The 65,847-nt window shown below is 40.3% G+C and overlaps 2 protein-coding genes across 4 annotated transcripts in view; both read right to left on the reverse strand.

Moving 5' to 3' along the window:
• Positions 1-23,136, reverse strand: part of NBEAL1 (neurobeachin like 1) — a 129,080-nt gene extending 105,944 nt beyond the window's left edge. For all 3 annotated transcript variants that reach the window (XR_013538261.1, XM_020810339.3, XM_020810337.3), the window contains exons 1-2: positions 23,004-23,136; positions 21,455-21,595 (exon numbers count right to left, since the gene is read on the reverse strand). Coding sequence is in view for 2 of the 3 variants with exons in the window: in XM_020810339.3 (XP_020665998.3) it covers positions 21,455-21,505 (51 nt within the window). In the remaining variant the exon portion in view is untranslated. The remainder of the gene's footprint in view (positions 1-21,454; positions 21,596-23,003) is intronic.
• Positions 23,137-24,875: 1,739 nt separating this feature from the next.
• Positions 24,876-54,960, reverse strand: CNBD2 (cyclic nucleotide binding domain containing 2). Its single transcript, XM_078386855.1, has 12 exons — positions 54,929-54,960; positions 52,841-53,009; positions 50,949-51,002; positions 49,226-49,389; positions 46,324-46,480; positions 45,074-45,225; positions 43,330-43,468; positions 38,843-38,969; positions 37,389-37,566; positions 34,821-35,007; positions 29,551-29,690; positions 24,876-28,027 (listed from the first exon to the last, which is right to left on the reverse strand). The coding sequence occupies exons 1-12, from the start codon at positions 54,958-54,960 to the stop codon at positions 27,697-27,699; spliced, it is 1,830 nt and encodes a 609-aa protein (XP_078242981.1). The 3' UTR covers positions 24,876-27,696.
• Positions 54,961-65,847: the final 10,887 nt, after the last annotated feature.

Below are 65,847 nucleotides of genomic sequence, written 5' to 3' on the forward strand. Positions count from 1 at the left end.
GATGGAAGAGATTAAAAGGGAGTGGACAACGGAAGGAGCAGAGTGCCAGATTTAAACCGCTTTCAAGCCAAACTCAACAGCCATTACGCTGGCACAAAGTAACAGCCAGGATCAGTGGAGTCTCCAACAACGTCCAACACCCTTAGGCTGGGAGAGTTTAGGATTCAGCACCATCTCAGCTGGCCTAGCATCAAATCAGCCATCCATCACCCGTCTTTACTAGCCAGGACTGCACCTCTTAAAAGGGGAAGCCTTGCTATTTCACCTATGCAGGAAATGCTGTGAAAATACACACTTCAAACATCATAGATGTCAATATGCAGAGAAGTGCTAGAGCTGGTATCAATCTGGGCAGGAAGTTTGTGACACGTCTGTATGGTTATAGCAAAACAAGGGTGCACTTTTTGCAGGGGGCCATATGATTAAATCAAGAATTTTTTGAGTAATGATTCTTATCATTACTTGAACAAAATGAACTCAAATCAAATCCACCTGCTGGATCTGTCTCCATCTCTTTTGTCTCCAGCTTCTTGATTCTTCTTTCACAACTGATTTTTTTTTCAGCTTTTACAGATGAAGGCATCTATTCAAAATGTAAGAAAAACATGGGGTGATTACAACTGCCAGTCACAACTGCTTATTATGTGTAAACAACACCGTTCCTTGTTGTCATTTGGTCCCTGAAATACAGTCCAAATGTCCTCTAATCTGTAGTAGGGCCAACACCAAACAGCCTCACTGTTTCCCATCTTCCTCTGTTCCTTTTTACAATGGTAGTTGGTTGGTAACTTCCTTCTGCTCCATGGCAGGGCCAGAAGATAGGGGAATCAAGAACCTGGGGTTTTTGACACAGCCTGAGCCTTGAGTTTTCCAGAATCTTGAACAGTTCCAAACAGATGTCCCTGGGTTTCAGCTAAACTTCATGATACACAATGAGAAGAGCAAAGTTCAGCACAGTTTATAGCTACATCAGGAAGTACTGGCTGCTGTAAACAAAAGCTGGATCAGCCAGTGGGCTATTTTCAGTGTTACATTCCACACACTTACAGGAAAAACTTCCCTGTGCAATTCAGAAACTGTGTCAAATGTGCATCATGCAACCACAGTTGTTACGTTAGTCACAAAATACCTATTTCTCCACGAGTTGTGAAATAAAAGCATTGCTTATTTGTTTTGAAATACTACATAATGAAGCCATATCACTCATTACTTTCCCCTAAACATTACCACATAAAAATCAATAATATGTGAGCACTCGGGGTTAATTTCCTTCAAAATGGATAGGTCTGTTCTCCGTGCAGTCCAGGGGCTCTCAAGAGCCTCTTCCAGCACCACAATTCAAAGGCATCAATTCTTCGGCGGTCTGCTTTCTTTATGGTCCAGCTCTCACTTCTATACATCACTACTGGAAAAACCATAGCTTTGACTATGCAGAATCTGTTAAACATACTGTATACTGAAATGTACTGTACTTACATTGTTTTTGTACTCTTTATTAAAAATCAAAGAACTGAACATCCAATCAAAACAACTGATAAGACTGCAACAGCAAAAACGCAATAGAACAGTGGTTCTTAACCTGGGCGATAATGCCCCCCAGGGGGCGATTTCATTTTTCAGGGGGGCGGTAGAACGAAAAGGGGCGGCGTGGGGGCGCTGGAGCAGAAGGGGGGCGGTAGGGGGTGCTGGAGCAAGCCAAACCTGTGAAGATGGGCTGCGGCCTTTTTACAATGTGCATGAATATATATTTTCCTCCTATCTTAATTTAGTTTCAGAGTTTTTGTCTTGAAATTTTTAGTTCCTGCATTTTATGCCCTTTTTATATTTCTTTTTGAGTCTTAAAATTCGCTTGCAACTAAATCATTAAATGTTACTTTTTGGGGGCATTTCATTTTCTTGGAATTGAATTTTGTTTTCAGGGGTCATTGGATTTAAGTGTCTAAATAAATAAATAAATAAATAAATAAATAAATAAATAAATAAATAAATAAATAAATAAATAAATAAATAAATAAATAAATAAATAAGATATAATAAGATATAATAAGAAATAAGAGGGGGGTGATGATAACTTCCTCAATGGCTCAACGGGGCGTTTCTTTCAAAAAGGTTAAGAACCACTGCAATAGAATACAGTATTAGAATATGAAATTGCAGGCCAAAAAAACAAACAGAAAAATGTCTTGTAGAAGGAACTATCAAAGAATTGTAGTTATTAAGACTCTTGCTTAAGATGTCATGTATGAAAACAATGAAGAATCTATCTGAAACAATGCACTTAATCACTATATCAACTGATCACAGAAAATGTATTTTCCCAGCCTTCTATTTCTCCATACATTAAATCTTTTTTAAATTTTAAGAGGTAACTTTTATAGAACATGTTTTAATGAACCATTTGTCTTGAGTACAGTATTCATGATTAATGGCAAAGACCTTTGAAAAATAATAAAATAAATTTTCATCACATGTTTAAAATAAATTAAATATGTTTAAAATAAATTAAAATAAAGTTTTAATATTGTTGTACACTGCTCAGAGACCACTGGTAATGGTGCGGTTAAAAAAAATCTTGTAAATAAATAAATAAAATAAAAAACAATAAAAATCTCCAAATTTAACTTAGCTTCAGCACAACTGAAATCAATGGGACAAACTAATGCCTTAAAGCTCACTGATTCAATAGGAATAGGTCTTACTCATTCAGTCTGGATCTAACCCACTAATTTTGAAAACATATCCTTTTTTCACAAAAGGTTTGTCTTTCAGTTGCAAAATATAGATTATTTGTGTAATATGATACATAATTTGCTTATGTAATTTATACAGGGCAAAAATCCTGCCACGCAATTGTGAACTGTTGTAGTCTGGACTGGAGTGCTAGAAATAATTAATCTGATGTAATTTCCTATCCTCCAAGCCAATTTCAGCTTCTGAGGCTTCCTAATGTTCCCTTTTGTCCTAGAGAAGCGTTTGAGATCTCCAAGACATGGGGGGAGCTTTTAAAAGCACTGTACAAAATTGCCAATGGATGAGTGCCACCAGGATATGGACCACCACCAGAGCTTGAAAAAGTCCCACCCCTTTAAAAAAATGTATGGGGAACACGTGACACTGAAGACACGGCTAGATGTCAGTCAGGTCTCGCCATTGGCTATGCTGGTTTTGAGGCACTGGGAATGCAGTGTTATCACGTCTGGAGGGCCACATCTTCGCTGTAGTAGAGCATGCCAGAGGTTCCTGTTCTCATAACACTGAAGAAGGATTGCATGACCAAGCCAAGGAAGTCTCACCTTTCACTTTAGAGGTGGGAGGTTTAGAAGCAGGTGGTGAACAACAGGATGGTATGTTTCTTGTAGGGCTATTGGGGTCACCCTCCTCTGAGACAACAACTTGCCAAACGAGAAAAAAAGGAAATAGTGACCTCTCCTAACAGCCTATGAATAGGTACTACCTGCTGCCATGCTGAGAAAACAATTATTCCACAGACACAGGCATATGTCAGCCGGCAACAGCATTCCCATCCCTGATCAACCACATCACTACATAGTTCCTGCAAAAAAAAAAAAGGGGGGGGGGTTAACAGGCCACATAACATTCTGCATGAAGTGGGCTCTCTTGCTTTCAAACGATTCCCAGTTGTAATCCTTGCCACGGACATATACAAGGGCTGTCATAACAAATCTGTGAGTCCCATCTTTGATGGTAACTGTGCTTAGCTGGCATTATCCAGCACAGCAAAGGTCAAGTCCCCTATACAGCACATCCCATGGAGTCCTTTAATAGCTGGTGGACAGTTGTGTACAGATGTTCCTGCCTCAAATTGGCCACAGCACACTCCTCTGTATGAATGCACTTCATCAAACTGGTCCTCATCCCTCAGGTTTGTGTGCTAATGGATATTGATTAGGATGAGGGCCGATGAGCCCAACTACTTTTTTTTTCCTGAGTGTCTGCCTGCACAAACTCCTAGGTCTGAACCGCAGTTCAATTTACTGTATGTAACTCATTCTGAACATCAGAACGTGGCAGTTCAATTAACGCTTTGTAGGGCTGGCTCAGCTACTAGGTAGAGTGAGATGACTGCCTTAGAGTGCTGAATCTGGATTTCCTGAAAGGGCAGCAAATTGTCAAAAGTAGGTTTTAAAAAAATGTTTGCTGGTCAAGTACAGTGAAATGTGTTTAAGAGTTAAAGGCAAAGAAAAATAAATGCAAAACCAGCTGAATTTCATTACCTGTTTCTCAAACATACCACTTCAGAGGGTAGGTAGGTAAGTGTTCATGCAGCAGAATGGACCTCCATACAACCAAAGTGACTGCATATAAAAACGACGTGGCCGTGACAAAAATTCTAGCCTTAAATGTGAATGGTTTGGCCTCAGATCTGAAACGTTATAGATTAAATAAGATGATAAAGGATCAAGGGGTTGATATTCTGTGTCTGCAGGAAACGCATAAGAGTAAGAGAGACGTAAGACCTTTGATGAAGTCTACTGACTGGAGTTTGCAGATAGAGTCAAGGGGAACAAACAAAGCAAGGGGTGTGGCCATTCTCTTGCACTCTAGAATGAATATAGATGTTTTGGAACAATGTAAAGATAGAGATGGAAGATTTATTTTTGTGAAATTCAGGATGAATGGAAAGAAGTATACTTTGGCATGTATTTATGCACCTAACAAAGGACAAACCCTATTTTTGAACCGAACCTTTCAAAGATTGCAGTCATTTTATGAAGGAGACTTGTTAATTGCAGGGGATTTGAATAATGATATTAGGGAAAATAAGAAAGTAAACTTAAAAAAATGGAAACTTAAAGAGGTATTTAGTCTCCTGCAGGATGAAAAGCATCCTACCTTTTTCTCAAAAAGGTATAAAAAGTTTTCCTGTATTGATCATATCTTAGTGAAAGAAACTAACGATATGGAAGTTAATAGAGTGGAAACAGGAGCTATATGGATTTCAGATCACGCACCATTACTTGTTGAGATTGGTTTGGAGGAGGAACAGAAAGTTAGAAGGTGGAGGTTTAACTCTAGGATATTTTTGCAACAAAAGGATAGAGAGGATTTAATAAGAGGGATACAAAAATATTTTAAAGAAAATAAAGGATCTGCGGAGGAAGATATAATTTGGGATGCTGCAAAGGCAGTAATCAGGGGAATATGTATTTCTAAAGAAATTCATTTTAGAAGAAAGGTGAATTTTAAAAGGGAACAAAAACTAAAGGAGATAGTTGAATTACAAAGAAGATTACAGGTGAAGTTTGAAAGACAAATACAAGAACAGTTGAATAGGGTGAAAGATGAGTTGCAAGAGTTAGATAATTTGTTTTTGTGGAAAAAAGATTTATTGGTGAGGAATGAGTATCAGAGAATAAATATAAACTCGATGAAAAGATTGGCAAACTATTTGAAGAAAAGAAAGGAAAAACAAAAGATAGGGTGCATGAAAAATGAAACGGGAAGTAAGGTGTTTAAAGACAAACAAATAAGGGAGATCTTTGAAGATTTTTATAGTAAGTTATTTAAAGTAAATGAAGAGAAACAATTTGAAGAAGCTATTGTGAACAAAATTAAGAAACAAGATTTAGCAATTTTAAATGAAGAAATCACACAACAAGAAATCTTGACAGTTATTAAAAATTTAAAAAGTAGGAAATCACCAGGCTTAGATGGTTTTACATCAGAATTTTATAAAATGGTGGGGCCTTTAATAGTTCCAGAAATGCAGAGTTTGTTTAACAAGATAATGAAGGGAGGGAGAGCCCCTGAATCATGGAGGAAAACAGAAATCATGATAATCTTGAAACAATCGAGAGACCCGACGGACCCCAACTCTTATAGGCCTATTAGTTTAACAAACCAGGATTATAAAATTTTTGCAAAAATTTTAGCAAATAGATTAGAGAAAACACTCCCAAGATTAATAGGAGAGGATCAATATGGTTTTGTTAAAGGGAGATATATTGGACACCCTATAAGGAATGTGATTAATACTCTACATCACGGAAACAGTGAAGGAAGATTTGCCCTTTTAAAATTAGATGTATATAAGGCATTTGACACTCTAAGTCATGGGTATTTATTTCAAGTACTAAGTAAATTTGGATTTGACGGTCCCTTTTTGATAGCATTAAAAGAAATTTATAGAGAAGGGAAGGCAATGATTAAAGTTAATGATAATTATACAAAAGAAATTTTGCTCCAGAGAGGAGTGAAGCAGGGATGTCCCTTATCCCCAATGCTGTTTGTGTTATCTATGGAACCCTTAGCCGAAAAAATTAGAAGTAGTAGTAAAATAAGAGGATATACAGTAGGGAAAGAGGTAATTAAATTAAATCTGTGTGCGGATGATATAATATTGGTGTTACAAAATCCTCTTGATGCAATAAGAGAACTACTGATAATTTTAGAAGAGTTTAAAGAATATTCAGGTTTAGGAGTAAATATTTCGAAATCAGAAATAATGTTTAAAAGGATAGATTTAAAGGAACAAAAAGAAATAGCAAAGCTGACAGGTATGAAATTAGGAATTAGGAGATTAAAGTATTTAGGTATAACAATAACAAAAAGTATTAAAAATTTGATGGGAACTAATTATAAAATAACTTGGAGAAGGATACAGGAAAAACTAAACGAATGGGATAATAGATATATAAGTATTTTAGGGAAAATAAGGGCAATAAAAATGTTTATAATACCAAAGATGTTATATCTATTTCAGGTACTCCCGGAGTACATCCCTAAAAAACAATTAGCTGTATGGGACCAAGAATTAAAAAATTGGGTTTTTGGGAAGAAGAAAGCTAGAATAGTAAAGAGGGTAATATATTCACCACAGGAAGATTTAGGGTGGGGTCTCCCACATTTGGAAAGCTATTACGAAGCTTTTCAAATTAAAATGCTATTGGAATTAGATGGGAAAAGTGTGGAGAAATGGGTAAGATGGGAGGATACAATAAATAAAGAAGTAGGTAAATTTGGAATATTTACACAGAAGGTTAAAAAAGACATTAAAAATACAATAGGTCCAAGACAGACAGCATTAATAATATGGGGGGAAAGGCGACTTAATTGGATGCCAAGTCTTTCCAAATGGACCCCACTAGAATCTCTAGGTGAGGATTTGAAAATTGAGAAAACTTTTTGGAAGAAACTAAAAGAAACCGGCTATTATAGAGTGAAGGATTTATACAACCCTCAGGGGATACAGATTCCGGCACAAAATGTAGTAGGACAAGTTGGAAGACAATACTGGTTACAGATTATGGCTTTATACAATATTTTGAAACAGAGAAGGTATTCTGGAATACTAAATAAAGAGGATACCCCGCTAGAAAAACTATATAATAATAAAGAGGATAATAAGAAGGGTATTGCAAGGAAGTTGTATAACTTGATAAATACAGATAAAGATTATATGATTGGGACAATACAAACGAAGTGGGAAAGAGAAATGACATTGTCAGCATACGAAATAGATGGGTTAATGGACGGCATATTGGAAATCAAAATGGATAAATTTAGAGAATTGGAGATGAAATTAATATTGAAATGGTATAGGACACCCCCTCAGTTGTCCTATATGATAAAAGGTTTGAATTCAAGTTGCTGGCATTGTAAGAGGAGTAAGGGATATTATGCACATCTTTGGTGCGAATGCCCTAAGGTTATTGAATTTTGGCAGCTGATTTTAGAAAAGGTGAACGCCGTATGTAATATTAACTTGCAGCTGACTGGGAAAATCTTGTTTATGGGAGTTCTGGGGAATAATAAAGTAAAAAAACCTAAACAGAATTTATTTAAAGCTATGATTATAGCAGCACATGCAGTAATAGCTTATGGGTGGAAGGATGCATCAAAATGGACTTTGGAAAGATGGAATTGGTATTTATATGAATGGATTCAATCAGACATACTGTCGATTTTGACACAGGATAAGGTATGGGAAGAAAAAACATTAGAGATAAGAAAGAAATGGTCGGGATATGTAAGATGGGTAAGAGAAGGGGGGGCCAATAATGTTATATTGGTTAAACTCCAAAAGGTGTGCTCATGGTTGCAGATTTAAAATTAAATGGTCTTTTTCTGTTTTTTTTTTTTTTTCTTTGGGGGGGTGGGATAAGGGGGTAGAAATAAATAGGAGAAATGATGACTATGTAAAGATAAGAGAAATGGTTATGTATGGATATGTAAAAATAATAATAAAAAAAAAAAAAAATCTAGCCTAATATTATCAGGAGCTCAAAACAGTATGCCTGGTCTCATCCTGTTTCGTCTTTGCCAAAAACCTGTGAGATGGGATATCCTGAGAGGGTAACTGGGAAAAGACTGGCTTAAAGTTACGCCATGAGCTTCATAACTGAGTCAGAGGTTGAATACAGGTCCCACCACATTCCGTATTACACGACTATCTGTATTCTGTAATTAAGCCTCTCCTGTACTCTGGCATGACAGAAGCTAATCTTTCCCTTTGCTCTTCTGATAACTTTCCCCAACCTGCAAAAAAAAAAAAAAATCCACCTCCCCTCACTGCCTGGACCAGCTTGATGAAGAGGAATGGCCACTCTCCTCTTTCACCAGTGCGAGAAGTCTAAGGCCAGGGACCACTTGTTTAAACCTCTCAGCTGTTGCCTGCCAAACCTTTACCCATTTTATTGTGGGGACAGTAAGCCATCCTGTCACTATGGGCTCAAAACCTCAATAGGAATTTTGCAGGTTTAGAACAGAGATATGCATCTCCTATCATTGGTCACTTAATAATATAATAGTTGTACCTATGACTTTTTAAATACATTTCCCCATTACTTGGGAGCACAGGGTACTAAAGAATGCCATTCCTCCAGTCTGACCCCTGCAATCACAAACCCCTCATGATATTAAGCACTGGTATTGTCAGCAGGTTCAACTGCCTGATAATTTCAGGCTCTTCTCACTGAAATGCTTTTGTCTACTTTAAAGTACAGTGGTGCCTCGCTTAGCGATTGCTTCATTTAACGAAGAATTCACTTAACGATGTGTTTCTTGGAGGAATTTTCCGCATCGTTTAATGATGTTCTCTATGGGGGATTTTCCCTTAACGATGTCCGTTTTCGCTCATTTTTAAGTGTCTTAAAATGTTTGAAACCTGTTTTAAATGCTTGGAATCGGTAGTGCACCTTGTGAAACCTATGCAAACTTAATTTGGCTTTGTTATGAGTCTTCGTTAATTTTTGGTGATTTTTTGTTTTCCCCATTGAAATCCATTGAAGGGACAGCAAAAAATCACCAAAAATTAACGAAGACTCAGAACAAAGCCAAATTAAGTTTGCATAGGTTTCACAAGGTGCACTACCGATTCCAAGCATCTAAAACAGGTTTCAAACATTTTAAGACACTTAAAAATGAGCGAAAACAGACATCGGAAAATCCATTGAAAAGCATTGAAGACGACTCAATGCTTTTCAATGGCTTTCCGATGGGGGAAACATTGTTTCACTTAGCGATGCTTCCTATGGGGATTTTCGCTTAAGGACAGTAATCCGTTCCCATTGGAACGGATTAACCGGTTTTCAATGCATTCCTATGGGAAATGGTGTTTCGCTTAATGATGTTTTCCCATAGCGATGGTTTTTTTGGAACCAATTAACATTGTTAAACGAGGCACCACTGTATATTCACTTCCCCAACAAACAGGACCATTTGTTTCTGAAAAAGAAAAAGAAAAACAAGAATACAATGAGGGGAAGATTATGCAGTTCTTTTGATAGAATTACTTGAGATGGCTAAGCATCTGAGATCCATGCAACTCTTGAGGTGACTAAATGATAAACAATGCTAACCCAATAACATTTTCTTGCCTCTGAGGATGATTACTTGGTCAAATACTACAAAATTTGCAACACTTATAAAACAGGTGAATTCAAAGTATTTTTTTTACTGCATGTATGATGCACAAGGCTTATTTGACTCAATCCAGCCTTTTTGATGTGAAACCTGCTTTTTCCTCTGCCTCTAGAGGGCTTCAACTTTTTCATGCAGAAGGATTCAATCAGACTTCCTCCCAATAGAATCCTGCTCACTGTATTTTTGCTTTTTTTTGTTCTTGTTGCTGAAAAGACAGTGTGTGTGTGTCTGTAGCACCAGCATTCACCTTCCTCCACAAAGTCTCTCTCTCCATCCACAGCCATTTGTTCTTTTTTTAAAAAAGCTTCCCATCTAGTTGGACATGATCTGTGGGGGGGGGGAGGCACACAAAAGCATGTGAGCATAGTTTGCTGTGAAGTTGCTTTCTCATTTAAAACTTCCTAAAAAACTTTTCTACAGAAAAATAACATGAAAAAAGGTACTTCATAGTCGCAGAATACAGTGTATCAAAAGTCTGTACAGTAATTTTACAAAATACATCATGAGTCACAACTCAGAATGATTCTCTCTGGAATCATCTCCTTCTCACCACTCATCCGCTATTTCCTTCCTTTACTTTCAAGTAATGCATGCATGAATTAATGATCTCTGGTGACAATTACTTCAAACTAGTTTAAAGTACTTTAACTTTATTGTTACTACAACCATTGGTCAGCCACGTTAGACATACAAAACTAAAATACAGTAACAAATCATGTAATATTTACAGTATAAGCAATACAATGCAGACCAAAATTCACATTGCAGTTAAGTACTTACATTTACAGACTAAGCAATATTTCACTACTCAAGAGTAAATTGCCCTTGTCAACAGAGAAATTGACTCCTGATCTTCTAGTCATGGAGCTGTTTAAAATCACCACAACAAGCAAGTTTCACAGCAAAGAAAACCCTCCAAAATAACTGGCAGCCCTGAAAAGTTAAAGTCTCTTCCTGTAATTTTGACTACAGTGCTTGCCTTGTACAGACATTTCATTTAGCTGAGTTACAGGGCTGGGAATGAATAGCCAGATTAGTATATAAATATGGCTTACAGCAAAGCACTCTAATTATAGCCAAGTAAATAGAGGGAAGAGGGGGAAATGATATATATTTCACTTTGTAGAGCTTCAAATCTATGGGAATACCTTGTACAGCAACCCCGATTCCCTCTCTTATTTTTGATCTCAAGTTCTTCCACAAATTCATAATTGGCTGACAGAGGTGGATACATTTATTTAGTCTATGTGAAAATGGCCTCATAATTTAAAGACATATCCTCCACTTTTCTGAGGTGAATAGGCAGTTCTTTTCATAAGTCCTGCTGCCATGCTAGCAGAATATTTACATCAAGGAAGTTAACCTATAAGCTGTATGGACAGCTCAATGCCTTAAATATCTGGCTGTGGAGCCAGAGGTCTGGAGCTCAATTCCCCACTGTGCCTCCTGGGAGAAGAGCCAGCCTATGCAGTCATCACTGGCATGCTGCACAGCGCCAGGGTGCCCCCAGAAGAAGGGAATGGTAAACCACTTCAGTGTATTCTCCGCTAGAAAACTCTGGAAAGGGTTGCCATAAGTCGGAATCAACTTGACAGCATGCAATTATTATCAGTTAAGTCATAAAGTGTATTATATCGTCATCTGAATTTCAGAATACAGAACTTGAGGGACAATTGTTATTTCTTCAGGTATCAGTACACTCACTCACTTCATACCGCTTGCACAAAGCACATGCAGCCCAACACAATTCCTCCACTGTTGTTACGGGCATGTCATTTCCCACCCTAAGATGACCTCCAAAACATCCTATCATTAACAGCCTTACTCAGGTCTCACAAACATAAAAGGCATGGTTCCTCTTTTCCTAGCCTTGTTTTCTTTTCCAGTGTCTTATGATATGTCCAAAATACGACAAAGTAGTTTAATCACTCTAGTGATTATTAATCTAGTGATTAATGACAGCTCAGGATTAATTTAATCCAGAACTCACTAATTTGTTTTTCTGGCAAATTTTCTGTGGTATCTATAAAGCTCTCCTCTTAAACCACACTTCAAATGAATTGGTGTGTCCCCCCCCCCAATCACCTTCCTTTATTCTTCAGCTTTCACATCTGTACTTGGTAATGAGGAATACCACAGAACAGATTATTTGGTCTTGATTTCCAGCCACCCATCTTTTACACTCAAAGTCCTCCTCTAGTTCCTTCACAGCTGTTCTTCTCTCTTCTTCAGATTTCTTCCCTACAGTTTCCCTTCTCAGTGATGTTTCAACCAAGTGTACAAAAAACCTTCGTAAAATTCAATTTATTTGTTATCCATATTAAAGTTATGCAATTCTACTATAGTTATTATTTTTATCTTCCTAATATTAAAGTGTAATCCGGCTGTTGCACTTTCTTCTCTCATCTTCCTCAGTAGTCATTTCAGAAAGACACAGGTGTGACTTAAGTTGCGCCTCTTCATACGAAGTGACAGATGCCAAGTGGATCCTCCACTCACTCACCAGGCCAGCTGGGCCATTCACCTCGCATTGCGCACTACCAGGGTCCTTCTCCAGTGGTGCTCCAATCTGGGCAGGAGCTCAGGCTGTCCATCCCCATCTCCTCTGGCAACCAACCATTCAGATGAGGAGTCAAGAGGGAGATTCTCCCCATGCAGACAATGAGTGGTTGGCTGCTGGAGGAGGCAGGGATGGGCAGCCTGAGCTCCTGCCCAGATTGGAGCACCACTGGAGAAGAATCTGATGATGCACGATGCAAAGTGACTAGTCCAATGGGGGGGGGATCCTCACGGCACCTGTGGTGCCACACAGGCTAGTTCGTACGAAGAGGCAGGACTTAAGTCGTGCTCATCTTTAATTTTGAGATGTGATTTTCTGTCACTAATATGGTACCACCTAGATATCTTAATTTGCTGATTACATTGGCCCACCAATTTTCATTCCTCCATCTGAGCCTAATCTAGTTTTCTATATGATATGTTCCTCATACTGACTGAACAAATGAGAAGATCAAGTGCACCCTTGTCTGGCACGTTTGCCACTTGGAAACAATTCTGTTCCTCCATATTTCCTCCTAATAGTGACCCCTTGTTCAGAGTGCAGTTTAAACAGGAGGACAATGAAATGCTGTGGCACTCATTTATTTTAGAACAATGTATAGCTTCTCATGAGCCACATAGTCAATGGCTTTACTGTAAAGCACAGATGGATTTTTCTTCTGAAATTCCTTAGCATGCTCCAAGTGCCAACGCATATTTGCAAGATGATCTCTAATGCTTCTTCCCTTTCTGAATCAAGCTTAAACATCTGGCATTTCTTGCTTCAATATGCGGCAGAAGTCTTACAAAATCATGAGTATTACTTTGCTGCACTGGAAATTAATGCAATGGTCCTATAACGCAATGGTCCAATTTCTAGTGTCTCCTTACTCTAGGATTAGAATGACATTGGATGATATTAGTATTTGGGCTACTATATAGTTTTCCATATTTATTGGCATATTCTTGTTAGGATTTTGATAAATTTGGACTTTAACTTGAAATAGTTATATGGGCATTCCAGCTACTCTTGAACAATTTATTTATTTCAGATTACTTATTTCTTCCAAATGCTTTGAGAACCATTCTCACTTGTTTTCCCAAATTGATGTTTCTTCATCATATAATTCTTACTGGATGGAATCTGGCATCCTTTCATCTCTTCTGTTCTTCAGTATATTACTGTCATCTTCTCTTCATTTCTTCTCTTCTCCTAACTATATAATACACTCCTCTCTAGATCCCTGATCTAAATCTATGTTTTGCTTTGATTTCCTATGAACTGGATTGCTTGCTTTACCTTCTCTTATTGTTGTTCTCTTCTGTTTCTTTACAATCATTCTTATAATGGCCAAAATCCTCAGATGTAGTTATATTCCTATACTCCTTTATGAGTGCAGAATACTAAAAGAATCGCCAAAGGAAGAATGATCAAAGCTAAGACACCAGACTAAGACGTACTATGAGAGTAAGATGAATCCATCAGCTTCCAGAATTAATGGTCGCACAAGCAAAATAAAATAAAATAAAATAAAATAAAATAAAATAAAATAAAATAAAATAATAATAATAATAATAATAATAATAATAATAATAATAATAATAATAATAATAATAATAATAATAATAATAATAATAATAATAATAATAATAATAATAATAATAATAATAATAATAATAATAATAATAATAATAGTAGGCAGGCCGAACAGTTATTGGGGCAGAGAAACTCTTGAACAGCGAATACTGGGCAGCAACAATAGTAGAAACTGATACCAGTAAAAGATCTTTCAATGGCAACAACAGTGATGTTCAGGCTAACACTTGTTAGTATTGTGCAGAATACCACGACAGAATTCTTCTAAGTTATAGTTTTACAAATTCTACAATGAGATCATTAAAATACTCAACAACTCTGTGATTTTAGATCACAGCCCATGCAACTATATCAGAGTGAACAAGATGAAAAGTAATCACCCCAGCTGTGTGGCATAAAAGCAAGTACGGCCATTGCTGGGAGACAGCAATGCAGAAGCCAAAAACTGAACTACATATTCAGAGTACTACAATGTACAGTAGTAATGAAACTGTAGAACATTAGAGTTCCCTTAGGATATAATATATGATATAAGAACTGCAAAGCTGGAAGGGACCCTGTGGATCACTGAGTCCAGGCTCTATCAAGGAGACACAGTTGGGAATCAAACTCCCAACCTCTGGCTCAACAGCCAGATACTTAAACCACTGAGCTATCCAGCAGTTTGTGATGATGTACATGAATATGTTTGCCACAACTAAAACTAGCAGTCAATGGAAAGCTAGCATATGAGAGAAGGGCTCAACAGTAAATTTCTCCTCAATAGATTGACTGATTTTAATACATGGTTTTTGCTCCAGGGGAACATTCACACCCTACCTATACTAAAGAGTGAGAAGGGCTGTGTCATATATTTTCAGCACTAGAATCTGGGAGCTTCCCACAGTTAAAAATAGCTACCAAAATTCTGCTCCACTTTTCAACACGCCCCACTCCCACAGTTGAAGACTAGAACCGTTGCCTTCAAACCACAGGCTGGCTCAACCAAAAATAAGCAGCAGAAGTAATTGTAGCAGACATTTATAAAGAGACCAACAAAGAAAATAAAAAATAGCTTAATCTGCTCATAAAGAGGAAAAACTAACTATGGCAGGAGGAGTAAGTGACAGACCAAACTTTGGGCACAATCGTGTTTGTGAAATACTTCCAAAAACATTTCTCCTTCACAGCAGGATTATAACAAGTTGCTGTAAACATGTAGCATTTACATTACAGTGGTGCCTTTCTTAGCGATCGCTCCGTTGAGTGATGAAATCGCTTAGCGATGGGGTTTTGGCCATTGCCAGAACGATCGCTCAGCGATGCCCCTATGGGGAAAAATCGCTTTGCCATGATCACGGGGAAGCGATCATGGCAAAGCGACCCTTTTTGCAGAGCTGATCGGCGGTTCCAAAATGGCCGCCCACTGTTTTGCCTCGTTTTAGAGGCACCAAAAATGGCCGCCCCTATGGAGGCTCTTCGCATAAGGTCAGTTTTTAAGCCCATGGGAATGCATTAAACACGTTTTAATGCGTTTCTATGAGCTTTTTAAAATCGCTTAGTGAGTAAATCGCTTAGCAACGGTTTTCCTGGAACAGATTAACGTCGCTAAGCGAGGCACCACTATAGTTAGGCATCCTTCAGTCTCGAAAGACTATGGTAACGTGCTCTGTATGGAGGACATGGAACAGCGTCTAGTGTGGCTGAGGAGGCCGATTCGAGAGTGGCAATCCCTTCCACACTGAAGACAAATCCAATCTGTCCCCTGTCCAGCTCCCTGATTTTGCTGCTTTTGTGACTTCCTCTTTGCCTCGGCCTGCTGGACAAGTCTCTTCAAATTGGGAGAAGCCGTGATGCAACGCCTGCCTCCAGGCTGAACGCTCAAATGTCAGGGTTTCCCATCTGTTGAGGTCCATTCCTAAGGCCTTCAGATCCCGCTTGCAGATATCCTTGTATCGCAGCTGTGGTCTCCCTCTGGGGCAATTTCCCTGCATAAATTCTCCATACAGGAGATCCTTTGGAATCCGACCATCAGCCATTCTCATGACGTGCCCAAGACAACGTAGATGTCGCTGTTTCAGTAATGTATACACGCTAAAAATTCCAGCTCATTCTAGGACTACTCTATTTGGAACTTTGTCCTGCCAGGTGATACCAAAAATCTGTCGGAGGCAACACATATGGAAGGTGTTCAGCTTCCTCTCCTGCCATGCATAAAGGGTCCAGGACTCACTGCAGTACAGGAGTGTGCTCAGGACACAGGCGCTATAGACTTGGACCTTGGTATGTGTCGTCAGCTTCTTATTTTACCATCCACATAAAGGGGTTTGGTTGCTGTTATTTTACCAAAGTGTCCTTTTCAAAACTCCAAGGAGAATTTTTGTCGCATTTCTCTTGACATGACAACTGCACTGTCTATATTGCCATAAAAGCTTCTAAGACTCTGGGATTGCTCTGTCAAGATGGTATAAAAGGTGCTGGTTCAGTGGCTTGATAAAATGGAAAGGGCATCCACTGGATCATTACATTTTAACATCTGCTTGCCTTTGACTCTTTCTGCTCTCTCTCTCTCTCTCTCTCTCTCTCTCTTCCTCTTACAAATTACTTTGAAAAATTCAATTCCATTGTATTCCCCACAGCTCCAAAAACCATTGAAAAAAAGATATCAATTCTAGACTTAGTGTGAGGTACATATCTTGTGGGACATGGTGGCGCTGTGGGCTAAACCGCAGAAGCCTTTGCTGCAGGGTCAGAACACCAAGCAGTTGTAAGATCGAATCCACGCGATGGAGTGAGCTCCCGTCGCTTGTCCCAGCTCCCGCCAATCTAGCGGTTCGAAAGCATGCAAATGCGAGTAGATAAATAGGGACCACCTCAATGGGAAGGTAACAGCGTTCCGTGTCTAAGTCGCACTGGCCATGTGACCACGGAAGATTGTCTTCGGACAAAACGCTGGCTCTATGGCTTGGAAACGGGGATGAGCAACGCCCCCTAGAGTCGAACACGACTGGACAAAAATTGTCAAGGGGAACCTTTACCTTTACATATCTTGTGGAGATGTGAAAGCTGGAAAGTGAAGAAAGCTGATAGGGGGAAAAATCAACTCATCTGAAATGTGGTGTTGGAGGACAGTTTCATAGATACAATGAGCGGTAAGAAAAGACATATACGTAAGTGGGGTGTTAAGGGGGGGTTAGATGAAATGAACACTGCTTTCTTCCTGGCTAAACTGAGGCTGTCAAATTTCAGGCACATCCTGAAAAGACAAGATTCACTGAAAAAGACAATCATGTTGGGAAAAGTAGAATGCAACAGGAAAAAAATCAAATATGAGGTGGATTGAGTTAATAAATGAAGCCACAGCCTTGATTCTGCAAGGTCAGCAGATAACTGTTTATGAGCAGAGATTATGGAGGTCACTAATCTATAGGGCTGCAATAAATTAGAAGCTAGCTGACAGCACACAACAATACCATCTATCATTTGGCTTGTATTTAAAACACACTAGAGACTTCATTAGCAGCCTCTATTCAAACCTGACACCAACAGACATATATCCAGGAGATGGGGAAGGCAGCTTTCATCCCACCCAAGCCCACTGTGTGCACAGACCCAATTACAATTTTAACATGATTCCTTAGTTCACTCAGCTCCTTCATCCAATCATCATTAATACAACATGGTACCTAGCAAAGTAACTGAAATGTTTCTTTTCAATCTACAAAAAGCCTATGGTAATTGATTTCTTTTGGGAAAAAAGGGGACTAATCAAAACATAAACATTCTGCACTTGAAGCTATGTGCCCCAAAGCTATGTTCTCTTGTAACAGCTAAGAGTTTTCCCCTTCAGCATAATATCAGCTTGTTATCAGCAGGGACAACTATTCCCCAATTTTAAAGAAAGGGGCACACACAAATCCATTCATTCCTGTGGGGTACTTGCTCTGTGTATCAGCGTCAGTAGGAACAAAATATAGAAGAGCCAATCTACCTAATGGAACAAATATTCCCAAGAGCAATAATGCTTCACAGGTTATGCAGTTCTAGAGTTGATAACAGAACAGAATGCTTGCATACTTTAATTTTGTATATCAACCGAGAAACAAAGGGCACATTCCAGCTAAACTCCTATTGATTTCTACTGAAGGTACTTGCTGAAAATCCCTCCTAACTAGGACAAACAGAGACTCCACTCTTGCTGAATCATACCCATCTTTTGTCATTAATAGACCCTTTCATTGATAATTTTAATCCCTGCTGGCAAGAGAAGTAAAATATACTGGTGGTCTATTTTGGCTTAAGTGGATCGCTTTTACATTTAGTGTTTCATTAGCCTGGATCAAAACTTAATATACTCAGAACAAATTCACTGAAAATAAGAGAACTTTAATAATTTATTTCAGCTGAATTCTAGATCTTACTCCCTATGCTCTGAATGTGGCTTTGTGCACTGCATATTTTGGAGCATCAAAAGTAGCTGATACATTCATATCATTTATAGCATTTGAATTAGCAACAACACACTTTTCTTCACCTGTCAACAATAATCCATATGTTCACTATCAATAATACCATTTATTAAAAAAACCACACAGAGAAATTGTCTGGGTCAATGTTTCACACTTATTTCTGGATGGGTGGAACTCTTTTCCTAAACTGTCCTTGGTATATTGGTCCAGCATATTACATAACAATCCAGCCTTGACTGTTATTCAATCTGCACTCATTTGAGTTATCCTACTTTCTTAGTGTACTTTATTTTATTTTATCTTTAAAAACATAAATTAGGGATACTGTAATTTTCCATGGATAAACCACTTCCTCCCCCTTTCAGTCAAACCACACGCATGCTGATCTCTGCATCATCCCAAGATCATCTAAATTTCAATTATTGAACTCATGAATATGGCAGCTGATAAACAATCCTACTGAGATATCTTCTGATGGATCAGAAGCTGTACCCATGCTGCATTGTGCCCTGCAAACATGAACAGCTTCAAAAGAGCTATAAATCACTTGTAGATCAAAGTTTTAAGAGCACTAGTTTTTGCCTGTTGGGCTTTTAGACTCTAAAGTTAATGTATTCCATCCAACAGATGCTGGTTCAAATTGTAAAAAAAAAAGTCACCTTAACCTACTTTTGTAACCTATACATCATGTGCAACTAACTGCTTTCCTTAGCACGTGGCTTTTACTTTTTCAGAACTGTGAAGTAGAGTTCATTTAACCATCTTGTGTAAATTATTTGAAATTCTTTCAAACTTTTTATGACAAAAATGCATTTTTGTTCATTTAGTACCACTTATCAAGATTGCTATTCTAAAATGCCCATACTAAAGAATAGGCTACCAGCAAACATATAGTTCTTCCTTTCAAGTACATACACAGAGAGCTGCACCATAAGAATGCCATTCTTGATCCTTAAAATAACCTGCACACATTGAGATAGAAGGGCATGGCTCCCAAACATGTCCCCCTGATGTTCATGGACTTCTCAATTTCTCACTTATCCCAGTGAGCAGATACTGGAGCTGGGATGATGTGAGATGTACTCCAGAGACATCTGGGAACCACTGATGTAAATACTTTACTAAGCAGCTCTTCAAGTAGGCATTACACGAGGTTGATAAGCAATGTCGTTTTTCAATTTTACTGGCTTTCTGCAATGAAGTTAATCTTTGTTCACAATGTTACAATATACACTGCAGCCACACAGGATGTTTCAGGTCTCCTTGCCTCTCCCCTCTAAACTTGCTGTGTCCCTCCAAATGACAAGGCATGGTATCAACTCCAAGAACAAAACAACTTTAACAGATTTGAGCAAGAAGTAATCAACTCATGTTCACTGCAGTTTAATGAGCCAGAGTTTCCAAGCAGCCTCCTAGACTTCTCAACCACCCTTACAGCAACTTTGTAAACAAATTCCCAAACATGTGGAATCCAGCACTGGTTTTGCAAAAGGCAGGCAGGAGATGACTGGGCCAGCCCTTTTATTGAGCAAAGGGAAAGAGATGCCTCTGGCAGAATTTACAGAATAATATGAGGGTGTAACAACACAATCCTGGCTCTTCAACTTTCTTGGCCTAAGCTAATCAGCCTTACATGCCCCTAAGCTATCTTGTGGCCTTCAGGTGGAATGGATAATGTTATCCCATCTTCGTTGTCAAAGTAAGATCAACTGCTAGCCTTTATGAAGTAAACAGGATGGTATGTCAAAGACTGGGCTTCTTACAAAAACCTCAGAACTTTTCTGGCTTGGAATGGGTGTCAGTGGTCAAAAGTTACAACCTTCTTGCACACATACCCACAATGTTTGATATAGACAGTTTTTAATTGTTGTCTGTTGTAGCTCATTCTTCTCCTATCACACTACCAAGCACCTGACTTAAATGCCACCACATTCAGATACTTGACAATCTTGTTCTCCGCAACATGCACCCTGTTTCAACCTCATATCCTGTGTACACATTATAATATTTCTATTACAAAGCCACTCCAATCACAAAGATATTATTCACGTGGGGGATTAGGCAGAAAATACTCCTAGGAACAAAAGTTAGAAATTACTGCAATAATAATTTAATGCTAGTTAAATGTTAGGTAGGTACCACCTAAAATCTTTCCACTCAGAATTTTTGACCTCTGCCTTTTTAACATCATACTATCAAGTATTTATTCCTATAAAGAAGAAAGGCTTAATTAGCTTAGCAATAAAAAGCTTCTAGGCCAAACAATAAGACATTTGTATTTCAACAGTTTGCTAGTTTAAGTAACAAGGGGGGAAAATCTGCAACACCAAACATTACAGTTCAGAGGAACATTTTTACATATTCTTCTTGGCATAGTAATAAAAAAACACACAACAAAAAATGCCAAGCATTCCATGCAATAAAACTGCTGAACAAGCAGTGCTTCTAATAAAGCTAAGATCAAGATGAGAAATAAAGAAGTATATTAGATTATAACAAGAAAATTTATCATTCCACAAACTTCAGACAATAATAGTAACATACAATTTCTTCAATCCATCAAAGCAACAATCCATTGTTGGATTTACAACAATCCATCACTTTACATGAGCCTGAGAACTACAGTATTTCTCATTTTATGTAATGGTAAGTCTAGGTTTACCAACAGATACATAAAACATTTTAGTCATTGCTTCATAGTGAGCACTCCCAATACAATGCTCATCATATACATGCTTTAAGTCTCAAGTATATGCTTGAAAACATGCTAGGTGAACACAGAAAGATGAACTGCATTAAGCAAACATCAGGGGGCTTTTTGTAAAACCATGTAATGTCAACTGTTTTTGGTTTGTTGGATGTGGAAAACAGAAGAACATCCACTATTTCGGTCAGCTATACTTCTGTTAAGAAAACTGTCTGAGGCATTTGGTTTCCATAAAATCTCTTCAATTCATGCAAATGTAACTTATTTTCTAAAAGTTACCTTATTGCAATAGAGCATCCAAAGTTCATATAGCCTCTCTCTGGACGCCATTGTTCTCTCCCTCTTCGTCTGCTGTGAAGCACCATATACTCAAGATCCTACCATGTTTCTTCCAGTACACCAAAATGCCTTCCTTAGTTTCTGGATTAAATCAAAGAGAAAGAAGATGAGTTTCTTTAATACAGTTGCACAGATCAGAGGGCTAAAGACAACCCATCTGCCCTCTCCTAGTTCATCAATGGAACTTCAGAATTAATCTCCAAAAGTAAAAATAAGCCTTCTGGACTATGCTGTGTGCGTAACGATCAAGAATATAAAACTTATAAATCCACAATACAAGGATCATGGGAGATTCTAGAAACTGTTCTTGTTGTCTGATTAATAAAATTTTACTAAAATGCCATATGAGTCATCATCATCCACTCAAGTGACAAACTGAATAGCAAATAGCTGTTTTAAATGCTACTGAATGCCCTGTACCCAAAAAAAGGGGGGGAGGGGGAAGCAGCATTGACAAGACGACCTGTAAAAATAAAAACTTTCCTCAAAATCACAAGAAATCACATATTGTATTGAACTTCTGCGTTCAAAATGTTGCTGTACTTCAGATGTATGAGGTAGTGAATCCATTGACTTGCTTTATTTTCCCAAGAACATACCAAAAAAAGTATAAAAGACCTCATTCAGAAAAATATGTAAAAAATAGCAGCTGATCTCAGAGAGGTCAGTACACACTGAGCAGAGTGGTTTCCCCTTCTGTTGAAGTGTCAGGGGGAATACTTCCTTGTTATTTTTACTGATTATTTATTTAACGTATTTTTAACCCGTGGCTCACATCATTAAAGGACAATATTTAAAGCTAAAACCAGTTATGTATACACATACACTAACAGAACAGGTAGATGAGCGTCAGACTATTAAAAAGTGAAGAGGGATACACAGGTTGCTTGCAAAAAGTAACGAGTGTTGCCGGGAGAGCTGCACTCTTCTTGTTCTGAAAAGTCAATAAACTCAGCGCCCCTTTATCCTTCCAATGTTATTCCTCCTACCATATATAGATTTCTTCCCCCCCCCCTTAATCTCACTGTTGTTACCAGATCTTCCCCCACCCCGGCACAATCCCACTATATCCTTAAACCCCCCCGCAAGTTTTCATCCTCCTCTTCCTTTTTCGTGCCTCTTCCATTTGTTTCCTCCCTCGACCGTCCGATTTGCAGCCTGCCTCTCCATCCATCCCAAAGACCACCCCCGTCCCTCTCTCTCCCCCCCCCCGCATGCCTGACCCCCCTTTCCAGCCGCACATCACCCCGGAGCCCTGACTCCCTCTCCTTCCCCCGTCCCCTGATGCCAAGCCCTTGTCCCCCCCCCATCCCAGCCTCCCGGTTCCATTCCTCCCCTGCCTTCCCTCCAGCAATCTTCCCCATTACCCCACCCCGCACCATCTATCTATCTGCCCTTCCAGCTCACCATCCTGGAGAACACCCTGCCCCTTGCGCGCTATGCCCGGCGGGGGGGGGGCGCCGCCCCCCTTTGATCCCAAGGCACTTACCCAGGGGCGCCCCAAGGAGAGAAGCCCCAGCACAGAAGCCGACGGGCAGCTTCGATCACCAGTCCGGCTCCGCTGGTGCAGCCGCCGCTGTTGGCAAATAGGAAGCCACATCGCCCGCTCCGCTGCCCCGCCCACATTCCAGCGCAACCTCCCGAGCCCCGCTCGCTGCCTCTGTCGTCATCGGAGCGCCCTGCGCTTTCCCCGTTTCCAGGCGCACAAAGATGACACAAAACAGGCTACCTCTTCTGGACCGGGAGTCTCGCAGCCATCTTGACTCAGGGCAACATGTTTCTCACTACCCCCGCCTACCTTTTCTTTTTATTGGAAGCGTTCGTCCAGGCGGAAGCCGGAAGGCTCTGGGATTGGACAAAGAAATATGTACTACTTGTCGGAACTGTTGAGGCGGTTGTTGCAAAAAAAGCGTGAAGAGTTTCCTGAGAGTGATTCTTGCATGACTAAGATTTATTCGGCTTTGATAGAGTTGGCTACAGTCCATGAGAACTTATCAGTCTGGAAAGTGCAGCAACACTTTTTTAAAAAAATAAATTTACTGATTTAGTGGAGTTCAGAAGGACTCAGGGTGGTTTGCAGTTTAAAAACTTCTATTTTTCACTACATGCTATCTCAACACAAATAGTTTTAAACAAACAAGGAAAGAAGGGCGACATTAGGTTTCATAAGCATATTTGGTGGTTAAACTAATAGACTATAATATTTAAATATAAATGAAAATGGAAGCAATGATAACAATTTCAATTTTATGGAGGAACGCCTAATAATTACTGTTTAAAATACATAGCAAAAATAAGAATGCGGATCACCTGCTGTGGAAGTGGGATTGGAGTAATGTTCTGGCTGTCTTAGTTGTCTTTTACTAAACTTTCTTTAAACACATGTATGAGGAGTATACGTAATTATTGCCCATCTAAAATACTAAACACAGTTGAGGTTCCAAGTCCAGCGGTACCATTGTTTTTGGCAGGTGCTGTAGAATATGAGGCAGGTGGAGAGAGAATAGTCCAAAAACCATTTTGACCAAATGTTATAGTGTCAGCATCTATGTTAAGGTATCAGATTTCCCCTCAGGCAACGTCTTTCCCTATCCCTGGACAAAGGGTCAGTCAGGTGATACATTCTCCATTGACTTGTATCCAAACATTGCGCTCTTATGTGGCTTGATCAGAGGGCCACAGGCACACCGAAACATGGCAATTCCCATTAAAAAAATGAGTTGGAGAGTCAATGTAGTTGCCACACTAGGTTAAAAAAAATACCAAGTAGGACCAATTTGAGGACATTACCTAGCAGAGGAAGAAAGGGTACTTAGGGGAAACCTTTCTTCTTGGGTAATAGTATATGGGGACATGAGAGACAGTCTTCTCTGTGGCTGGTCCCAGTTCGTTAAATGCAAGAGCCAGATTTGCCCCTTCCTTTTAATCTTTCCTCCAGCCATAGGCCACGCTCATCAGTTACCATAACTCAGTTATAGTTTTTTAAAAACTATAACTAGTCCTGGGTGCTGGTCTTTTCCATTTCAAAGATTGATTTTATATTCCTAAATGTTTTGAAATTACTTAATGGATTTTTAGTTAGTAGCATAGTTTAACTGCTTTTTAGTCAGTAATTTATTGTGTTTTAGCATTGTGAGCCACCTTGAGTCCCGTCTCCCAGAGAAAGGCAGCCTACAAATAAAATAAATAAATCATCTACTCTGGTTGCAAATATGAGCTGACCAAGCATATTTTCTGTAATCCAACAAAGAAAGAAAAAAGCCCTATGATCAACTTAAGTTATTTTCCATGGCTGGTATCAAAATTTTTGCAAGGACATTTCCTCCCTTTTTCTCCCCCCCCTTCTCTCTCTCTCTCTCTCTTGTTTCTTGGTGTTAAAACAGACTCAGATCCCCATAACAGATTTAAAAAACAACGTGGTTATTGTAAGCACAAACATTTGAAGTTAGTCCCATAAAGGTAAGTGAGACCTGCTTTTGAAGAAGCATGGATAAAATTAGAATACAAAATACATGCAACTTTTCTTGGGAGCAGGCCCCATTTAATTCAGTGTGGTGTATTTTTTCTGCCTGCTCAAATGCATCTGAAATAGAAAAGCTGAAAACACCATCAGTACTTCCAAAAAATAATTTTTGCCTGAACATTAAGTGAAAGCATGAAAGATCACATTAAAATAAGGCGCCACAATGGTTTTGTTCTTTTTATCTGTTATTTTGTATTATTTTTCTCTTGTTTTTCACTAGAATACATAGAAAACCTATTTTTATAACATTTTGTGTAGAAAGTATCTGGTTGGAGCCAAAGGTAAAACATTATCAAGTTAATGATTATTGCAGCTTCTGCAAAAATAAATAAATACATAAATAAATTTAAATTGTCAGTGTTTAAAGCAAGGCAATCATTGGTCTTTAAGATACTGTATTTTCGCATGTAACTCTTATTCACATCAACAACCGTAGTAGTCAGCAGTAAGGACTGCAGGAGTTGTAACACCTCTGGAGAGCCAAAGCTTCCCCACTCCTGCTATCGTGGGACAGGATTTTGTTCTTTTCAAGACTTTTTAGTGAAGGAAGACTACTAGACACACACCCCCAAGTTGGACTGGACACCCTGAAGAGTACCAGGTGGCTTTATGGCCAGTCAACCCAAACAAAAAATAAATGTGGGAAGGGAGGAAGCAGCCATGAATACACAACTTTCTGGCTGCCTACTTCAGGGGAAATGGGGTGGAGGGCCTCCATCTTGCCCTAACCCACAATCCTCTGAAAAGTATATGCTTGTATGTGTTAGTTACTAAGGATTAGGGGTGGGACGTCTCCTGTCCAGTTTGTGGACTTCCCCTGAGCAAATTGATGGCCAGTGTATAAACAGAATGCAGATCTGAATCAGCATGACCCTTTGTGTCTTCGGTTAACATTCCTTGCCCACCACCTCTGGCAAAAGCCAGATGCTGAGAAAGAAGCATACATTGATTATATTTTTAAAAGAAGCCATCTTCTTTATTCAGCTGCTTTCTTAGCAGCAAGAAATACGTATTGCAATCTACGGTGAAAGGCTTTCAGCTGCTGTGCACTCATTTTGCCCTCATAATCTTTTGCCTTGGAAAGGTGGCTGTGTAAGCAATTAAAAGGTCACAAACAAAGGAGGATTGTTTTCATCCTATAAACAGGCAACACAAAATACACCCGACCTGAAAGAAACAGCTTCTGAAGTAGGACGGAAGTAATAAAACAGAAAACTAATCCACAGTTTTTTAAAGTGTCCAAATATCCAGTACTTTAGGTGGGTGCATCTGTGTAGCTGACATAAAAGACTCAGATTGTATTAGCCTAATATAAATATTAATCATTCATAAACATTGCCAAATTAATGGATGTTTTTAACACATAATGATGTATGAAATGCATTGTTTAGAGCAACTGTGAAGCAGCCTTTTCCATTCGTGTGAATCAATGTTAGGAAACAACAACAACAACAACAAAAAGACTTGTGTCATCTTAAAAAGTAACAACTTTTATTTGGCATAAGGTTTCATGCGTTGCAATCCACTCATCACTTCATCAGACACACGTAATATTGCCTCCATTGACAGATTATCATACACATGTGTGAATCAAGGATGTAATTATCAGTGGGGTGGAAGACAATTTAAATATACAATTAAATATACAAAGCACGGACGCTGAACACTGTGTTAATAGTGGTCATTAACAGATATCCTAGCACACAGGTTCCTAACCTGTAGGTTGTGACCCCAAAGGGGAGGCTGCAAATGTTTTCAGGGAGGTCCTTGTTGCCCTTGATCTGCATCCCCCTCCCCGGTACCCTTCTACATGTGCTCCGCCCCTTCCTTCACTTATACCCCCCCCCCAACCCAAGCTCTCTTTGCTCCTCCTCAGCTCGGCTGGCTGGCTGGCTGGCTCAGATGGGGGACCAGGACAGAAAGGAGTAGGAAGAGGAACCTGACTAGAGTCCCTGTGAACCAGGTCAGCCACGATGGGGGTTGAGAGGGGAGGAGGCGGCAGCAGGCTGGAGGGGGAGAAAGGGTGGTGGAGGAGGAAAGGCTGCCACTGTGGAAGTGATTTCGCCCCCTCTTCACCTACCCCCATCTTAGGGAGCAGCTAAGGAGGCGGCAGAAGTGGAGCCGGCGCTTGAAGGGGGGATATAAAGGTCAACAGTTCCCTTTCTGAGGGAAATCTTGCCTCTCCCAGTAAAACTGAATTTGAAGCCAGCCTTGTTACCTCTACCTCCTGGAGTCCATTAAGTGTCTGTCGCGTGGGGGGGGGGGGGGGTGGCTTTGACAAACAGTCAGGAATGTTGAAACTGGTTGCCCAGATGCAAGTACAACCATTGCATTAAATATTAGGTTAGAATTATAATCTGAAAAAAAATCAATTTTTACTATGGGTATTTTTAACCCCTTTAAAAATGCCTTTTAATTCAAATATAGTGAGGGAGGTCCCGGGTTACTTGGCTATTTTAAAAGGGGGTTGCGACTCAAAAAGGATTGAGAAACAATGTCCTAGCACAAGTGAGCTGATTCTCATATGCAGAGCTTGCAAAGTTACTTTCTCTTACTTCAGTATTTAAAAAGTAGTTTGTTGACATTACATGTCTGCACCTATTCCCTTTCAGAATTCTCCCTATCCTGTTGATCTGGTTCTTCTGAACCAGGGAACTCACTAAAATGCTCCATCCAAATTCAAACGCAATACGTTGATGCCATGAATCAGTTTTGGCTGAATCAGTGGTAAGGTCTCTTTTGCATGGCCCATATAGACAGGGACATATCTGCACATCTCTGGTGGAGGCTCCTTTTTCTGGCGCAAGGCAGAGAGGTCTAAGATACCTGCTTGATTCATGCACCAAGTGCTGTAGATTTCCTCTGTGGGGCACGGATGGGGAGGATGTACCATCTTTGAGAGCTTGGGCTGAATCACAAGGTTCAGCAGATCTTTCTTGAACATTTCCCAAGAGTTCTGCCGGAGGAAGACTTGACATAGTTCATCATCGCTAGAAGGTCAAGGCAACATCTAGAATTAAATTCTTCATAAACCAGAGCTTCACTGGGACATTTTCAATGGCTTACATGCAAGTGCTGAAATATTTTTTTTCTCTGGACCTTACACAAAGTTGCAAAATATATATCCACACCCCATTCTCACTGCTCAACTGTTCTAGAAAGCTAGAAACCAAACTGGTCTGCCTTTATTCCTTTTGAACCCCCTTGTTTAACCTCTTCACCGTTCCGGCTGTCCAGCTAGCTTGTATTGTAGACAACAATGTAGCATGTATGCACAACCATTATACAAACTGTATACTCACATGAAAAAGGGAACAGGATTCCTATGCTTTTAATCTTTGTGAAGGAGACAAAAGTTTCAGCAGGTATAATTTCCCATGGAAACTACATCTGTTGAAATTCTTTCTCCCATACAACAATTAAAGCTACAGGAAACTTGTCTTTCTTCTCATGCAGCCACCCCAGGTGGGAAAAGTCCTTTAGATCAGGGAAATGGAAAGTGTGACCCTCCAGTTATTTTTAGACTCCAACTCCCATCAGTCCTACACTAGTATAACCAACAAAACTTGCAGACCCAACAAGAACACAAGCATGTGCAGAAGCATGTGTTCCTCAAAACAAACAGGACAAAGACTGGAACACATAACAATTGTGCGTCATAAAAAGAATTTTGACTTAGGGCAATCCTTTTCAGAATTTTCTAGGTAGAGAATACTCAGAAGTACGTAGTTTACCATTCCCTTCTTCTGGAGTCTCCCTGGGACTCTGCAACTTGGCTGGCCCTTCTCCAAGAGGCACAGTGGGGAATCAAACTCCCATCCTCTGGCTTCACAGTTAGATACCTAAAGCACTGAGCTATCATACAATTCTAAAATCCTAGTGAGATCTCAATTGATTTCTACGGGCAGCTCTCACTTTTCTTCAGGGGAGGTAATGAGAGCCATTATACAGAAATCAGAAACTGTCTCTGTAATAACCAAAATACTGTACGTAAACAAATGTACCTCCTCTTTTCCTAGGGTCCCACATATAAGCAGAGACATATGAACTCTCTCCCTTGCTTTTGACTGGATTCACAAGATCTTGTAAATTCTGGACACTCTATTTAAGTATAAATAAGCATGGCCACTAGCTACTTTGGCTGAGATATTCTAAAAACTGTAGTCCAAAACAGACATTTTTCCAAATTGTTCACTGCATTGTAGAGTGTGCTGCTTAAAGAACTCTCTAGGGGATTTTACAATTTAATTGTGCTGGCTACGCATTGCCCTCCCCCGCTCTGCGAGCTAGGTACTCAACATACTGACCTCAGAAGGATGGAAAGCCGAGTCAACCCTGAGCCAGCTACCTAAGCCCATCAGGATCAAACTCAGGTCATACACAGGGTCTTTGACTGCAGTACTGTGTCACAAGTCTCGTTTGTTATGTCACTGATTGATTGATTGATTTAAATCAATCAATCAACCAACCAATCCCTGAATCTAGATTGCTCCTATAGTTGAGTCACGCATACCTTGGATATTTAATCTTCAAGTTGTTCAATTTTGTGAGTGTGGCATCATCAGAAAATTCCTCAATCTTCTCTTTTTTCATACGGATTATCTCAGCCCCTTGACTAACCAAAATCATATTGCGGTTATCTTGTAGATTTGTCTGGGAGGAAAAAAAACAACAGAGCCAAGTTAGCTTCTTAGGACAACCCTTGAATATGTAATGAAATCAAAGGAATGTAAGAAGGTAGCCTGTCCTCACAACACAAAATGGATACCTTTCAGAATAATAAATTAATTTCTATGGGGCCTTCTGTGGATAACAACCTCTTTCTTCAGATACAAAACACCACAATGAAATAAATTTTTTGATCTTCAAGATACCATAGTACTTTTTTCTTCCTTTTGTTGTTGCTCAAACAGACCAACAATGCTACTTCTCTATAAAATATTGTATACTAAGAATGTGGTTCCCTTCACGGATTGCTGCCTTGTTGTTGCAAAGGGGCTTGAGTAACTCAGAGAAGCTATGGGCTATGCTGCACACGGACACCCAAGATGGACAGGTCATAGTGGAAAGTTCTGACTAAACACAATCCACCTGGAGTAGGAACTGGCAAGCCACTCCAGTATCTTTGCCAAGAAAATTCCAGGGACAGAAACAAAAGGCTAAAAGATATGACGCTGGAAGATGGGCCCCTCAGGTCGAAAGGTGTCCAACATGCTACTGAGGAAGAACAGAGGACAAGTACAAGTAGCTCCAGAGCTAATGAAGTGGTTGGGCCAAAGCCGACAGGATGCTCAGCTGCGGATGTGTATGGAAGTGAAAGGAAAGAATGCTGCAAAGAAAAATACTGCATAGGAACCTGGAATGTAAGATCTATGAACCTTGGTAAGCTGGGTGTGGTCAAACAGGAGATGGCAAGAATCAACACTGACATTCTGGCCATCAGTAAACTAAAATGGACGGGAATAGGCAAATTCAATTCAGATGATTATCATATCTACTACTGTGGGCAAGGATCCTGTAGAAGAAATGGAGTAGCCCTCATAGTCAACAAATGGGTGGGAACGGCTGTCCTGGGATACAATCTCAAAAAAGATAGAATGATTTCAATATGAATCCAAGGCAGACCTTTCAACATCACAGTAATCCAAATTTATGCACCAACCACCAATGCTGAAGAGGCTGAAACTGACCAATTTTATGAAGACTTACACCACCACCTAGAACTGACACCAAACAAAGATGTTCTTCTCATTATAGGGGACTGGAATGCTAAAGTAGGGAGTCAAGAGATAAAAGGAACAACAGGTAAGTTTGGCCTTGGAGTTCGAAATGAAGCAGGCAAAGGCTAAAAGAGTTTTGTCAAGAGAACAAGCTGGTCATCACAAACACTCTTTTCCAACAACACAAGAGGCGACTCTACACATGGAAATCACCAGATGGGCAATATCGAAATCAGATTGATTATGTTCTCTGCAGCCAAAGATGGAGAAGCTCTATAGAGTCAGCAAAAAAAGACCTGGGGCTGATTGTGGCTCTGATCATCAGCTTCTTATAGAAAAACTCAAGCTTAAACTGAAGAGAGTAGGAAAAACCTCTGGGCTAATCAGGTATAATCTAAACCAAATTCCTTATGAATACACAGTGGAAGTGAAGAATAGATTTAAGGAACTAGATTTGGTGGACAGAGTGCCTGAAGAACTAGGGAAAGTTACAGAAAATGGAATGGAGACTTCCAAAGAATAGCAAGGTGAGACAACAGTGCCTTCTTAAATGAACAGTGCAAAGATATAGAGAAAAATAATAGAAAGGGAAAACCAGAGATCTGTTCAAGAAAATTGGCGCTATTAAAGGAACATTTTGAGCAAAGATGGACATGATAAAGGACAAAACTGGTAGGGACCTTGCAGAAGCAGGACATCAAGTAGGGGTGGCAAGAATACACAGAGGAATTATACCAGAAAGAGCTGGATGACCCGGACAACCGAGATAGTGTGGTTGCTGATCTTGAGTCAGACATCCTGGAGAGCAAAGTTAAGTGGGCCTAAGAAAGCATGGCTAACAACACGGCCAGTGGAGGTGATGGCATTCCGTTGAACTCTTTAAAATCTTGAAAGATGATGCTGTTAAGGTGCTACATTCAATATGCCAGCAAGTTTGGAAAACTCAGCAGTGGCCAGAGGATTGGAAAAAATCTGTCTACATCCCAGTCCCAAAGAAGGGCAGTGCCAAAGAATGCTCCAACTACCAACAATTGCACCCACTTCACATGCTAGCAAGGTTATGCTCAAAATCCTACAAGATCTTGTCCACAACAGTATGTGGACCGAGCACTCCCAGAAGTACAAGCTGGGTTTCGAAGGGGCAGAGGAACTCGAGACCAAATTGCTAACATGCGCTGGATTATGGAGAAAGCCAGAGAATTCCAGAAAAACATCTACTTCTGCTTCATTGACTATGCGAAAGCCTTTGACTGTGTGGACCACAGCAAACTATGGCAAGTTCTTAAAGAAATAGGAGTGTGTGAACACCTATCTCCTGAGAAATCTATATGTGGGACAGGAAGCAACAGTCAGAACTGGATACGGAACAACTGATTGGTTCAAAATTGGGTAAAGATTATGACAAGGCTGTATATTGTCCCCCAGCTTATTTAACTTATTTGCAGAATACATCATGTGAAAGGCCGGACTGGAGGAATCCCTAGACGGAATTCAGATTGCCTAGAAGAAATATCAACAACCTCCGATATGCAGATGATACCACTCTGAAGGCAGAAAGTGAGGAGGAATTAAGGAACCTTGTAAGGAGGGTGAAAGAGGAGTGTGCCAAAAGGGGTCTGAAGCTCAACATAAAAAAAAAACAAGATCATGGCCACTGGTCCCATCACCTCCTGACAAATAGAAGGGGAAGATATGGACGAAGTGACAGATTTTACTTTCTTGGGCTCCATGATCACTGCAGATGGTGACAGCAGCTATGAAATTAAAAAACGCCTTTCTTCTTGGGAGTAAAGCGATGACAAACCTCAACAGCATCTTAAAAAGCAGAGACATCACCTTGCCAACAAAAGTCTGCATAGTCAAGGCTATGGTTTTTCCAGTAGCGATGTATGGAAGTGAGAGCTGGACCATAAAGAAGGCTGACTGCTGAAGAATTTATGCTTTTGAATTGTGGTGCTGGAGGAGACTCTTGAGAGTCCCCTGGACTGTAAGGAGAACAAACCTATCCATTCTAAAGGAAATCAATCCTGAGTGCTCACTGGAAGGACAGATCCTGAAGCTGAGGCTCTAATACTTTGGCCATCTGATGAGAAGAGAAGACTCCCTGGAAAAGACTCTGATGTTGGGAAAGTGTAAAGGCAAGAGGAGAAGGGGACGACAGAGGACGAGATGGTTGGACAGTGTCATCAAAGCTACCAATATGAATTTGACCTAATTCCGGGAGGCAGTGGAAGACAGAAGGGCCTGGCGTGCTCTGGTTCATGGGGTCGAAAGAGTCAGAAACGACTTAACGACTAAACAACAAAAAGGGTGTGGCTAGACAGTGAAGTTATCTAGGCTGGATTGGGCTAAACAGGGTCATTTGAAAATGTGGTCTGAGATTCCAAACGATCTTTGTATTCACTTGCAAAGATTGGGTGGGTTTGTTACAGGAAGCCACACTGCACCCCAAAGTGACCGCATTTAGCCCATTCATTCCTCTAAGGCCTCATGGCCTCCTCTCCTCTCTTTATTATTTTTGACAAGCAGGAAAAAGCGAGATTTAAAATAATAATAATTGGTAAGCAAGATATTACTGCATTGGTTTGCCACCAAAGTGAAACAGTGCTGGATTGTAAAAGATTTTTTAAAAAAAGGATCACTCTTTCCTATCACCATCTTTGTGGGGAGCAGGAGAAAAATCAACTTTTTCTCATGTATAGGTAACATATCACTTGATGAACTTGCCACCCAAGTGATAGAGCACTGAATGGCTGGGGGAAACGTGGCTTTGGGTCAATTGACAATACATGTCAGAAACCAAACAAAAATGGACAAGCTAAAAAAAAAATTGTAACCCCTGTATTGCCAATTCAGATTATAATTGTCAGGCTCTCAGATAGGATTCTCTCCTAGCACTACCTGCAGATTCTGATATGACTTGGTAGTCTCCACATCTAAGTCCTATTCATGTCTAGTCCTGCTTGGCTTTTGAAATCACATGAGGCTGGTGCATTCAGGGTAGTAGGATAATCCAGATTATTTCAGTTTGAGCAGCAGAGATTTCTGATGAGTATTCCTTCTGAACATAATGGGTGAATGCAAACCATTTTCTGGGTGTACCAGAAATGTTGGAGCTAAGGGATTGTAAGGATCGTCTTTCATCAGGAATGTTTAGGCTGCTTTGATTTTTTTAGCTTTTTGATTAACAAAAAAAGTTATGTGCGTGTTGTTAAAAATAAGTTTACCAATGTTTGTGTCAAGAATAACCAAGGGGAATAGATAAACTGACAGATAGCCAGATGAACTTTGGTACCATGCCTTTCTTTGCCTTTGTTATTACTTCCTCCTTCATTCAGCCCCGCCTTTTGCTATTGTTGTTTTTGTACAACAAAAGGTTTGTTTTCCTTTGTTGCCTTGCCACAGTGATTAAATTATTAGCCGTAGATTCACCTTACCAATCAGCTGTCCTCTGCAGAAGAAATTATTGCCAACATGGGAGATAAATTAAAAGAATGAACGTGAGTGAATAAGCTTAGCTGCCTAGCTTTGAAATCTCTCTTCACTTGTGGGGCAAATAAAGCAGGGAGAGTAAAGGAATGAATGAGTACCTCACCACTTTTGTATGTGTGCATGTGTAAATATGTCTGTATGGCGATGCCTGGAGGGAGTGCATGTGTACATAGATATCAGTCCTTGCTCCTTGCTCTGCCTATCACTTCTGGTTCTGCCCACCACCAACTGCTTCGCCATAGACCCTGCCAGCAGCAACATGGCACCAACAAGCATTGGCACCACAGCCATTGAAGTGTCTTCTAAGGAATTACTTCCAAGTTCAACTCCACTATAGACCCACTACCACCACCACTAAATCTCTGCCCTCTGTAGAGTGAGTATGGCTGCTCTGGTGAGGTACTAGCCAGATGAACACTCCTCCTTCCGCTGCTTTGCTCAGGGACTGGACAAAAGTATCAGGAAGGTGACCACTATGCCTCCCACTTCATCTGGCTTGCGTAGTGGATGATGGTGGGGTCCAGAAAAGATTCTCCACTGCTGGTTTAGAACCAAAAACCTAGCTACTCACTATATATTCCCCTTTGCGCAGTTCATCCACTCGGATATATACAGCTGCTGAAACAGAAGATGGCATCTCTCCATAGGAAGTAGAGTAAGTTAATTTCTTTTCAAATGCTCTTCCTGATACAACTTTTTGGACAACCTCTTCATCATCCTCCTGTTGCTGCTGCTGCTGTTGCTGCTCACTGGAGGGACTAGAAGTCAAAAGACGTTAACACTTGTAGGTCACTTCCTGGCCTTTATCAATTCAGTACTGCATTTCCCCCCAAATAAATGTTACATTTCTTTGCTTCTAAAGTAAGAACCGGAAATCAAGTTTGGCAAGTTACTCTTTTGGTTTACAATCCCAAACTCTCCCAGCCAGCACGGGTAGACATCGTATTGACTCAAGAACTCTGGGGGCTACTGTCCAAAAAAGTAGTTTTTCATAGTCATGCTAGATGGGGTTTGGGTGGGTCAAAAAGCAACTTTTCCAAGCTCTGCCCCTGAGATGCTTTTTAACCCTTTACCCTGTGTTGGCCTGCAGCACTGCCACTGGCAGAATGGCCAGAAACGTCAATGCAACACAACTTGAAGAATGACCAGGGGCACGGCTGGCTCAAGGAGTGCTGAGCAATCTGTTTCACTGCTGAGGCACACAGACAGTTCCACCTCACCTTGTCTTCCTAATCTAGAACCACACACACCTCTCTTGGAGTGTGTCACCTGCCTCCGCTCCAGGAGGTGAGCAACTCTCAGCCTAAGGGCCACATGAGATGCTCAGCCTAATTTAGAGAAGATCTTTGTAAATAATCAGCCCAGATCTTTGGCAAGTGCAACCTGTCCCTCCCCTGGCAGCCCACCAAGCAGGAAGAAGGAAGGAAGGAAGGAAAGAGGAAAAGTATATGTGTGGGGAGAGTGTGAGACAAAGGTCTCTGCAAATGACCTAACAAAAGCCTAATAATGCACCTTAAAACTTGTACAGAATCCCTGTGTCCACACAATGAAGAATTGAAACTAGTGTCAACAGGGGCAAAACAGGACCAAAAAAAAGCCCATACCTCACTTTTTGGGAGTATTTGCACCATTGCTTTGCTTTCCTTCAATTTGTTCCAGTGCAGGACTCTCGTACTACATTGCTTTGTGCTTACCCGCACACTATGTGGGCAGGTGTTTTTTGATGACATTTTCCTTTGGGCATTTTTATGCTGGTCAATCTTCTCCACGCAGTGCACCCCACTTGTGCAGACAACCTTAAACTGTATCCTTGTCTCTGAACCCACTTGATTCTGACATTTATTAAGGCGACCAATTATGAGGGAGGACAACGCTCTATACTGTTACTTGAAGAAGTGGGAATTTCACATTACTTGCTAGACAAACTAATATACTTCCAATTTTCCCCAAGATTCTGTAGTTTCTGGTTATCTCATCTCACTTCCAAGTGATGCATCAGGAATCTTCTACTATTTGGATTTATTTATTTATTTATTTAATTTATATGCCGCCCACTCTATCCAACGGTCTCTGGGTGGCTTACAACAATTAAAATTCAATACAATAAAATATAAAATGATTAAAATAGAATTAAAATACAATTAAAATTGCCATCATCAAGACCCACAGTTGATGTTATTTCAATTAAAAGCCTTCTAGAACAAGAGGTTCCAGATTTGGAATGCTATCCCCAAGGAGACCCAGTTGGTGCCTTCTTGTCCTTCTGGTGACAGGTGAGGAACATATTTTAGGGGGCAGTAATAAGTTAGGGTGCTGCACATTATTTTATGTTTTAACTTGCTCTTAGGGTGTTTTTACACAGTTTTAACTGGTTACTGTAACACTTGTATATGTTTAATTCTTTTTAAATGTAATAATTTATTGTGTTTTAATTCGCCTGGTCTTTTAATAATTTGTGAGCCACCTTGGGTCATATAATTGGGAGAAATAGGTCACAAAGATCAAATCAAGTCCGGTCTTTAGGGCAAGCATACTTCCTTGCTGCAGTGCTGAACTGAGCACTGTCAGCTGCTCCCACCGCCCTGCAAATGGTTAGATGGAGGGTCTCGTCCGCACCTCTAAAGCTCTTCCCTCTTGGCTGAGTTGGCAATCTAAACCTGTCTCACTGAGTAACTGTGCTGAACCTTCCATTCCAATCCTGTTACGTACTTTTGTTAAAAGTAATTTCCCAAGCTTTGATCAGGTTCACAGCTGCCTCTCACAAGCTAAGTCTCAGTCCTGAAAGTTCTGATAAACTCTGTTCATTCAAGTATGATATTTCCTCTTGACAGTATGCATTAGCCTACTTACTATCTCCCAGAATGTCCTTAAGCTAATTTTATTCTCAGTCATTTGGAAGTGGGATATTTCAAATCGTGTTGCTTACTCTAAGAAAGAAAATCCTGGATAAGGATACCAGGAAGAACTTCATCTGTCAAAAGTTAGTAAGAGGAGGGCTCGATTCACAAACAGCCAATCACTTCCCCCACAAGAAGAGGGCTTTGAAAGACATTTGAAAGCCCACTTCTGTGTTCCAGTGTCTCCTCTCTGTCAAGAGGAGCAAATGTTGTTGGACACAAGCTAAGGTTCCTCTTCTTACCTCCTCTCACAGGTATCCACAGCTATCACTACACTTTTACGACTCTTGGTGAAGTCAGAGCTTTCCCTTGCAAAACTATCATAGGCTTTACGGACATAATATTCTTTCAGATCATTCAGCTTCTGCCCCGAGTAGGAGTTCCACATGGTACTTTTGAATCTGTCCACACATGCAATCTCTGGAAAAAGAAAAGCACTTCTGGAGCCAGTCATGCTAGAGAACCAGGATTCCCCCCCTTTCTTTCCACATAAATATTGATAACCTTTATGGAACTGTTCCCATCTTAGAACAGTCAAATGGAACCTTTGGGCCCACCAAATGTTTCAACTTACAACTCTCATTTGCTCCATTTAGCCTGGCCAGTGGAAAGCAATTGAGGGACTTGTCGTCCACAACATCTGGAAAGCCTCTTATTTTAAAGTACTCTTCCATGATCTGGTGACCTTCTTTTCTGTTTTACTACATATCCTATCAACCTGCCCAGGATGGGTGGGAAAGATCGGAGTTTTACTCCAACCCATCTGGAGGAGATCAGACTGAAAAAGCATTAGCTGGGGAGAGGTACTCTTTAAATGGCAGACTAAGATCCACAGTGTAAAAAAGATGGAATACATATGAAATAAATAAAGACTTATAGTTAAAGCAAGATAATGAGCTGCATAAAATAGGCATTTTGTTACTGTTCTGCTGTCAAAAAACTTTGTCTATGGGGTTTTTTTTCTTCTTCCCATACTTAGACCAGTATAGAATAGGGAAGAACCAGATACAAGAAAATAGTTACCTGCAACTAGTTACTTTTTGGGCAACAAGGATGGAACCAACATACTGTAGAAACCCTAGTTGTTTGATGCTATGGATAATGCTTTCTGGTTACTTTCTAAAGTTACTCTTAAAGGACATCTAAATGCATTTTAGAGACATCCTGACAGGAAAATTTTATGCCATTTGCCTACCAATCCTATGTGCCAAAATAATTGTTTTTGTGCTTTTATGGTACAGTATCGGGATCACCACTGAAGGAATCAAGAAATATTTTTCCCACTGTGCTAAATAATGTAACCAATGCATTTAAAATATACAAAGCAGCAAGTTATTTAAAAACAAAACAGACCATGATAATAGGAATTGCTGGATAGCTCAGTAGTTTAGATTTCTGGCTGCAAAGCCAGACGTTGGGAGTTTGATTCCTCACTGTGCCTCCTTGACGGGCAGAACTCAATGAGCCATAGAGGCCTTTCCAGTTCTGCAGTTCTGATAATGATGATGATATAGCAATGATTTGGTGGCCTCAGACAAAAGAGTAATACAATGAGTTCCTTCCAAAAGACAATATTCCAGCCTCTGGACACTGCAGGGACTACTTCCTTTTGGAAGCATGACAGATAATTTAACTCACAGCCATACAGTAAAACCTTGGTGAAGTACTTATGTGCAAAAGGCAAATTTTAGTATACCAGCAGCCAAACGACGCTTTTCCCTTGTCTGTAGTTTGCGGTTGGGAAAACACAGTTGTTTAGAGAGCCACTTGTGATATGATGGGCAAGTGCTGAGGTCAACCAGTCGCAAAACTTCACAAATACCCTGTCGAAATGAAGAAAAACAAAAGCAGTTCTGTTGATACTGTGAGGGCCATAAGCCAGAATGTTTCAGTATGGGGCCTAAGAGCTGGGGGGTGACTGTAAATCAGCCTCCCCCAATCTAGTGCCCTCCACGTGTCTTGTACTCTAACTCTCATCATTCCCAGATAGCATAATAATTATTCTGAGCACAGGGAGCCTGTCATATTATTGAAAGAAAGGCCCATCTCCTTCTCTGATCACAAGGTGAAGAATATGAAAAATGCAAGAATAAATGCTTATCTGTACAACAAGTGGCCCCATTTCCTTTGCAATCAACTGGCGCAAACTGTGGAGCAGTGGTGCTTACTCCTTGCTGAGCATTTGGACAGAGAAGGGTTTTTTTAATTACATTTATACAAAGAAACGGGACAGAGAGTGACACTTGCTTTGCTTTTTTTTTTTTTAATTAAAGGGAAACATTTAAGGAAAAGGCCTGCCTACAGTCTCTTGAGGATCCAATCTCTCTACAGCTCCCCAGTTCCCCAAGCTATGCTCTTTAGGAAGAGAGAAGCTAAAACAGCGTTTCCTAACTCATGCCTTCCACACCCTTTGTGTAATCGTTCCCATCAGCCCTAAGGAGCCTAACGAGCTAACAGTACTGAATGACACAAGTCGTAGGCCAGGACCTCGAGAGGGCACCATTTTAGAGAAAACCAAGTTCTACAATATACAGTAGTTAGGTTTTGTCCTTGGCTGATACAAAAATATCCCCTAGATCACGTCATGGCCTTCCATGCTTCCTTTCCTACTTCTTCACTTCATCTCCTGCTTCTGACAGACAGGAAGAAGTTTAGTAGAGACACTGGGGAGGTTGCTGGTTAATTCAGAAAACCAACATTTGTTGTGTAGACCAGCCATTCTCAACTAGGGCCATATGGCCACCTCAGGGGAGCCCTGGCACATTTGAAGGGGCCACAGACTGGAAACAGTTCTTCACACACCACCTTATAAAGTCTGCGATTTATAAAATCCTGAATCAGTCTTCTATTTCTTTCATATTGTTGTTTACAGCTGCGGCCAAAAAGAAAAGAAAAGAAAAATGTTGAGAATGGCTAATTCTCTAGACAGTAAGCGATGGACAGAACTCTGTTAGAGCATGATGTCTCCACAAAGATATCATTCCGTGTTCTCTGACTTACTTTTACCCAACCTGGAGAATGCCCTCTTGAAAGCAAGGGAATTTTTGCATGCACAAGGGGGTAGTGAGTATGCTGTTGCACAAACACCAGGAGAGAAGGATAGACCACTACACATGAGAGAAAAATGAACAGGATTTTGGGTTCTGCTTGGGATGGACAGAAAGAATACCAGAAGCTCCTTGATAAAGGTTCAGGTGAAGGAGAGTTGGATTTTAAAATAACTAAAAAACAAATCTCCCTCTCTGCTCCTTCGACATGTAAGAAAGCCTAGCCAACAGGGCAGAGGCAACAGAGAAGATTTCACCTGACTAAAGTTTGTCTAAAGAAGCAACAAACAAAAAAACCACCATTGGTAGGAAACTTTTTGTCCTCCATGTATAATTTACATGGCCTCCCAAGCATGGTTAATGATAAAATAATCTGGGGTTGTCATCCAAAATATCTGGAAGATGAAAGGTTTCTTTCTTCTGCTAGCCACCAGGAACATCAACAGAAATCACATACTCTTTGAAGTAACTGTTTCCAAAGGGGTAGCTATATATTTACTCAAGAAACAAAACCATGAGTACTTCTACACAAGACCTAAGCAAGGTGGTTCATGACAGGACATTTTGGAAAGCATTAATTGATAAGGTTGCCATAAGTTGGAAGCAACCTAGAGGGACACAACAAACACACAGAGAGCTCAGAAACACACACAAGGATATTATGAGTCCTTTGCAGCCAAGTCAGAAAATCGCTTCACCTTGACTAGAATAGACCAAGGGGAATCAATGGGGTTTACACATGTTCGTTTAACAAGTCCATTGTATTCATTGGACCTATTCCAGATATGAGCTGGGGATTTACTTTCTTTTCCCTTGTCAGAAGCTCTACAGTACGATTAATAAGTATATCCAATAATTCTGCCCAACAATGGGCAACAAGGGTATTTGGGGTAGGCTTTGTGCCCTGCCACTGTGGCCTTGGGCAAGCTGCATCAGAAGGCAGCACCAGTAAGCCAATTCTCACTGCTTTATCCCTAGAAAACCCTGGGAGTGTTGCAGCAAGTGAGAATCAACTCAACAGAAAAGAATTAATTAATTAATGAATCCTTAAATCTGAACATTTTTGCATATGTTTTGGAATAAAAGGCAAGGTTTCCACATCACAGCCTCCTTGGCAAGTTTTCATTCAAAAGGGAAGTGCCTCATCTAAGAAAGTGTCCATCATTAACAATTTTTATGATAATGGATGTGTTCTAAACAGATTTAAAAGGTTTGCAGTTCATTAATACCGTAGCTGCAGTCCTCAATCCAACACTCAAGTGGAGGAATGTTTGCTCTTTTCCCGAGAGTTACACTCCACTAGTAATATCTACAGCGTGGCATGAGCGGGACATAAGTGGTCAAGAGTGCAGGGCACATTACCTGCTCAGCCCACCATTGGAGAAAGTGGAAAGATATCACCGAAAAGGAAAAATAAAGATAAAGACTAAGAAAGAAGGCATACATTTGAATATGTTGGTTTGGGTGTAAACATGAACTTACTGCCTTTTAAAGAGAAGCACAATGCATCTAAACATACTGGGGAGGACTCTGATCTGATTAACTGTTTGCATACTTATGCTGTTCAGGTGGTAAATGATATGGGGAAGCTGTTTTATCTTACTATAAAAGGTAGAGTCATAATACCTTTACTGGATCACCAAAGAATTACAAACAAGACAAGCCTTCAGTTTCTTCAACCACAGATGTTATTAAGTTTAAGGAACTGAGTAAAAACAAAAAAACTCTCCAAAATTCAAAGAATCTGGAACAATTTAGTAGCCACTGTACCTGAAAGGAGATTGCTTGCAAAACACATTGGTGCAGTAATAATGATAATAATGATAATAATGATAATAATGATAACAACGACAACGACAACGACAACGACAACGACAACGACAACAACAACAACAACAACAACAACAACAACCAAGGACAAAATATTGTGGCACTTACAAATTTCTGTAAGAATGAGTTTTCATGATTCAAAATCCACTTCTGCACTTTACCCTTAAGTATTCATACTGTGTCCTCTGTATTTATATATGTATACCTCTGCAAGTAGCCATTAGGTGAGAATAAAAATGACAAATAGTCAGAATAGCTGAAATCCTGTAGTAGTTATGCAAATGATGTAACTTTCAGCAGCAAATTGCTGTGAGTTAAGAAATCTAGATAGACTTTATAAGTTACATGCCAAGTTGTGTGACTCACTGTACGACAGTTCGTGCCTACAGAAATTTCTTTCCTTAAATTAGTTTGCTTCCAAAGGTTATGCTGGTTGCACAACTATGCAACAGGATTTCAGCCAAGGCATAGTTGACATAAGAACAAGAGTATCAAGATGTCCATGCATGAAAAATCAAACTTAAACTTAATTTGTTAGTTTTTAAAGTGCCACAATATATTGACCTTGTCTTTTATCTCCCCCATGCTTTCTCTCTCTCTCATTTTCCCAACCTACTTAGACAAACTAACAAAACCTCTTCTTTGGAAAGTGCAAAATAAGATGGCAAGGTGCTAGGTTATAGAGCCCCCTTTCTTGCAGATAAAAGCCTAAGTCTATTGCTACCCTTATCATTATCTTTAAACTAGATCATTATCTTTAAACTAGATCATTATCTTTAAACTAGAAATGGACCAGACAGCCCTTAAATAGAAGATACCTTCAAACAGAGGACTATCCCCTGTAATACAGGACACTCCCTCGTCCACAAAGTTCTGTTATGAGACAGCATGGAAGCAGCAATCATGCTGTGCTTATATTGTCTGAATTGGACCTCAGGGAGAAGACCGGAAGGTTGAGATTTCTCTTGATGGAGATGCAGGGATATTTGGTGTTTTAGCTGCTATGTGGTGTGTGAGTTTGCAAAGAAAAATATCCCAGTGCTGTGTGAGGGATACTATCACTACAAACAATAGAAACATGGCATTTTTCTCCAATTATTTGTTTGTTGTTGTCCTTTTGTATAACCCTGTTCCTACGATATTGGCCTGCTCAGCTTCAGGCCGACAACAGGCATCACTGGTAAAGTCACAGGAAGTTGGAAATGTTCAATTTCTGAAAAATCACCCCTCCTGATGACATAGTCAGCCTTGCACAGGCATAAATTATACCACCAGACTATAGGCACTAATGGCAAACAGATCTTACTTTTGCAATAAATATAATGTTGGATGGATCAGAAATATCATTGGCGATCACTTGTCCATAGTGGAACCTCTCAGCTTTGCAGATGTTAGCTATAGTCTCTACTGAAGAATCAGGCAATGTTTCAAGAAGATCCACTGTTCTGCAAACAAAAAGAAAACACAGGTTGTTTCCATCTGTTGATTCAGTTGTAGCCTACAGACTTGCCTGCTTCTTTATAGTTAATCTTCCATTTCATGAAGGTCTGAAGTACAGGTAATGTAGCAAGACGCCCATATGTTTAAACTTACATCTAGGTTTCACATGAAGGGGTTCCAAATTCAAGTAAAAAAGAAGAATGAGTAAGGCAGTGAAAGTGGTTGAACACCCACCCTTTTTTGTTTCTTGCTCACTGCAGAGAGACATCCTAAGCCTTTGTGGTTCAGCATTCCCCTCCTGCGCATAACGCACAACACTGCATTCTATGGAATTAAAATGGCAGTGCAGGTTTGTCCAGCTAATGGGGCTCAATGTTCCAGCCTATATAGTTGGGTCAATTGTCCCTCTGATACAACTGCTCCCTAGATGCATCCTAGGAACAGCAGGTGCCCTTCAATGCTGAGGGGAAGGCTGGACCTTTGTACGTATCTGTTTCGCCACACTGGCGGTTGCCAAGTCAGCAGTTTTTATCACCTTAAACTTCAGGTCCAAACCTAACATGAAAAGTGGGAGGGAATGCCCTTGTGTAACAAGTGCCAATGTTTGCACTTAAGAGAGTGAGACACTTAATGTAGTTTTGCCTTAACAATGGCAACTAACAAACAGCAGTGGTAACCAAACATCAGTATCTTGAAGAACTGATTAACACTTACAATTAAATAAAAAATTGAGTATTCAAGGAACAAAAAATAGATTTGAACCTTCTGATGGATTCTGTTTCAGATATTTCACACTGAAATCTGTCTGTGATGTACTTCTATTCAGGAATGCCCACCCTTAAGAAATTCATCAAGAGATTAATATCTGCTTCTTATAACTTGACTAGGGATGACAACTTCATATAACAACATGCATCCATTCAATGAAACAGGCTATAGACCCAGGAAAACTTATACCAAATAAAATGTGCTGGTCTTTATGGTGCCACAAGACACCTTGATGCTTATGCTTATTAGTGAATTATTGAGAAAAAAAGGGTAGCAGACACGGTACAATAATAATAATAATAATAATATAAAAAGATTACTAGATGCAACGTTTCATACAAGAGGACATGACAGTTCTGAAAATCTGTGCAATGGATTCAGAACAAGAGGTATTCACATCTGGCTTTGTTTGAAAGAGAAAGTAAAAACTTTATAAACCAGAGGGTTTTTGAAACGTCCATTGAAACAGCAGCTGACTCATATTTTCATGGCAAAGACACAGTAATGGTATAATACTAAGTGCTCTAATGAAGATTTGTGAGGGCTGCTCATGACCTACGACACCCACATAAGGAGCATCTTTCAGTTCATGAGAGCTAGTTCATGACATACAACCTGGGTTAGGCAGCCTGCCACTCTCCATATGTTGTTGGGCTGTTACTCTCATCAATCCTCATAACTGGTTCTGCTAGACGGCCATCCTTGGAAGACGACAAGCTCAGCATCCCTGATATAAATAAAAGCTATCCTTTTCACCAAAGTGAGACCAAATTAAAGCCAATAGCACACAGGAGGAAAACAAGCAACTCGAGAGGCTATTGAAAAGGACTGAGAGGCATTACCTCAGAAACTCATATCGGCTTTTTAATTCTCGTTGAAGTTCCTTGTCTAACTTATACTTGAAAAAATCCTTTCTGTCCACCACCAGCAGTTCTGTTTCCTCCATGCAGACAACAGTGGCCATCCTCCTTATTCTTTGTAAAAGGGCAACCTCCTGTTAACATGCAAGATGATATGAGAGGCAAAGAAATGGCTAATTTGGATCCGGCACTTTTCTAAGGCTTAGCCTTGCATAATTCTATTGTCCTTCCATACCTCTCCCTCACACTGCACTTCTTAATTCTTCTGGATCACAGCTCCTCAGATGTTCAAAAGCAATTTCATGGTGTAGTGTTTCCTTACCCGTCTGGTTAGGGATTTCCTACCTCAAACATATCCTCTTCAATACCCAAACACTCTTCCTACTTGTGCGTGCCCCCCCCCCAGGATATACACAGCTCAACCAATAGGAGGAAGGCAGCATTGTGATTTGACAAGTTCAACAAATGGCAGCCAGATGCTCCTTTTCCTGCATGCTCCTCCTCTGTGACATAACTCTGCCAATTACAGCTAGCTGGGAGCCTTACCACTTGCTCTGCTTTGGAATGCTTCGCTACTGCACTCCTATGTAAACTAATTTTAATCCGAAGTGTTATCATTGATCATGGTTAGCAATCAATAACAGTCTAGAATGAGAGAGGAACTGTTCAAAACAGGGCCTGCTATGACCACCTGCTCATCAAGATTCAAGCCCTCGAACGGTCATGATGTAACACTTAAAGAGTCTTGGGACTGGGACCTGTGAGACACGAATGCAAGTCTCCACCCAGTCCTGAAATTCACTGAGTGAGCCTGGGCTGGTCACACACACACACACACACACTCAGCCTGACCTATTTCACAGAGTGGGTGTTGTGAGGGTAAAATGGGCAGGAAAAGAGTGTTGGCTGCCTTGTGGTAAAATACAGTTCACTGCTTGCTGTGGGTTGTGGTTCCTTAATACAACTTTGGGTTCCCAAGACACAGAATGAATACAGGCCCAACTTATCTCCTACTATGCAAGCAACATAGGTGAAGAAATGCAGTGGTCTTTCTCTTAATATTGGCTAACCTTCTGCAACTGCTACCAGCAGCAACAGCAACTCCTACATGTATAAAGTAACTGCCATGAGTTCTGCTAATGGAAAGAATGTTCTAATATTCTCTCCATGGTTGGCATAAGGATGTACACTGCACTGTAAATTCTGAAATACTGTATGTGGTTAACACTCACACCAAAACAAGCACCTCTTGCGATTGTAGTTGGAGCTGAATCTACGAAGGCGCTGCTCCCATCCTCATCATCAGTGACAGCCACTGTCCCAAAATAGATGAAGTAGAAACTGACTGCCCATTGTCCCTTCTTGATAATCACTCTCCGGCGGCCAAACCTAGAAAACAGACAGCATAACAAGCTAGCAAAATTGAACTGGGAGGCTTCAGTCAGCATTGCACTCCTCACCAAATCAAGATGTAAATATAGATGCAAATTAGGATACACACTTAAACCATGTGAATGTAACTGAGTTTTACAACAAAACAGCATGATGTATAATCCACCCTCTTGTCTGATCTGTGCCATATAATTGTAAACTTCTGCTCTTTCTTTCTTTCTTTCTTTCTTTCTTTCTTTCTTTCTTTCTTTCTTTCTTTCTTAGCATAAGAGCTGGCATTCCATTTAACCTCCTGCAACCACCCCTAGTTTCCATGTGAACTCAGTTCCTCACCCTGATCATTATCTGTTCCTCTTCCTTTATTAGGAGAGCATAACTTGGGTAGCCCCATAACCCAGCACAAGCAAGGACAGAACTTCACTCCAAGTTTGGAAAGTCTCACCAGCTTGGGCCATAAACTATCTATTGTATAGACTCTTGGAAAATAGTCTAACATTAGAAGAATGAAAATAAAGTGTTAGGGTTTGGGGGTCATTTTGATGACACACAACTCTATAAGTTGCTTTGTTAACTTATGAGAGCGGTGATTAAAAGTTAATAATTTTACAATTGTTTAATGAAGCATTTATTATGTGCCCACTTGCACATGCTCAGTGTTTGTTTAATAAAATGTAAAATTCAGCCTGGAACAGTGATGCAAGAAAAGGGCAGGCTAATTCCTTCTTCCTGGCATTCTTTTCCTGCTGAAAGTCACCTCTGATCAAGAGTGATATTCAAAACAACCTAAATCAGCCACACAGCAGTTGATTTTAAAGAAAAGTGAGTGGGGAAAAACAATGATGATGATGATGATGATGATGATGATGATGATGATGATGATGATGATGATGATGATTACTATTACTATTACTATTACTATTACTATTACTATTATTACTACTATTATTATTAGGTTTGCTAGTTTCTCTCTGCTCCTGATTTCCAATCATGTGGCCAGGATGGAGGGTCTATCTCCCACAGGGTTGAGACTCACTTCTCCTAATTGTTTTTTCTTTTATCCTTCTGACTGAAACTATAGACAGCAACTGTACATAACTATACCTTATTTCTATTTTAAATACTTCTAGAATGATTTTATACCAACCAATTACTGGTTGGGGGGTGTTAGTGATGATACGGGGATGACCTCTCCATGTTTCTTACTCTGCTAGCTAAAAGGAAATACCTAAAATATTTTTTCCAACAATTTTGTAATTTTACAAGTTACTGGGAAGTCATTCCAAGAGACAGGAATGGCCCTGAGAAAACTGCAAAAGGAAGTGTGTATTTAGTAACATTTTATTAAAAAAGCTTTTGCCTTCATAACATTTAAAAATGTGACGAGTTTACCTTAAAACAAAATACAGTCTTTGGTATCATTAGTCAATGGATAGTAAGAAAACTTAGTCAATTATTCTAGATTATGACAATATGCAACCAAACAAGTAGTGCTTTGTGATGTCTCTATTAATGATGTAGTATGTGGATTTAATTGTACTATTCTAATTTTTATACTGTGCTTCCCTGAAAATAAGACAGGGTCTTATATTGATTTTTGCTCCAGAAAACGTATTAGGGCTTATTTTCAGGGAATGTTTTATCATTTTTTTAAATGTACAATAATCTACATTTATTCAAATACAGTCATGTCATCTTCTTCTGGTTGCTGCACAATGGTGGAGGGCGGGTTTTCACTTAACTAGGGCTTATTTTCGTGTTAGGTCTTATTTTGGGGGGAAACAGGGTAGCATACCTCATCAAGAAAGCTTGCTTTGAGTGAAAGATGATAAACAATTTAACTTAAGTAAATATGCAAGCAAAAAAAAAAGTGCATCATTGCATTTTAGGAAGAAACTCAAGTGTTGTCAGCTGTCATCAGACTTTGCTGGAAATTTGGCTATGTTACAGTTTCCACCCTGAAGATTCTCAATATTCCATAGTTTTTCTTTATATGCAACTGCATTTCCACAGCAAACTGGTATAAGCACTCAAAGGAAGCAGAATGCTTATTTTAAATGCATTTCTGTGCAGTGCTGCCCAACGTCAGCAGCACAGTTATTACAGAAATGGCTTTGTGGCCTATAAAGCAGCCCATGGGTATCAAAATGCTAACCCTCATTCATTCAGTCATTCAGTCATTCATTCAGTCATTCATTCATTCAGTTTGTAGCCCACTCCCATTAGTGTCAGAGCACTGCTCTGGGCAGGTTACAACTCATAAAATAGAAAACAAAAATAAAAACAAAAATATTAAAAACAATAGCAATAACCCCCTCCCCCCAAAACAGATGATACCGACTAATCCCAAAGCAGATGGAGGAAAAGAAGTTAGGGAAGAAGGGGGGGAAGGTGGTCAACTGGGGTTGGTGTGGAAAGCCTCCCTGAAAAGCAATGTCTTTAACTGGTTCCTAAAAGTCCACAGGGAGGGGGCTAAGAGGAGCTCCTCCAGAAGCTGGTTCCATAAATGCTGCTGGAGCCCTACAGTAGAATGAAGCTGGTACCCCAGGCAGCTCGTCTTTGGATGCCATGAATGGGATGCCAGTGGTTAGTCATTTTAGCTGCAATCGTATATCTAATTCCTTGGAAATAAGTCTTATCAACTCAACATTCACTTTTGAGCACAGAAAGCTTGGGATCAGTAGCCTATTAAAACTACCCAAATGTTGCCTTGGCACTGCTACAGAGGCATTCCATTTAACTTACTGTTCAAAACGAACTACTTTGGCCAGAAGGTTTTGCAGAGCTGGGCTATATTGCTGGAAGCTTTCCAAATGTTGCAAGCGATTTCGTAAATGCCTCACTTCTGCATCAGTCCTCCACGCCGGCGGCTTCTTGGTAATTTGGATTGCTCTAAAAGGAAAATGGTCCTAGAGAAGATCCCAAGCATCTTTTCAATTATAAAAAATCCTATACACTTTACACCTAGAAAACTCTGGGAGAGTCATCATGAGTTGGAATTGAACTGATGGAGCAAAATTATTATTATTAATTACATAAAAGATTAATGGGGAAATCTCTCTGTTTCTAATAAACAATGAGCAACTGATTTTCTCTGTGCCATTAAAAATCCAAATCCAAATTAACCATCTAATTGCCTGAGACAGCTTGCACATGTCACTCAGTTCCCCATGTGACAACTGAAGCCACAAATCCACAGAGAAAGCACGAGATGCCATTTCTTCTGTGGCAAAGATAAACTGAAGCATCATCAGACTAGTACAAATAATTGACAATGTCCTGTACAGCATTCTAGGTCATACCATAAAACAAATGCCCCAAGCTCTTGAAATGGAATAAGGTCTCTTTCCATCAAAACAGAAAAGGGGAAGTTCTTAAAATCAGAAAACTGCTGGTGAATTTCCAGCAGCAAGACCACTGGCAGTGATTTTCCATCTCCAGATGATGATGTCATCTGAGTTGGGTGGCATAAAGTTATGCTAACAGGATTTTAGCCACTATTTCTCATCATTTGGGAACATTTCTGCTGTCCTTCTAAACATTTGTTTTGTTGCACTGACAAGCACAGATTTAGAATGTGAATTCTTGTATGTCCATTACCTAATACATTAGGAGCCCAAGAAAAAAGAGAATCACTACAAGGACAGTAATTTGACTAAAAATAGAACAGAGTTTATTCTCAGTTTTTTTTTTTTTGGTTTTTTTTTTTGTTGTTGTTGTTAAAGAAAGCAGCCATTTAGAAGCTACTTCACACATGACTTCAGCTTGTAGGTCAGGGTGGAAATTTTGTGGCTCTTGTGCCACATGCACATTTCATCACCTTTTAGTATGCAAAACTGAATCACATTTCTAAAAACCTCCAGGAAGGATCTTTCTCCTCTAAAATAAGTGATGGTCTCTCTGAACCTTACTTTACTTCTCCCCCCACTCCACATTTATTATTTATTTTAATAACCAGAAGTGGCGTTCCATTCACTTCCATTTTTTGCCAGGAGAACGTTGGTGTGGCCCGTGACTGGTTCAAGAAGTGGGGGAGATGGGCCCTAGATGGCCCACCCATGCTCTAGATTATACATGCCAGGCCAAATTTCCCCAACTTGTTGCCTACAGATGTGTTGGGACTACAATTCTCATTCATAACCACTGGCCAGGGTGGATGGAATCCAATAGAATCTAGAAAATGCCAAGTTAGTGAAAGCTGTCTCCTGTAACACTACTTATAAAATACATTTCGAGAATTGTATGGATGCGAAGCTTCTGAGAAGCAGCATGTGTCATCTTTGAGGGGCAGGGTAATAAGCTCCAAATAGGTTCTCAATGGAAAAAACTCCTAACTTTTGATGTTACCTTCCCTAGACATAAAACACTCAAAAGGTTAGGTAGGAATTACTTAACCATATCCCTAATCTCAAGCCCTGATTGTCTATCCTCGTACAAGCAAGAGAAACAGAAGAGGCTTTGTCCAGACCTTTGAAACTGTGAACTCATGCCGCTCGAACACAACTTGGGAACCTTTCTTTTCCTTTAAAAAAAAAACCACACACACACAAATAAATAAAAATCAGACATTGAACAATGATTCATTTCATCAGGAATTCTGCATGAAGAGAACTTCAGAGTAGTCTACATCCCCATTTGAACATTCATTCTTTAATATTATTGTGTTATATAGTTGTATTTATACTTAAAAGTCTCATGGCCCTTTGACATATAATTCGATTGTGTGGCATGAACTTTAGAAGGCACAATCCATCTTCAAACACACAATAAGTGGGACAGGAAGTATGTGGGTCTCAGAAGCTCCCTTTTCTCCCATATAGGCTAGTGTGGCCATATATTTATTTTTAGGAAAGATGCTTTATAATTCTGTTTCACCATCATAAAAATGACTTAGAATTTTGCATCTGCAAATACCAATTAGCATACGCGGTTTTATGCAAACCACTGTGCTCTTTCACCCTCTTTTTAGGTGATTTGTAAGTGGGTACTCTTTTACAGATGGGCCAGGTATCCATGCTTTGAGGGGAGAACCTGCTTATCCTACTGCTGCCTAGTGAGATTCATTTGCCTGCACTGTGGCGGAGAGCGCCTCCATTGCAACACTTAACATGTGGATCGACCTCCCCAGGCAATCATGGATGATTGTAGGATGGTGTATATTCCACTGTCAGGTAAACTCTTGTTTCCACAGGTATTTACCTAATCAATGACTTTCTCATCATCTCTGGCAATTTTAATGAAATATTCCACTCTTTTATATAACAGTGTTTCTCTTACACTGTAAATGGCTTTAGAATTTTTCAAAAGTGGTACAAACATTTTTATAAATAAAAGGACCGAGGTGGAGCAGTAAGAGATGGAGGGAGAGCTAGATGTTACTTGAGATATCTGTGACTTGGCTCCCCCAATTTTTTTATCCTCTGCTAAAAGCATTGGACGGGAGAATGTCACTGTACTGTACGTTTGGCTAATATCGGGACGATCTGAGAGCAGAGGAGAGGCTCAACCTGGTTTGCAATAAGTGTTCATGGGAAATACCTAGAAAGAGATGAAGGCAGCAGGAAAAGAGGAAGAGCAAATGCAAGATGAATTGGCTCCCTAAAAGAAGCCACAGGCTTGAGTGTGCAACAGCTGAACAGGGATGCAGAGGACAGAACAGTGCTCATTCATGGAGTCACCGTAAGTCGAGGATGACTTGACGGCACATAACAGCGACATGAAGCCGGCCCACAATACTTTGAATCTGTTCTCAACCAAAGAAAGTCAGGAAGTTCTTCTTTCAGGGCATGCCAAAAAAGAGGTTCTGGTAGTTAATAGTCCAGAAAAAGAACTTTGCTAGCATTTTCCTCAGCTGTTTCCCTGGAGAATACAGCATGGTGCAGCACAATCATAATGCGGCATGACAGCAGTTTTAAAGTTGTCAGTATTCAGAACTATTATATGTCACAGTAATCTTTCTCTTGAGGAACCCCCTGGCATGTTTGCCAGCGAGTCCCCACAGATTGCAGAGCACTCTGAGAAGTGTTCAAGGTGAAGGGTTGAGAGATGAAATTCTGCTTTGTCAGAGAGGTTCTACGTAGGAGGAGAGCTAAGCAGTCAAGAAGCAGAGCCTGGTCACAGACAGTCCTGTTGGTACCCAGGCTGAGGTGCCCACCTCAGGTGGCAGTTGCTGGGGGAGAGGAGGAGGCAAGGAAGCAGTTGTCCTGCCCTCTTTCCATTTCTCCTGAGTTATCACCCTAACATTACCAATGTTTCCATGCCGCTGGCTTGAGGTAGCAGTCCATTTTACTGCTGCCATCAGAAGCCACCAGCAGGGATAAGCCAACAAAAACCCTAGTTGTTATTTGCATTAGTCCTTACTTCATCAAACTCCCCTCGGATGTCTTTTTCTATCAGTTGAAATCCTTGGAATCCTTTCAGTCCACTGCGGAAACATCGGCATACTCTGCTCAGCAGGATAATATTGACAATCAGCCTGCGGAAAGTCTTGCAGGGCAGTGGAGAATTGGGGGAAAAATTAGCATCAGTTCTATGTCAAGGAGAAGGAATAAAACATGGGACTAAAGTGCTTATTAGATTAAAAAAAAGACTACTACTTAAAAAAAAGACCCCACTCCTAAGGGGAAAGTATTTTCACACACAGAATCTCTCTCACACACTCACGTGCACGTTGTGCCTGACACGCTAAACGGTTAAACCAATGGTCCTAAGAAAACTTTTGCAATCTATTGACCTCCAGGCACTTAGGATTTAATCTCCCTTGTCTGTGAATGAGTGGAAATTGCAATCCAAAACATCTGGTGGGCACCAGGTATAGACAGTCTGGCCCAGGAGACATGACTGCTGCTCTTAATTCATGTCTTCCTCTTCCTCGTCTCTTCCTGCAGGTGTCAGCCAACAGGGTGCAACAGGATTACAGGGTTTGGTTCGTAAGAATTCCATAGCTGTGAGGAACCCAAAGCCATCAGAAATGCAGCAGCAAATAAAACCAACCAATAAATTGAAGAAAACAGCCTAATAAACAACACTGAAATTAGCACAGCTCAATAAGATCAAAACTAAGAGTCAAAATAGCAACTAAACAGACTGTGGTAAAAGGACAGAAATAAACGTTTTGATCATGATGATGATGTAGAATGCTGGAAATTGTATTATTGTGATTCATTTGTTCTGTGTTTGTACCTACTGGTTTTGATAAAATAGTAACAGGTAATTAAAAATAAAAGTACGCATCATAAAACTAGTCAACTGATTTGTGGGTTTTGATTAATCCTTAAAAACATATTGTTTCTTGTACTGTGTTTTTGAATTCTGCATCTGCAATATTGTAGTTTAACAAATGTGTACTTGATTACAGCAGCCTTTGCTTTTCCACATTATCTCATAACCTGGGGGGCTAAACATGTTATGTGCGCATGCCTGTGATATTATTCCTTCCTAGCAGAGCATCCTCTACAGGAAAATTTACTAATGCAATTCATTAGAGAAGCAAGAGGAGAAAGGGTTCTTAATTCCCTCCCCCCTTCCATTGCTTCCTCTTCACATTGACTGATACCCCTGGGCGTGCACACACACACATACACATTCATTCTCTTGCCAATTGTTACTTCCTCCTAATTAATATTTCAATATGTTTTCATTTATGTATTTCATTGGCCAGATTTCATTAAAACCCTTTGCTCATTTTGTCTTCTCTGAAACTGACTGATGCAGCAGCCCTTCATTTCTCTGTCTGTTCCTCTCTGTTCCATTCTCTGGCTCATCTCATCTCTCCCACCCATTCATGAAACAACCTTTCTCATTTCTCCAGTGGTTAGAGTGCTAGGTTGTGTTTTGGGAAGCCCACGTTTCATGTCCACACAGAGCTGTAGGGCTAGTTAACATTTTTCAGACAGACCGACCTCATGGGCTTGTTAAGAGGATATGGTGGGGAGGAGGAATGCCATCATCAGCTCACCAGGGAAAAAGTGGAATATAAATTTCATGTTTTGTTTGTGATATGCTTTTCTGCCTCACCAACAAGGCATCTTAATTCTCTAGCATAGTGCATCTTCCCTTTACCAGTTTCTCTACTGTTCCACCTGTTTAAAAAACAAGCACTCCAAAAGCAATACTGGCAAAATATAGAGGGAGAAGCATAGTGTAGCGTAGACAGACAGATGTAGCTAAGAGCAAACTCCATGTAGGGAAAAGATGCTTCTAAGACAGGACCAAGATTGGTCTGTGAAAAATTGCCTGGCTTCCCTTGGCTTCTCCCACTTTTGCTCCTCTTTTTCCTACATCCACACACACTCACACATACTGCACTCTACCCCCTTCTCCCCCTTAATGTATCTTCTTTCCCTGATAGCTCCATTTTCTTCCAGTTTTTATGCCAACCATTATCCACCTAGGGACGAGGGAAGGGACAGGAAAAAATCAAACATTTGTACCTGGGGAAATGCATACCTTACATTCTGCTTCATAACTGCCTGCTGCATCCTGTTTGTGTCCTGCACAAGGAAATCAAATAGTCTGTTTAAATAAAAACAAATTCGCTCTTAGCACTCTCATGAAGTTTCCCATCTCTTCTTCCTTGTTCCAGCTGAGACCATTGTCCAAAGCCTCTCCATGGGAAAACAAGAGGTCCATGTGGTCAATGGGACATGCAGGACAAGTGTTGATAGGAGAAGGAGGGAATAGCCAGGCTGTTTTTGCACCCATTTGCCCCAACAACCCCAAATGTTTAGTGCTTCTGTACAGCCCATTGCACGCACACACACACCCAATCTAGTGATACCTCCCAGCTGTGTATAGGTGATGCTATTTTGATTCTACAAAGAGAGGCATCTGCCCAACTGAGACAGCTGTTGGATTCGTGTGAATGTGTATAATTGAAATGATACTTCTGTGTAGAGTCACTATGTGTCCGTATTATGTGGACAGTATCTGTTTGGCTCCTGGATGCTGATGATTAATAGAGTGTGCCTCTCTGCTCCATTCCTTGCCCATGAGGTGGCCAAAGACACCTGACAGGTCTCTGCTTGGAACAGGGATTACGTCAGACAACTGTGGGACATATTTTGATGTAACAGAGCAATTCTGATGACTCAAAGCCAACCTGGCTTGAAGACTATAGAGACTTATAAAGATTTTCTTCTCTGTCACACAAAATACCTCTCAAGCTCAAATGCTTCTGCCACCCTTGTTTCCTAATTCTTGTGTCAAACGGGCCAGATATGAAGATTAGAGTTATGATGCTTATGTAATATTAGACAGTCACTTTTTAGAAAAAAAAGAGTTATAATGGTATTAAAATATAAGCACAGAAGAAGAAGAAGCACTTTGCATATTGATACTACATTAAAGTATATTAAATGTTTTTATCTTCACTGTGTAATTCAGGAGCAGGAAACCTACAACCCACTAGATGTTGAACGATCACTTCCCATCATCCTTGGCTATTGATCGCAATGGTCAGGACTGAAGCATGTTAAAATTCCAAAATGAATTTTTTTTCAACTGGCCACTGCCAAGAGGGGGCATTATGATTATTGCCTTGTTTCACTGAGGTTTAAGACAACAGTAGTTTTTCCACGGTGAGCTACTAAATTGAAAGTGAATTTGAATCATGGGAGTGAATGGGTCACAGTCAACATTTTCTTCACTATGCAAAAAAGATTCTATGATTTCATAAACAAAAACAATGAACACAAGAAAGGCAATAATCATGATGATGATGATGGTGTACAGAGCTGCCTGCCCAGAGAACAGCTTGTAATTTGGATCCAAATTTTGGCAACCCCAAAACTGCACCTTCCCTCACTACCAAGAGTCACTTCAATCAATTTAAAGTGGAAACAATGGGCAATTTGTCCTTTTATATAGCAGAGAATTGGCAACCTGTGGCCCACCAATTGTCATTAGACTACAACTTCCATCAGCCTTAACTGGCATAATCAAGTAGCCTACCTGTGATGCAGCACCTTCACTTTTTGAAAGTGCTGTGGAAATGGAATACCATTCACCATTCTTTAAAAATGCATCTTTTCATAAAACAAATGCCCTAAAACCTTTGGGGTAGGCTGCTGTGATTGTCTAGACCAGTGGTCCCCAACTGTTTTTGCACCGCAGACTGGTTTGGCATGCGTGCAGGGGAGAGGGCGTGTGTGGGCAGGGCATGTGTGTATCCGTGCATGCATGTGGGGGACCGTGCATGTGTCAATGCATGGGGCATGCATGCATCTGTGGGCGGGGCATCAGTGTGTCTGTGGGTAGGGCAAGCAGGCGGGCATGTGGACAACGTGCATGGGCATGGCAGGCATGGCGGGGACAGGATATCTGCCTCCACAGCCTGGTCTTGCCAAAGCCACAACGTGGTACTGGGCCACAGACCGGGGGTTGGGGACCCCTGGTCTAGACCTTTGTCTACAACTTCTAGAATCCTGCTCCACTGGCTATGTCAGCCAGGCTGATGGGCTGTAGCAACAAAAGAATCAGGGGAGGGGAAAGCATAAGTTCCCACGCCTCCCTTTAAAGAAGAAAAGAAAAAATGTGAAAGATACCAAGACAGAAAGTAGAGAGCTAGTGGAAAGTAATGGGTAGATTGTTTCTCCTCTGGTAGCCAAATCTCACAGAGTACCTGCAAGGATCAAAAGGGGAATAGGAGGAACCTGTATCCCATTTCAAGCTCTTGGGAGACATGAAGGGCAAGGAGAGATATCAAATACAGTCTGTAAGGAAATACTGCTTCCAAATGACACTAAGATCACTGTAGATCCTGTGAAAGTTTGTTAACAGCTGAAGAAACTAATTTTGTTAACCATATCATCAAAGTTTAGGCCAGTAAGAATGATGGTTACTCTGACACGCAAGAGGAGGTCAGACCAGATTCCCACCACCGCCTCCATTCAACAAGGCAAGAATCGACAGTTCTGCCCTCCTCAGTCCAGGACTCACTAAGCCAAGGATGCAGAAGAAGCTTCACAGGAGGCCCGCGTCTTCTCCAGGGCTGTTTGGACATGTTTAGAGGCTCTCTAAGGCTCACTCTGCTGGAGGCCCTCGATTCTCCAAGCAAAGATGCTGCCTTTTGTGACAGGATCGGAAACAACTGCCATAGAATCAGCCAGCTTAGATTCCCAGGACAGTCCACATTCCATTCTTCCCCTAGAGAGAGAATTTAAGAACAGTGGAACTCAACCCACCACTTCCAATATTCTGTCCATGGCAAGAGCTTTTCCAGTGACTTCATGACCGAGTCTGGCACATCAGTTGTAAAAACTAAATTTAGCTACAGTGACAGTGCTAAGGCCAAATGTTTTTAAATAAATAGTTTTAGCAGCCATTATAGTTACAGTTTCAAAAAGTAGCTGTTTGCTTTCCTGTTTCATAAAAGTAACTACATTAACTTACCTTTATAGTGGTACCCTCGGCTTACGAACGTCCCTACTTATGAACATTTCGACTTACAATCAGCTCCGGTCGCAACATTTTGCTTCAACTTGCGAACAGAGCTTCCACTTACGAACAGAAACAGGCAGAGAAAAAAGGCGGGCAATTAAACTTTCTAATTGTAGGTGGCGACAAGTTACTTTGTGCTGTAGCTCTTTCGGCAGTTATAGGGTGTGTTGCAGTTCAAGGCTTGGGAGAGCCTCCTGCTTCGGAGTGAGCCTGTGTTGTGTGTGTTTGCAGGGAGGTAAGCTGCTCTTTTCTCCTTTAAAAAAAACTGTTCTAAGTGGGTTTTGTTGGCTCTGCTTTGGAGTGTGTGTGTGTGTGTGTGTGTGTGTGTCTGCAGGGAGGGTTTGTTTCTGTGCACTGCTTCAGAGCGAGTTTGTGTGTGTGTGTATTTTTGGAGGTTTTTTTCCTTCTTAAACTCAGCAACGGAGGTGGCTCTAGTGTCTGTTTTTTTAGTTTTTTTTTAAAGCCTCAGGAATGGAGCACCTTCCGACTGGGCTTGCTGTGCTCTTTTTTTTTGTTGTTATTTTTTTCCTCTGGGCAGCTGGGTGGGGGGGAAGCCGTGACTGCTGACTGGAGTAAGGGAAGCTCCAGAGGAGCAGCAGGAATCGGGCGGGCGGGCAGGCGAGCGCTTCCCGGCCAGGTCTCTGGCCCTGGCCCGTTCACTTCAGCCAGCCTTTGAGGCTCCTTTTCTCTCCTGGGTTTTGTTTTGTTTTGTTTTTTTGCAGCCCCAGCGCGTTCCTATGGGGCTTGCAGTGTTTTGTTTTGTTTTTTCCTTCGGCCGGAAGGGATTAATCGGTTTTCAATGCATTCCTATGGGAAATGGTGCTTCGACTTGCAAACGTTTGGAGTTACGGACACTATTCCAATACGGATTAAGTTCATAAGTTGAGGTACCACTGTACTTAATCAAAATGAACAATATTTGTTCATGTTACTGTCACTGACCTGTTGTTTAAAATCACCAACCCTATTGTTACTTCAACACATACAACTTAATAGAGCAGTACATGGCACAGTCACTTGACTTAGCAGTCACGAGTCCTTCATCATATTAAGAGAACACCTTCCCTTAAACATAAAAAGAACAAAGATGTTGCCACTGGAGTGAGACCTGGCTTATACTTTCATTTATCAGGACCCTCTTGGACAGTAGCAGTCCAAGAATAGAGGAAGATAATTAGTCTTTCTGTTGTTGTTATTAAGTGACATCTTTTCAGTTATGACTTATGATGACCCAATTAATAAATTATCTCTAAAAGGTCCTCCCACTAATAGTTCTGCTCAAGTCTTACAAATTAATGGTTGTGTCTTTCTTTACTAAATCAATCTGGTTTCTTTGTTAATACCTTGTAAATGCTGTATTGGCCAGATGATTAGGCTTAAAGAATGCATGGAATTTTTTTTGAAAATAAAATCTATGGAGATCAAAGCTATTTCCTCTAGTTCATGGATCTTGGAAAGAAAGAGCAAAGAAAGCTGTAGTATAGTAGTTACCTATGTCTATGTATCAGAATACTCTAGAACGTAATAACCATTCGAAGTTTTAAAAGCTGAGAAAGAATGTTGCTACCATTTATATGCTTTTGATGTGTTCACAACGAATTATCTCCGTACATGCTGCTCTGAGAAGTACCAGCACATCCTGGACTCACATGATTAAATACTGTCAAGTACCTCTTAGCCATCACTCCACCTACCCTTGCAACACAGATTGCTAAGAGTTAACACCTTATGTGTTAATAACCTTAAAAAGATTTGCATTTATCATGAGAAAATACACAGTCACCATCTGTGTCAGAACAGTCTGCTTAACCCTTAAAAGGGTGCAATTAGCTTCAACAGCTTCAGCGGGTTCTGTACATTCAACATCAACAGTAGCAAACTGGCACACCATCACTATACCTCGACTTAAACTTGCTGAAAGATTATCTGAACAGATTAAGGGCTTTCTTACTATATGTCTCCCTGGCAAATATTGTGGAAGACTCAGGGGGTTGGGACTAGCTATCCACTGTTAGAGGGCTATTGCTCCATCAGTGGAAGAGTGGGCTGACGGAAACTGTGATCCCTTCGAAGAAAAATGCGGCGGGGGGGGAGATTAAACCACAACTTAAAACAGTTTTATAAAGTTATCTACATATCTTGACATTCAGTGTCTCTTGTGCTAGCAACACAGGTCTTTCCTAATACCAGTTAGTCAGAAAAGTTATTTCTCAAATTACAATTCTTAGACTTCCCCCAACTAATATACAGTACGGTGGCCATGCTAGCTGGGTTTTCTGGGAGGGACAATCTTCAAAAAATAATAATAATAATAACATTTTCAAGCTACAGTAATAGTTTAAATACCAGTTTATTAGTGAGAGAACCCAGATGGCCATATTTGCCCAATGTAATAAATTACAACTCAAGTGAATTCTGGTTTATCAGGAATGAGCTGCATGTTGGCATATATAACCTCTGTGTTCCTTCCTGGTGGTTAGTCTGCTAAACCACGAAGACACTGCTTAGTGTGTTCTTGTCTAAAACTGGGGGTCTTCCTTGCTTGTAATCTTCATGCAGAAGAATGACAAGCCAGAATTTGTTCTTGTTCCTGGTTTGTTTTGGAACAACAACCCAGAAGCCCAGGTTTACAGGACCGACTAAATTACAACCAGGGTGTGGGCCAAAATGGTGGCCCCTGGCAAGTGCACTGGGAGGACACATTCAAGCAACAAGTGTGGAAATGACCCAAAGTGGATGCTCCTCCCATGGCTGGAATGTGACCCCTCATAGGACTACCTAGACCCCTTCCTCGATGTTTGCTCCCCTCTCCCCCACATCTCTCACACACTCACACTGCCCTGTCTTGCAATAAGGCATTCTAATACTGTAGCTTTCAGTACTGTAATATCAATGGAGTCTTTTTAAAACACCTAAAAGCAGACAGATGGGATCACTTGAGGACAACAGACCAGCACTGGGGATGGGATGATTAGCCATCCAGAATTGGGGAACCCTCTGGAACTGTGTGGAGTGTGATACGAGGAGCTGCAGCAAAAGGGGGCAATGAGCAGCAACTGGAAGAAAACTCTGTTTCTGTTCACATGGGGCCTCTGTTGGAAACCTGCCGTGAGACTCTCCTAAGAACTTGTATTATCCTGGATCTTGTTCTCTGAACTAAATGACACACACATCCTATTCACAAAAATTGAAATGCTTTGTGGATATCCACTAGTCCTTTTTCCAGATGGGAGTTTAATGGAAAAGTTTCCCAAATGCTTTTGCTAATAAAATGGATATAACATTAAATTATAGAAAAGCCACTTCAAGCAAGAAAGCCTCAATTACCCATGGTGTCCCCAATCAAAGTTCATTCATAACAATTAAAAGAGAGCCTCGTGGCGCAGTGGTTAAAACACTGTACTGCAGCTAAAACTGTGCTCACGACCTGGGGTTCAAATCCCAGGTAGCCGGCTCAAGGTTGACTCAGCCTTCCATCCTTCCGAGGTCGGTAAAATGAGTACCCAGCTTGCTTGGGGGGGGGGGCAATGTATAGCCTGCGTAATTAAAAATTGTAAACGGCCCGGAGAGTGCTTGTAGCGCTATGGGGCGGTATATAAGTACAATGAATCAATCAATCAATCAATCAATCAATCAATCAATCAATCAATCAATCAATAAAAGGCCAGGTACAACAAAGGCTAAATGTACTGTATATATACACACTTCCTTTCCTTCCAGATGAAGGGGCAAAAGAAAACAAGAAAAACACAGATGAGCTGCACTTTTCCCCAAAGTTTTTCCCAGTCAAAAATTGTTACAAAGGATCATTCCTGCATATGCCTGGGAAAGCCAGATGTGAAATCCATCACAAACACACGTGTCTAGAAAAGGACAATATTAGGAGTCATGCCCACATAAAGGGGGGGGGGCATTCCTTGTGATTCTTCCATTAACAATGGCAGCTGGCCACATGAGCGGCAGGACTTATTAATATTAATGTTTTAAGAATTGTTTTAATATAGGATATTTTATATTGTCTATTTTAATGTTTTTAAGTTTTAATATTGTTGTACGTCGCCCAGAAGCCACTGGTAATGGTGCGGCTAATAAATAAATAAATAAATAAATAAATAAATAAATAAATAAATAAATAAATAAACGAAAACCACGGCTAAGTACTTTGATTACCAGACCTCAAACAGGGCAGGTGCCTCTCCTAGAGACAGGGTTGCAACTGTCCTTCTGGTACAGCAGTGTTATAAATGACAACTCAAGTGAATTCTGGTTTATCGAGAATGAGCTGCATGTTGGCCTATATAACCTCTATGTTCTTTCCTGGTACTGTTAAACTGTTAGACTGTTAAACCAGGAAGACGTTGCTTAGTACAGTATGTTGTTGTCGCCGCGGAAAGTGAGCATGCGGAAAGGCATCTGGAGCGCACGGCTTCTTCGTCCCTCCGTCACCTCGCCCGCGGGGGATGCCCACGGGAGCAAGAGCGCGAAGCCGACGCGCCACGAGCCTACTCCTGCTCGTCGTCTTGGTTCCGCAGGCACCGCCCGAGAGAGACCGCGCGGCCTCTGGTGGAGAGCGCAAGCGCGGCGGGAGCAAACGCGAAGGGGTTTTTTTTAAACCGGGTGCCAACGAGGCTCCGTACTGATACATGCCAAAAAGAATTAAAAGGGAAAGTGCGACGGGTGGTGTCCACGTGCTCCTACTCTTTGCGTATCCGATCTCATCCTTCAGGCGCCGTGTAAAAGCAGAGCAAATAAAAAGGAATTAGCGTAAACTTTCAAATAAAACTTCAGACTCTCCCATAATAAAATGCTTGAAATACGTTTAGAAAAGGTCGCTGTGTTGGTCTGTGTAACATATCAGGCAAAAACAAAAGAAAATAAGACAACAACTTCATGGCATCTTCAAAACTAACTGCTACATAGTATTTTAATTTAAACTTTCGTGGACAAGTCCCGCTCCTCAGACGAGTAAGACTTTCACTCTTATATGCCCCACATAGCAGTCAGTCCCTAAGGTGCCACATTTTGTCTTCCTTTATTTTTGTTTTATATTTTGCCTGACATGAAATACTTGTGTCTTCTATCCTCCAGCTACCCTTCATTCATTCATTCATTCATTCATTCATTCATTCATTCATTCATTCATTCATTCAGTTTTCATGTTAAGTAGAGTAGAGACAGTGTTGAAGCAAAAGGCACATAACATGTGCCCAGAAAATGTGTTTTCCTCCTCCACATGTGAAAGACAAAATGTCTCTTAAAATGGTATTTTTCATGTGCCTTTTATAACTCCAGATAGTCAGGTTATCATACTAACTTGCCATGCAAAAACAATGCTGGAAAAAGTTGAAAACAGTAGGAAAAGTGGAAGACTTATGTATATGAGATGGATTGACTCAGTAAGCGAACCAGAGGTCTTAAGTGTGCAAGAGGTGAACAGAGCTGTTAATGACAAGACCTTTCAGAGGTCATTAATTCTTCAAGGTCACTATAACTTGGAAGTGACTTGATCATAGAATCATAGAACAAGTTGGAAGGGTCCTATAAGGCCTTTGAGTCCAACCCCTTCTTCAATGCAGTAATGCAAATCGAAGGATATCCACCAGGTGGTTGTCTCAGTGTCTCTTCAATGCCTCCAGTATTGGAGTGCTCACCACTTCCCAAGGTCACTGGTTCCATTGTCATACTGCTTTAACAGTTAGAAAGTTTTTCCTGATATTCAACTAAAATCTTTCTTCCGGTAACTTGAGCCCATTGTTATGTGTCTTGCTTTCTCAGATTATCAAGAACAGATCCTGACCCTCCACAAGCCTTTCAAGTATGTATTTGAAAAGTGCTATCATATCTCCCCACCATGGGCACTTTATGATGGGACATAACAAGATTGTTAAATGGGGGTGGTTACAGGGATCACATAAGCCCATTACAGTAGCTCCACAGGATGTTGATCCAGTTCTAAGCACAATTCAAAGTGGTGGTTTTCACTATAAATGGATTGGGTCCAAGCTATCTCAAGGACTATGTCTCTGTTTATGACACGGACCAGGTGTTAAGATAATCAGGGGAGGCCTTCCTCTCAGTCTCACCACCTTCACAGGTGTGTTTGGGGAAGACACAGGAGAGGCTCTCCTCTGTCACTGCTCCCAGACTTTGGAATTCCCTCCCGCAAGAGGCTGGATGGGCCCCATCTTTGCTGTCCTTCCATAGGCATATGAAGTCCTTTCTCTTTAGGGAGACTATTCCTTAATAACTAGCTATCTGAGACAGGTTTTGAAATGGATTGTTATGGCTTGTTGCTTTTTACACGTGCATTTAGTATTGATTTTACGGTTTTTAATATCTATGTTTTAATATTTGTAGATTTACTATTTTTTAAAAAAATACTGTACAGTATTTTTAATTATGTAAGCCACCATGGGTCGTATTTAAGGAGAAATGTGGAGCAAAAATGTTTTAAATAAACAAACAATACAGCAGAATGACTAATAAAAAAGAGAGAGAGAGAGATAGCAAGATGTTTTGACTTGGGCCTTCTTCAGTTGTTCTAAATAAAAGTGTGCTTTTTCCAAAATGACAGGTTTTAATCAGTCTCCAATTGGTAAATGCAAACATATAAATCTCTACTTAGAAATAAGCTCCCTTAAATTGACTGGAAATTTCCATGAGGTTAGTGCATACATGATGGCAGCAAAATCGAGGAGAAACTTGTAGCAGCTTAAAAAATCAATGTTATTTCTCATAAACGCCAATTTAATATTTATTAATATTATTAATATATTCTAATCCAAGAGACATTTGTGCAGCTCAAATATCCACGCTTATAAGCATATTGCAAGAAAAAGTGTTTAGAAATTCAGTTCTCATCCTGTTTTCTTCCAAGTAGTTCTAAACAACTCCCAAAATTGAAATGTTTCATTAATCAATATGAAAATTATTTTATATGCATGTCAGAAACGAGATATTAAGTATTCAATAAGATGCAAAATCAGAATTTTTTTAAAAATGCAAAGATAAAATTCTTGGACAGAAAATGAAAAGGGGATTGATGAAGAAATGTTTAGAGACATATGAATGCTTGATAGCCATATGGTTTCAGTAATGTTCCTGCCCCGCACATGTCGGATTCTATGCCCCCAAATCGGGAACCGAAGCTGGTTCAGCTGTAGCATTAGAAAAACATATGGAGGAAGGAACCGGAGTCGCCTCTCGAAAATTGCAAAATATGAATCCGCGACGTACGTCCTGAAACTGTACTCCAGCATCAGCCGGAGCGATAACTGTGGGCGGTTTACATTACTCTCCTCGCGTTATTTCCTCTACATTTCACAGAATAAGGGTGACCCCCTTTGCCATGGTGAATATTTGGGCTGCTAAAGGCAGGACAGCCGGTTAAGGCTTCGATCGTCTGCATACCGGTGCGGGAGTATGTTCCACATCGGGCCCCATAGGGTTTTCTTCGGGGTATTGTTTTGGGAATTTATACAGTTCGAAGCATTGTTACGCCCACCCTCTAAAATGAGTGGGCTTCGACGTGCGCATGATCCCGCTGACGTTTTAATGTGCAGTCTGTAGTAAAATGTAAAGGCTGCACATGCATGCCATAATAGAAAGCTATTCTCTCTCAGAGAAGTCTTGAAGGGCATTGACAAAAAACAAACAAACAAACAAACAAAACAGTCTCCGCTAGCATAGAATTAAATCATCCAACTTCCCACACTGTCTGCACGTTCTGAACACACTTTTTAAATAACCACAAGTCTCCATCATGGAAACAACTGCAAAATAATAATAATAATAATAATAATAATAATAATAATAATAATAATAATAATAATAATAATAATAATAATAATAATAATAATAATAATAAAACAACAACAACAACAACAACAACATCATCATTCCATCTTTATTACTCCCTGCCGCCAAGT

The sequence above is a fragment of the Pogona vitticeps genome, chromosome 1 (assembly GCF_051106095.1).
Source record: "Pogona vitticeps strain Pit_001003342236 chromosome 1, PviZW2.1, whole genome shotgun sequence".
Lineage (NCBI taxonomy): Eukaryota > Metazoa > Chordata > Lepidosauria > Squamata > Agamidae > Pogona > Pogona vitticeps.

Bases quoted from the DNA above. Each gene is read 5' to 3' on its own strand.
- CNBD2 (XM_078386855.1), bottom strand. From the start codon at position 54,960: ATGCAGCAGGCAGTTATGAAGCAGAATGTAAG. The intron at 37,567-38,842 runs GTATACTAAAAT...TTCTTTTTCCAG, and splicing joins AAAGCGTCGTTTGGCTGCTG to AGATTGCATGTGTGGACAGA. The intron at 29,691-34,820 runs GTGAGTAGCTAG...TTTTCCTCCCAG, and splicing joins TGCGCAAAGGGGAATATATA to ACAAATCTACAAGATAACCG.